This window comes from Urocitellus parryii, chromosome Y, assembly GCF_045843805.1.
Source record: "Urocitellus parryii isolate mUroPar1 chromosome Y, mUroPar1.hap1, whole genome shotgun sequence".
Classification (NCBI taxonomy): domain Eukaryota; kingdom Metazoa; phylum Chordata; class Mammalia; order Rodentia; family Sciuridae; genus Urocitellus; species Urocitellus parryii.
The window spans coordinates 61,522,099-61,594,187 of record NC_135548.1 but is presented as its reverse complement, the minus strand read 5'-3'; positions in this window follow the sequence as shown (position 1 = coordinate 61,594,187).

Here is a 72,089-nt window from a genome sequence, read left to right as displayed (position 1 = left end):
GTGAAATGAGAAGTCTTGCATCCATTTTATTTTGTTTCTGATGATTTTTATGAGTAAGGGTAAGATACTTCCTTGTTCTGATGCAGATGTTGCCCACTTTTGTGAATGGATGCGGGGTGTCACCTACTACTTGCATATCTGCATATTGGGCTTGACACTGCTATCGTACTTGGTAGTTGGCAAAAAGTCAATACTGAAGTTAAGCTCTTGTGTTCTAGCAGCAGAGCTGAAGATCCTTGATGTGCCACCTTCTGCAATCCATGCTGCTCTCTTCATGTTCCTTATTGACTTCCTGGTGATGAGCATCATGGTCTCCTGGTCTTGAGAATGGCCAAGCATTGCTCTGTGAATGTGGAAGATGGGCATGTGGAAGGCTCCAGGGAGGAGGGATCATTGAACATGTACTCGAATCCATGTGCCTGTTGAATGACCTGTTTTTTTATTTTTGGGTTTTAAGGGAGACACTGCCCTAAAACACTTCTGTGCAGCTGGGGATGCAGGCTTCTGCTTCACCTTGCAGGAAGCATTAACGAATCCTTTCCAGAAGACATGAGAAGAGAGAAGTGAGCCTCTGGTATCATGCAGGTTCCTTGCATTGCCCATGGGCTAGAAGAGAGAAGAGTTGCTTCATGAGATTTGATCCCCTTTTTCCTGAAAAGTTCCACACAGAGGTGAGTCCCCAGCATGTTTAGAAATCATTTCAGACACCTTTCTGGACGGAATTGAATCAGAGCCCCTGATGATGTGGAAGAGCTAAAGATGGGTTTGCTATGAATTTTCTATTTCATTCATCAGGGCCTGAGTCAAGTCAGTCATTGTGCTGTCAACACATGAGCTGCTGGTCAAATGTGAGGAAGTGGTCTTGCTTTATGAAAACACCACCCTGATTCAGTGAGCCAGAGGCAGCCTGCAGTCCCTGTTTTCCTGTAAAGGCAGATTGCTGTGGATGGCCTCTGGCCTCGTCATGCAGCCCTGCTCAGAGTAGGGGATTGAGGGACCAGGCAGATCCCTAGTTCCTTTTGACCTTTATTGCCATTGGGCCACCCCAGGGTCCTTGGACTCTACCTGGTCTTCTGGCCTGGGTCAGGGGATGTGAGGTTTGGAATCCCCCTCTGTGGCAGGATCCCAGCCCCCCAGCCACTTGAGGTCAGCACATCCTTCCCTAATTGTGTTAGAGTTGGAGACTTCTCCCACCCATCCTCATCCATGCTCATCCCACATTTTGTAGCTTGGCACCTGAGGACCTTTATTCATTGACTTAGTTGTTAGTGATGATGGTTACTAAGACTAAGTGACTCTTTCAAGTCACATCACTTGCATGGTAGGGCTAGAGCATGGATCTTCCTAATTGATTTCATGGGACTCTCTCATGGAAACTGTGACTGCTTCCTAAACACACACTCTACATTTGGAGTGTCAAAATTCTTGCCACTGCCTCCTTGGCAAGTGTATCTTGTCTTCTACGTGGGAATTTCACAAATATTTTCCTTTGGTTTGTGGAGGTCATGCAGAAGGGATTTCATTTGAAATAGCCCAAATAAGAAATACCAGTTGTCTTTTTCGCACATGGATGTGTGTAGTGAACACCCCTTTCTGTGTGCTTGCATGAGTTACTCCTTTGAATTTGTTGAAGAATGGTTGGCTGGGGAGCAAGTTAACGAGAGATGGATATCAATGGTTGTCAAGTATTCTGACGTGAAGAATGTATTGAGGATGTGAAGGCTTTTCTAGCCAGTTCCTATGGCTCAGTCAGGGATCAGTCAGAGGATTCTGTCTGGTAGACTCTTTGGCACAGATGTCAAAGTGGCCTGGTCTTACCCTGTCCAGGACTGAATGCTGAGCTTGAGTGGGAGCTTCTTGTCATTTCAAGCATTTCCATGAGTCTGTCCTCTGTTCTCTTGTATCCAAGTGGTTTCAAATAGGAAAGCAGAACAAAAATTGAAAGTATGGTGATTGATTATTTTTACCAATGTTATTTCAATCCACTTTGTTTAATACGAAATTACCTTTATGCTAGTAAGATTTCATATGTGAGGAAATAATGATAATATTGGGGTTAGGGGATGAGAATATGCAAATCAAACATTTTTGAGCACCAAGACCCGTTTTTTTTTTTTTTTTTTTTTTTTAACTTAAATAATATTAAGTGCCAGAGGACCACCGCTGCCATTCAGCCTCAACAACCTCCAGGTCCAGCCTCCAGGTGGCCCATTTCACCAGGGTGTGTGGGACCACACTGTCCTGGGATGAGAGAACAGTACCCACGGATGTTGACATCTCACAGAGTAGATATTGCCAGTGACAGTAGGGAGCTATTGGCACATGAGGAAGGGAAGAGCTCTCAGGATGGGAAGAGGGGGCCGCTTCGAGACTCATTGGGTATGGCACGAGGCTGCTGGGTGTGGTGTTGGCCTGGGCCCACTGAGTGGGGCAGATCCGTGGTCTGTGTTTCTGTACCCTCCTCTGTAGCCTGTGTTGGCAGCAGATCAGGGAATTGCGATCAGAAGTGCTCCCAGTAACACAGGCACCAGCCCCCAGAGTGTGTGCCTATCCGTTTCCCCACCTGGCCTGACTTAGTGCCTGTCTTGCCTCAGGGCTGAGACCCTACAATCTCTGATGAGGGTGTCTGTGGTCCAGATCCAACCTGCATGGCCAACATGCTCAGACCTTCAGCTGGGTCCTAGGCTGCTGCAACCAAACTCTGTTAACTGGGTGGCCGACAACAGAGGAAGTGTCTTCCGTTGAGCTCCAGAGGCTCAACACAGTAGGTGTTGGGCTGTCCCAGTGCCATAACCCCTCCCAGGTTTCAAGGGGACTGTCTCCCCAACTCTCCCAGCCCTTGCCCACTCTCCTATTGCTGCCCACGATCTGTGGTTCCCATATGGGCATCCCGCCCTGGCTCCAACCTCACATATCCGGTATCCCCCAGTCTCCCTGGTATCTGGGTCCAGACTCTCCTCTTCCTACAAGAATATCAGATATTGGATTTGGTCCCAGTTGATGCTGTGTTCCATCATGTGAGCTCTTAGCTTCATCACTGTGCAAAGACTCTTTTCCCACACAAGTTCGCACGACTTTTGGCTGGCTAAGAATTTTCAGGCGACACTTTTCTAATGAGTACACTTTCCTTCCTTCCGATCTCCCACCAGTGAGCATTCCTCGCACCCTTGTCCTAGTTCCTTTATGGCAGTTTCCCTCCTTATGGCTGAGAGGACCTAGTGACCCCTGAATTCACACGTTCTCCTTAATCACCAACACACTGCAGAATTCTCCAGGGGGCCATATATGCTCCTGGAAGTTGGTGTTGGAAATAGTTCTCCATCCATTAATCACTCCCTCACTCACTAATGTCCTTGTGTCCTTGAGAAAGGCTCTCCCTTTCCTGGTTTTCCTGAATAGAAATCCTCTTGCCTCTTGGGTGAATAGGGTTATGGGTTGTGCAGAGGGTGTTGGTCCACTGAGCATCTTAGAGACTGTCCTTTATGGAGCCTAATGATCCTCACTGGGGAATGAGGCCAGGGTCCTAACTGTGGTTAGTTAGAGAGGGAAAGAAGGACGAGGGAAACTCAGATGTCCCTTCATGGCCCCTGGAGTTAGAGGACTTACCCCTTTGCACCTGGGATCAGGAGACCTCATTTCCTCGAGGACACGCACACTCAGACGTTAATCTTGAGTGTGGGTTCCTTTCTGGGGTCCAGGGCTGTTGTTAGCCACCAGGAATGACAGTGCTCTCCATGCTGAGTGGAGCCATTTTTGCCAGGAAAGAGAGCCCATGGTCACGCCTTGTGCAAAGCATCCCACGCCAGGGGCTCCCATGCCTACATTCCTGTCCTGAAAGGAAGCCACTCAGAGGCAAGGTGGGTCCAACCACCTCCCATGTGTTCACTCATCACTGTGTTCCAGCAGTCACCCCAGTGAACAGTCCTGATGGGATTGGATGTGGCTCAGAATGTCACCCTCATGAGCTCTACCCTGCCACAGCTGCAGTTCTGCAGTGGGAGAAACTCAAAACCTCAAAACACATGCACATGTAAGAAAAGAGCAAGAGCCAGAGCCCAAACAGGCCAGGTGTGGCAAAGACAGCTGGAGTGCCTAGGTTGGGACTCAGAATTATGTCAGTGGGGTGGCATTGCTGCTGGCACCAGCATGATAACCGAGAGCCAGCCCTGCTCATTTTGGGGAGCAGTGTGTTGGGGAAGGCAGCAGAAATTGAGAGGCAGGATTGAGTTTGGCCCTAGGAGGAGGTTGGGTAAGAGGCCAGTGTGGGTTGGAGAGCCTGGGCAGATAGACAGAGGCCAGGGCACACCCCAAAGCCTGGAGACTGCACTTGATGTCCAGGGTTGTGAAACACCACTTCCCCTCTTACTCACAACTGAGAGCAAGGGGCATTGATGAGTTCAGTTTGTGTGCGGCTGCATCCAAGGTGGCTCGGCTAGGAACCTCTGTTTCCTTGACTCAGGAGGCTGGGAGTCCAGGCTCCACTGAGGCTCGGCTGGGAGGATCGGAGTCTGAGTTTATGCCTGTGTTCCCTGTAGGATCCATGTTGGCTGAGCCTCAGTGTTTTTGTAATGAGAGGATGGGTGACCGTCATGTCTTTATCACAGGACACACTTGCTAAATGGATTTGTTTGCTCTGAGGAGGAAAGAGAGAGGGGGGAGTGGTGCTGGAGACAGGGATGCAGACAGGGGTCATGGACTTGGCATAACTCAGTCTTGGAGGTGATATCCCATCACCTGTACCCACTTCAATTCCCATGAATCCAGAGGCTGAGCCCCCTTGAGGTGAGGGGTGAACCGGTTCTGGGCAGCAGGATGCTGTGGTACCTCGGAGTCTCTGTGAGACCCCAACACTAGACACACTTGGCCCTTTTGAAATCTTAGGAGAAGCCTTGGGAAGTTGTGTGGCAGAGGGGAGCAGCCTCTGCATCTCAGTCCCCTCCAACTTGCCATGGTGTAGAGAGGGAACTGCAGCCACGATGGGACGGACATTGGCCATGTCCCTGTGTGGGACACAGGCCTGATTGAGTTAGGGTGCATTCTTTGTCTCTCCCTTTCTTGTGATTATCCCATCTCTACATTTGTGCTTTAGCCACCTGTGAGTCCCATCTCTGGTTTCAGAGAGAACAGAGGGTGTTATGGGCCAATAGACACAATAAACCCTAGAGATTAGATGCTACCCTACTTTCCAGAAAAGACTGGGCACACCATGAGTTGCACAATGATGGGACCAGGGTCCAAAAGCTGCTGAGAGGGAAGGACTGGTTTTGAATGCACTTTTGAAGTCTCCAAGCTGGAACTCTAGTGGCACCAAGCAGGGCAGATGCTGGTGGGGATGTTTGGGTAGTTGTTGGTGAACACCTGCGCACCTGAGATGGGTAGGCATGGAGGAGAAATCGGCAGCCCATAGGGCTGTTGAAAGTGGTCTTATGTGAAAAGAGGCTCAGGTATGGGCACAGGAAATGACATCATTGCCTTGACAATGGATCAAACAGAACATGGAACCCTGGTATCCAGGCACCCACTTCACTGACCAAGCCATCCGAGCTCACTTGGTTGGAGCCACTGGAGGGAGAAGGATGTTCTCCTGTGGTTGCAGACAATGCCGAGCCTCAGGCTCCCAGGAATCTCAGGGGGGCCAACTAGCCCTTTTGTGGATACACTGGGTGAGGCTTCATCTTAGACGCCAGAGCCTCTGGCGATTGTTGCAGAGGAGCTCAAGAGTAACAGTGAGTAGCACAGGGCAGGTGAGCCCAGCAGGCCCTCTAGTCTGATCCCTGATGAATGGCCCAGGACTCCTATTCTGACTCTCTGTGTGTGTGTGTGTGTGTGTGTGTGTGTGTGTGTGTGTGTGTGTGTTTGTACTGATGGGAACTGTCCCATTGTGCTTTGACTCTAGTGTATTGGCACAAGTCATTTTTCTGTTTGTCACCATTTCCATTTTGAACCCACCATTCTTGGTCCCAACCCAGGGTGAAAATGATCAGAACACGGAGGAGCCCTTCAGGGTTCAGAGCCTTGAACCTTACAGGCAGGACCAGCTTAGGAATGAGCTCCTGCCTGTCATTTGTGGGAGGAACCTACATTTCAGCAGCAACATGGGGTTAATCTCCTGGGATTTCATCCCCACCCAGCAGGTGCTGGATCTCTTGTTCCCAAAACAGCCACCTTCTTCAGTCTTTACTCCTGGTGCCACTCCACATCCTCCAAGGGGACAAGAACCTCAGGTTCTGGATGGATGTTGTAGAATGCCCACAGAGCCAACTGCCAGGCTGGGTGGGGTGCAGTTGCTGGGCTTTGCTGATGTTGTCATCCCCCACAGTTCTTGGAACCTTCTGTGGCAGTGGCATCCAGGACCCCAGCAGCTGTGAGTAGCAGCTCCTCATGGCTTCACTCCAGCGAGCAGGTGGAAGACAGCCGCTTTGTTCACGTCCTCCTAGAGGGACAGAGCCTGAGGGAGACAAAGCGCATCCCGGTAAGCCCGACAGCAGGGCTGCCTCCTGGGTGTCCACACAGTGGAAGGCAGGAGACACAGCCAACCCCAGGGCTATGGTGGGAAATAAAGAAGAGAGAGGTCCGTCTTAAGGGCTTGACCTGAGGAGGGAGAGCATCAGCATGCCCAGCTTCAGTGGTGAGTGGGCCTGTGTATTGTGGGTTTTGCAGGCCAGAAGTGCAGACGGAAGTGCTGTGGACAGATGAAGGCAGAGATATGTCCAGGGTGCAGGCTGCAGTGCCTAGAACTTGGTATTCTCAATGAGTGAAGTTGGAGCAGAGGAGGTGGCAGTGACTTGTCACATGTGTAGGAGGGGATGTGTTCCTGGTGGCAGGGAAGAGAACCTCCTTAGCATGACTAGGTGTAGGAATTTGGGGTCGGGATCACCTGGGGGGTCATGCCAAAGCTTCGGAATGTTAGGCTTTGCATGTATGTAAATACGGAGCTAAAGGGGTTCTTGGCAGAATTTCTATGGATGTGCAGTAGACACGCTAATGCTGCAGGTGTCCAGCTGCAGAGGAGACATGTTCAGTGACTGCCAGTGCTGAGTCAAGTACATCATTACAACCAGACCCGCACCGAGCTTCCAGAGGCCAGGGCCTCTCAAAGCTATCATGAAGCACTCAAGTGCACACTCTTGTATCTGAGTCTGTTTTGTGTCGTGGCAGTCAGGACCCAAATTTTCAGTGCATCTGCCTCTTCCACCCACAAAGGCAGCCTGCATCCCAGATCACACTTGGTGCGCAGATCCCTGGCCCATTGCTCTCATCTCAGTGAGATGAGAGTGTGTCTGTGCATAGGCAGTTTGGTCCTTTGACATGAGTGGAATGTGGCTCCCCAGGGGGAGGGGAGATGGCAGGTACAGGCAGATATTTGTACCAGGATTGTTCTAGTAGCACATTGCAAGAACCCAGGTGGTATATGGAGGACACACTCAGGTAGCAGGATAACAAGATTGTGCCCTTGTATATGTAGCTGAGATTTCTCCTGAATGTTTGACCACAGTCTTCTGGGTAGCTCTTCTAAAAGCCATTCTCTGATGACATTTGTCCCACCCTGATCCAGGTGACCTTTCAGGAGACGGTGACAAGCCTCATCCGCAGGGCCTTGGACCAAAATTCGTTGCAGCATGAGGATGTGGACAACTTTGAGCTGCTGTATATGATGTCTGAGGATGAGAGTAAGTAGGACAATCAGACAGTGGGGAGACATGATCCACAGTGGGCTCAGGATAACTGACAGCCAAGAGAAAGTGGGCCTTGGCCCCAAAATACCAAAGTGTGATGGGCCTGGCGGAGACTCTCAGGGGTTGTGGGTGTTTTGTGGTATAATCCTTGAGTGCCACCTAACAATTCTCTCCACTTCGCTCTGCAGAAATCAAGGTCTCTGACCACTCACTCGTGTGTCTGTCCATGAATCTGGGAATACAATATTTCATGGTGAGGAAACGCCCCCAGGTCAAGGGAAAGGAGGTAAACACCTACCTTATTCAAGCTGTGCATGTGCTGCCATTCCACTCCGACCTGAGGAAATAAGAAGCCTCAGCACCTGGACATATTTGCTGGAAGCCCATAGAGCCAACTGACAGTCTGGGGTGGCTTTCTGTTTCTGGGTTTGCTGATGTTCCATCCCCCACAGTTCTCAGAATCAACCTGCAAGTCCTCCAGGCCGCTTTCCCACAAGCAGGTGGGAGACACCTGCTTAATTCGTGTCCACTTAGAAACACAAAGTCCAGAGATGGCCAAGAGTGTTCTGGTAAGCCTGGGAGCAGGGGTGTCCCGTGGTGCTTACACCTGGGTGGGGAGCAGACACTGGTCCAATACCATGGACTACTCATGCCCTCTTGAATTTGGAGCTTCTGGATGATCAGGAGGATAGATGGGAATCAAGAAGGGAGAGGTCAGTGTGAAGGGCTGGAGCTGAGATGAGCGAGTGCAGCAGCTTGTCCACTGCCATGTCTGAGGGAGTCTGTGTGTCAGGTGGCAGCATGCAGTCCAGAAGGGCAGGGACAGGTATGGGTGACAGATGAGAATAGGACAGGAACTAGGTTGCAGGTTCCCTTGTATGGGATGCTGACGTCTATGGAGGAGGACAGCAGTGTGAGGTTCTCCATGTTCCTTGAACAAGGAGCTGAGAGAGTCTCTCTGCAGAGTCGATATGGATGTGGAGCAAGCACACTAAATGTCCAGGTAACCCAATGACCACCCTTGCCGGATGAGGTGCCCTCCTACATCCCAGCCAGCACTGAGCCTCTGGAGGCCAGGAGCTCTCGTGGCTATCTTTCAGCTCTCCTGTGTGTGGTCATGTTCCTGGGTCTGTTTTTGGCCCTGGCAATCCAGACCAAAGCCTCTAGGTTTTGTGCCTAGGCCATTCCCAATGCCGCCTGCATCCTCGGGCAGACCTGGGATCTTGGAGGCTATTGTCCCATTCCTCCCAACTTGTGGGATGAGATTGCATCTGTATGCAGGTAGTGGGGTCCTTTCACTCCGAGAGGAGTGCAGCTCCACAAAGAGCAATGGCAGGCCCAGGAAGTCCTATGTACAAGGATTGGGCTAGTAGCCTGTGGGAAGAGCCCACACGATGAGCAGGAGGTCAGCCTCGGGTAGTAGGGTCATGGATGTTGCCCTTGTATTTAGAGTGGAGGTGCCTCCAGAATGCCCCTGCCCACTGTCCTTGAGTAGTCACTTCAAGGCCCATTTCCTGAAGGCCTGTCTCCCATGCTGCTCCAGGTGACCTGCCACGATAGGGCTCCTGTCGTCATCCGCAGCGCCCTCGACCTACACTTCCTTACTGAGGAGAATCCAGAGGATTATGAGCTGGGCCAAATCATCTCTCGCCATCAGAGTAAGTGAGACAATCTGATAGCAGAGAGCAAGGGTCAGGATGTGGACTCAGGTCAACTCTTAGCAACAAAGAGTAGTCTCTGACCCCCAAGAACACTCCAACAGGTGTGTTGGGTTCGTGCACAAAGCCAACTGCACTTCTGCTGGTGGAAGGTCTTGAGGTCCAATGGTATACCCCGGTGGATATTGCGGCTCCCCACCAGGTGCCCTCCCCTGGACATGAACAGGCATCCAAAGCTGACATCTTTGAGGAGTGAGGAGGAAAGCCTCTCTCCAGGAGCAGTATGTTTTCATGGTCTGGGATAGGAGTGGTTTCAAAGGAACATGGGAATGCATGGGCTAAATAGGGAACTGGCATTTTGTGGACTGAAGCAGTACTATTGAAAGCCTTCTGTGTGACCAAAAAACCACTGCCTGGGCAGAGCATTGCCAGGATTCTAGCAAGCAGTAACAGGATGAAATTGGGAAGAAAACACAGCCTGGGAGACAGCCTGAATCATCTGTTTTTGCATAAATTCCATGGTCTTACGCACCTGAGTCCACTAGGCAAGGAGTGATCACAATAGCCAGGTTGTGATCCCTAACTAAAGTCAGATGAGGGCTTCCTGAGCACGTAGCCACAGAGCTCATCTGATAATAATGCCAGCGCTTTTTCGTTGGTTGGTTGGTTGGTTTTTGTGAGCCAAACACCACAGCAGCCATTATCCCAGCCTATGTACCCTGAAGACCACCATCCCTATGAGTTCTAGGATCACTTGTCTCCTATCTTAACCTACTGTTAGGTTAGTAGAGTCTATGGAAGAGGAAGTCTGTCTGGGGCCTTGGTAGCCTAAGAAATTCATAGCAGAGATCTCCACATCCAACCCAGAAGGGATGGAGAACAGGCTCTAGGTTAGAGGAGGGCGACAGGAAACACATGTTCAGAGGAAGGAGAAGCGGCTGTTGTATTCCCCCACTCGGGGTCATGGCACCACTGGGCCATACACCATGTTGGAGGGAAGCAGTCCCTTTGCTGGTCTTTGGAACCATTGTTCTCAGTAGGGCAGTATTTGGAATGTGGCCTCCATTCTCAGAAGCCTGGTTCACATGGAGGCGGGCTCCACCAACGCAGAAGCATGGCTCTAACGTGGTATCCGCGCTGGTCAGCCTGTCCTCACTGTGGCCATACTTGAGGAAAATAACTCAGAGGAGGAATCCTAGGCCTTTTTTCTCTGGGTTTCATAGCTTTCTCTTTGGTTGTGCACTGAGGCTGTCCATAAAGCTCTAGTATGTGGCAGTGGAGAGCTCCTCAGCCCTTGCCACAAAGGCATAGACTGGGAGAGAGAGAACGAGGCTGGCAGAGAGGGAGAGAGAGAAAGATGGAGAGGGAGGACCTCTCCTTGGAGAATGAGGATTCAGTGGAGCCAACAGGAACAAGGTACTGTTGCCCAGGGCACAACCCTGTTTAGGTCTTACTCCAACCATGCTCAACCTTTCTTCCAGTCCCTCCCACCCCCCAGTAGTGTATTCATCTTGAATGAGAATTTCATGTTGACATCAGAGCACTCACCATCCAATGCTTCCCTCCAAACCCACCTATGAAGATGGCTCATGTGGGGACTGAATCTTCGGCACAGGAACCTTTTGTGGGAGATTTCAGATGCAAACCCTAGTGGTGTGCTTTGGCAGATGCAAGAGGACCTGAGATATTCTGGAGTCCAAAGCCTTCGGTAGGAACAGACATTAGGTCTGTTGAAGTGCTCTGCCTAGTTCTTCCTCAGGGAGGACTGTGGAGGCTGTCTTTGTTGGTATTGGTGCTGAATTGGAGAGCTCTCAGGTGTGTGGCTCTGGCCTTTTCTGGCACAGGCTCTCAGATGTTGGCGTGTCCTAGGGAGCACCTCCTGAGTGCCACCTTCTTTTTGTACACCCCTCTCTCCCCAGAGCTGAGGATTCCAGCAGAGGCCAACGTTTTTTATGCCAAGAATCCTCACAAAAAATCCAACTTTGTGCTGAGGAAAAGGAGCCTCTCCCAAAAGAATGATGGGTGGATCGAGCCTCAACCTCCCTCTCGTCCTGCAAAGAAGGCTCCTGCCCTCCTGAGGATGCTTGCAAAACCATTCTGGGGCTGTGTGCCTGGGCGGGGCTGAGGCAGCCCAGGAATATTTACATTGATTACTATTTTCTTCAAAGTTTGAATCTATAGTTTGCCATTGTCCTTGACCTTGTTTAGTAACACAGTTGTTACTCTATCCTGTATTTGTTGTTTCCATTAATATATTATTATTATTTTAAAATATATATGTTTTTGTTACCTGATCTACTGTGATGATTTGAGTATACTAAATGTAGCAGTGATTCCTAAAGGACACATCCAAACCAACAGGAAGGAATGCTTCATTCTATGAGCAAGAACTTTGGTTTTAAGGAGTTTGGCAGATGGCATTATCTGAGTCAGTTTTCCAATGGGGGCAATGAAGTATCAGCTATGATGGTACAAACACAAACAAAGACACACAAACACACACAAGAGCACACACACTCACTGAGAGATAGATAGACAGATGGAGTTGGTCTCTGCTGAAATACTTTGGAGACATGGTTCTGATTTCTCCCCTTTTGGAGTATTTTCAATTGCACAAGGTGTCTTGCAAATGAACCCATGTCTGAGGAAGACATGCATGTGTACTTCACATGCCACTTTTCACATAGCAGGAAGGTCATGTAATATTTTTCATGCAGCTGTCTTTTGACTGTGAACCATCCCATGAGGTCAGCTGTGGAATTTTCAACTTGTAGCATCACAATGGGGATCCACTCTTTGGATTTGGGGATATTTCCGATTTTCTTGATTCAGATTGGAATGATATGTATATATTAGTTTTTGATGAAAATTCTGCATTTGATGGTAATGAATGTCGTGCATCTAGGAATCTGTAGAGTGCAGACAATGAATGGATGCCTACTGTTGTCTGGACTGGTCTGAAAAGTCCTGTAGCATCTGAGCATGTGTGAGGGCTGTACAGGTCTTGCCAAAAGTCCAGGTCAGATGATCCTGCACAAAGCTGAACTCCTAGTGGTCTCCACAACAGTGTAAGGGCCAAGGAGAAACTCACTTCCACACAGAAGTTGGGAAGCTACCTTATGAAGGTGATCATAGATACGGGATTATTAATATATCCAGGTTGGCATCTATTATTTTTTTAGCTTTTGACTTTCGCAGCTGTGGGCATCTTGACAACCATCAACTCCCTGTAAGCACAGACAACTCTATAAGAACCTGAGGATAAATTTCCCTGTGCATGTCCCCTTGTGAAACTGCTTAAGCACCGCCTGGTTTACACACAGGTGGAATTTCTAGGTCAAAGTGTGCATGTTTACTTCTTTGACTAAGCACTGCCAGGTGGCTCTTCTGCATAGCTCTACATGTGGCCAGGATTGTATTATCTAGCTTTCTAACTTTTGCAGGTTGAGTAGATACATAGTGGGAGCACACTGTTTTTGTTGGTATTTTTCTTGGTATCTATTCTGATGCTTTTCACTGGGGGATTTTTTCCTGTGAAAATGGGCTTCCTCTACTTGACCTTATTTTCTTCTTTTTAAAATTTTTTCAATGTGACTTTTTAATTTTAGTTTTATTAAAGACATTGCCCCTTGCTTGCATAGTCTATATCTAAAGCACTAGTCCTTGCTCCAAGGCCCAGCTTGCTCTCAGCTGCCCCAGGAGGGGAACAGTCTTTGGCGGTAGACAAGAGACACCCCTGCAGGGGGCACAAGTGCTTTGGCCCTCTGGTGTCTTGCCAGCAGTGCTTCCCATGCTCACAGAGGGTTTCAGACACTGAGTCAATGGTCCAGGTGGTCTTTTGTTCAGTCTGATCTCAAATTGAGCTCCTCTGAGAGGTCATATTGAAGTCCTTGTGTGTACCTGACCCATCATTTTAAACAATATTCCAAGTTCACTTTTTGTGTGTACGTGGGTTCTGGGGATTGAACCCAGGGCCTTGAGCCTGTGAGGCAAGTGACCTACCTGAGCTACACCCTCAGAGACCCCTGTAAAAGTATTTCCCCTTTGCCTCGGGGTCTAAGTTGCCAAGGCTGACCTCAAACGTTCCTCTTGCCTCAGCCTCCCTGGTGGCTGGCATGACAGGCATGCACCTGGGACTGTCACACTCGAGCCTGTGATGGGAACTCATGTGCATCTGTCCAGGGCTGAGCATGGTTAGGCAGAGCTGTGCTCCAGGCTCCCTGCAGGGCTGTGGAGGCTTCTGCTGCCCAGCAGCCCTGGTGCCATGGCCAGGGCTCCTCCCAGCCGAGGGCAGGCAGCTGCCCATTGCTGTAGGCTGACCTTATTTTCTTCTTATGGCACTCGTCCGTTCTCTGGAGTATGTTGTATGGTTTGTCCATTAGGAGTCTAACAGGTCCTCTAGAACCTTCAAACAATTAGTAAAATTCCTGAACAGTAAGTGAGCACGCGCAGAAATTGGGCTAATATTTTGGGAAGAACAATGTTGGATGATATATTCATGGCTTGAATATATCATCCAACATGAAGTTATATTTTATTACTTACAAAATAATAAAATAATGAAGCAATACCATGGGCTGAGCTAAAATAGATCCTTAGGATCTTAGGCATTCTGTAATAAATCTGTGTCACTTGAAGTATAGAGTTGATCGACTCTGAGTAATGAAACAGAAGTAAAGGTATCAAAGCCAATGATCATCTGTTTCCAATTTTCTGTGATTTGGTTCAAGTGGTAAAGTGGTGATATTTATTAATAATGGATCGAATAGGTTCATAATTGTTTTAGAGTACAATTAGATGCCTTCAAACTTTAGGCTACATGGGCACATTTGAGAACGGTTCCAGCCATTCTCTCATCCTTTGGGTCATTCCCCTCCTATGTCCTGTGAGACATTTTCTATGTGAGGCTTTAAGAAGAAGAAGAGAATATTCTGTAAAGAAAACCTTGTGATCTGTGCAGTATGAAGTTGAATGGATTCATTCAGAAATCAGAAATTCTATTGAAAGATATTTATTTGCATGAGCCAAATAAAACCTATTTTTAGGCATCCTGGTGAAGACAAGGTTTTATCTTTATGTCTCATTTTCTATGTTTTGTTGTTGTTGTTGTTGTTAGAATGAAATTCATATGTTGCCAGACCATTCTATCAGATGTGTAACTAGATGCCATTTAAATTACCCACTTTTACATGGTAGACAGTTTTTAATGAACACTGCCTGTCTGCACCTTTTTTAAAAACAGGACTGGGATCAGAAGCCCAAATACCAATGGTTAGCTGGAGCATATTTTTCATTTGGCCTATCTGTCAGTATTCCCTGAGGTCATCTGTGCAATCAGCTTCGTTACTCCTGCTCCCTCACTGGATTTCATAGAAACCATATGCTATGTATGAATCAGGGACACCAATCCCACAACATAGCATTCTTGGAATATCCAAAGTCCCACTTTTCACTTCGCCATGCCTGAGATCAGCAGTAATATTTATCAGCAAATGTGAGATTTTCAAAGATCCAATTCTATGTGCTCCTTTCTCATAGAGCCTTAGGCAGGGATATAGCATACATAAATATTAAGTAAAGTCCATAGTTTTTAAAATGTCATCCATTGAATAGTTGACACATGTCTGAGATACTTTTTATTTTGGAGGAGGTATTATTTAATAGGGAATTCCAACAGCTACCTAATAGTGAAATGAGAAGTCTTGCATCCATTTTATTTTGTTTCTGATGATTTTTATGAGTAAGGGTAAGATACTTCCTTGTTCTGATGCAGATGTTGCCCACTTTTGTGAATGGATGCGGGGTGTCACCTACTACTTGCATATCTGCATATTGGGCTTGACACTGCTATCGTACTTGGTAGTTGGCAAAAAGTCAATACTGAAGTTAAGCTCTTGTGTTCTAGCAGCAGAGCTGAAGATCCTTGATGTGCCACCTTCTGCAATCCATGCTGCTCTCTTCATGTTCCTTATTGACTTCCTGGTGATGAGCATCATGGTCTCCTGGTCTTGAGAATGGCCAAGCATTGCTCTGTGAATGTGGAAGATGGGCATGTGGAAGGCTCCAGGAAGGAGGGATCATTGAACATGTACTCGAATCCATGTGCCTGTTGAATGACCTGTTTTTTTTTTATTTTGGGGTTTTAAGGGAGACACTGCCCTAAAACACTTCTGTGCAGCTGGGGATGCAGGCTTCTGCTTCACCTTGCAGGAAGCATTAACGAATCCTTTCCAGAAGACATGAGAAGAGAGAAGTGAGCCTCTGGTATCATGCAGGTTCCTTGCATTGCCCATGGGCTAGAAGAGAGAAGAGTTGCTTCATGAGATTTGATCCCCTTTTTCCTGAAAAGTTCCACACAGAGGTGAGTCCCCAGCATGTTTAGAAATCATTTCAGACACCTTTCTGGACGGAATTGAATCAGAGCCCCTGATGATGTGGAAGAGCTAAAGATGGGTTTGCTATGAATTTTCTATTTCATTCATCAGGGCCTGAGTCAAGTCAGTCATTGTGCTGTCAACACATGAGCTGCTGGTCAAATGTGAGGAAGTGGTCTTGCTTTATGAAAACACCACCCTGATTCAGTGAGCCAGAGGCAGCCTGCAGTCCCTGTTTTCCTGTAAAGGCAGATTGCTGTGGATGGCCTCTGGCCTCGTCATGCAGCCCTGCTCAGAGTAGGGGATTGAGGGACCAGGCAGATCCCTAGTTCCTTTTGACCTTTATTGCCATTGGGCCACCCCAGGGTCCTTGGACTCTACCTGGTCTTCTGGCCTGGGTCAGGGGATGTGAGGTTTGGAATCCCCCTCTGTGGCAGGATCCCAGCCCCCCAGCCACTTGAGGTCAGCACATCCTTCCCTAATTGTGTTAGAGTTGGAGACTTCTCCCACCCATCCTCATCCATGCTCATCCCACATTTTGTAGCTTGGCACCTGAGGACCTTTATTCATTGACATAGTTGTTAGTGATGATGGTTACTAAGACTAAGTGACTCTTTCGAGTCACATCACTTGCATGGTAGGGCTAGAGCATGGATCTTCCTAATTGATTTCATGGGACTCTCTCATGGAAACTGTGACTGCTTCCTAAACACACACTCTACATTTGGAGTGTCAAAATTCTTGCCACTGCCTCCTTGGCAAGTGTATCTTGTCTTCTACGTGGGAATTTCACAAATATTTTCCTTTGGTTTGTGGAGGTCATGCAGAAGGGATTTCATTTGAAATAGCCCAAACAAGAAATACCAGTTGTCTTTTTCGCACATGGATGTGTGTAGTGAACACCCCTTTCTGTGTGCTTGCATGAGTTACTCCTTTGAATTTGTTGAAGAATGGTTGGCTGGGGAGCAAGTTAACGAGAGATGGATATCAATGGTTGTCAAGTATTCTGACGTGAAGAATGTATTGAGGATGTGAAGGCTTTTCTAGCCAGTTCCTATGGCTCAGTCAGGGATCAGTCAGAGGATTCTGTCTGGTAGACTCTTTGGCACAGATGTCAAAGTGGCCTGGTCTTACCCTGTCCAGGACTGAATGCTGAGCTTGAGTGGGAGCTTCTTGTCATTTCAAGCATTTCCATGAGTCTGTCCTCTGTTCTCTTGTATCCAAGTGGTTTCTAATAGGAAAGCAGAACAAAAATTGAAAGTATGGTGATTGATTATTTTTACCAATGTTATTTCAATCCACTTTGTTTAATACGAAATTACCTTTATGCTAGTAAGATTTCATATGTGAGGAAATAATGAAAATATTGGGGTTAGGGGATGAGAATATGCAAATCAAACATTTTTGAGCACCAAGACCCGTTTTTTGTTTTTGTTTTTGTTTTTTTTTTTAACTTAAATAATATTAAGTGCCAGAGGACCACCGCTGCCATTCAGCCTCAACAACCTCCAGGTCCAGCCTCCAGGTGGCCCATTTCACCAGGGTGTGTGGGACCACACTGTCCTGGGATGAGAGAACAGTACCCACGGATGTTGACATCTCACAGAGTAGATATTGCCAGTGACAGTAGGGAGCTATTGGCACATGAGGAAGGGAAGAGCTCTCAGGATGGGAAGAGGGGGCCGCTTCGAGACTCATTGGGTATGGCACGAGGCTGCTGGGTGTGGTGTTGGCCTGGGCCCACTGAGTGGGGCAGATCCGTGGTCTGTGTTTCTGTACCCTCCTCTGTAGCCTGTGTTGGCAGCAGATCAGGGAATTGCGATCAGAAGTGCTCCCAGTAACACAGGCACCAGCCCCCAGAGTGTGTGCCTATCCGTTTCCCCACCTGGCCTGACTTAGTGTCTGTCTTGCCTCAGGGCTGAGACCCTACAATCTCTGATGAGGGTGTCTGTGGTCCAGATCCAACCTGCATGGCCAACATGCTCAGACCTTCAGCTGGGTCCTAGGCTGCTGCAACCAAACTCTGTTAACTGGGTGGCCGACAACAGAGGAAGTGTCTTCCGTTGAGCTCCAGAGGCTCAACACAGTAGGTGTTGGGCTGTCCCAGTGCCATAACCCCTCCCAGGTTTCAAGGGGACTGTCTCCCCAACTCTCCCAGCCCTTGCCCACTCTCCTATTGCTGCCCACGATCTGTGGTTCCCATATGGGCATCCCGCCCTGGCTCCAACCTCACATATCCGGTATCCCCCAGTCTCCCTGGTATCTGGGTCCAGACTCTCCTCTTCCTACAAGAATATCAGATATTGGATTTGGTCCCAGTTGATGCTGTGTTCCATCATGTGAGCTCTTAGCTTCATCACTGTGCAAAGACTCTTTTCCCACACAAGTTCGCACGACTTTTGGCTGGCTAAGAATTTTCAGGCGACACTTTTCTAATGAGTACACTTTCCTTCCTTCCGATCTCCCACCAGTGAGCATTCCTCGCACCCTTGTCCTAGTTCCTTTATGGCAGTTTCCCTCCTTATGGCTGAGAGGACCTAGTGACCCCTGAATTCACACGTTCTCCTTAATCACCAACACACTGCAGAATTCTCCAGGGGGCCATATATGCTCCTGGAAGTTGGTGTTGGAAATAGTTCTCCATCCATTAATCACTCCCTCACTCACTAATGTCCTTGTGTCCTTGAGAAAGGCTCTCCCTTTCCTGGTTTTCCTGAATAGAAATCCTCTTGCCTCTTGGGTGAATAGGGTTATGGGTTGTGCAGAGGGTGTTGGTCCACTGAGCATCTTAGAGACTGTCCTTTATGGAGCCTAATGATCCTCACTGGGGAATGAGGCCAGGGTCCTAACTGTGGTTAGTTAGAGAGGGAAAGAAGGACAAGGGAAACTCAGATGTCCCTTCATGGCCCCTGGAGTTAGAGGACTTACCCCTTTGCACCTGGGATCAGGAGACCTCATTTCCTCGAGGACACGCACACTCAGACGTTAATCTTGAGAGTGGGTTCCTTTCTGGGGTCCAGGGCTGTTGTTAGCCACCAGGAATGACAGTGCTCTCCATGCTGAGTGGAGCCATTTTTGCCAGGAAAGAGAGCCCATGGTCACGCCTTGTGCAAAGCATCCCACGCCAGGGGCTCCCATGCCTACATTCCTGTCCTGAAAGGAAGCCACTCAGAGGCAAGGTGGGTCCAACCACCTCCCATGTGTTCACTCATCACTGTGTTCCAGCAGTCACCCCAGTGAACAGTCCTGATGGGATTGGATGTGGCTCAGAATGTCACCCTCATGAGCTCTACCCTGCCACAGCTGCAGTTCTGCAGTGGGAGAAACTCAAAACCTCAAAACACATGCACATGAAAGAAAAGAGCAAGAGCCAGAGCCCAAACAGGCCAGGTGTGGCAAAGACAGCTGGAGTGCCTAGGTTGGGACTCAGAATTATGTCAGTGGGGTGGCATTGCTGCTGGCACCAGCATGATAACCGAGAGCCAGCCCTGCTCATTTTGGGGAGCAGTGTGTTGGGGAAGGCAGCAGAAATTGAGAGGCAGGATTGAGTTTGGCCCTAGGAGGAGGTTGGGTAAGAGGCCAGTGTGGGTTGGAGAGCCTGGGCAGATAGACAGAGGCCAGGGCACACCCCAAAGCCTGGAGACTGCACTTGATGTCCAGGGTTGTGAAACACCACTTCCCCTCTTACTCACAACTGAGAGCAAGGGGCATTGATGAGTTCAGTTTGTGTGCGGCTGCATCCAAGGTGGCTCGGCTAGGAACCTCTGTTTCCTTGACTCAGGAGGCTGGGAGTCCAGGCTCCACTGAGGCTCGGCTGGGAGGATCGGAGTCTGAGTTTATGCCTGTGTTCCCTGTAGGATCCATGTTGGCTGAGCCTCAGTGTTTTTGTAATGAGAGGATGGGTGACCGTCATGTCTTTATCACAGGACACACTTGCTAAATGGATTTGTTTGCTCTGAGGAGGAAAGAGAGAGGGGGGAGTGGTGCTGGAGACAGGGATGCAGACAGGGGTCATGGACTTGGCATAACTCAGTCTTGGAGGTGATATCCCATCACCTGTACCCACTTCAATTCCCATGAATCCAGAGGCTGAGCCCCCTTGAGGTGAGGGGTGAACCGGTTCTGGGCAGCAGGATGCTGTGGTACCTCGGAGTCTCTGTGAGACCCCAACACTAGACACACTTGGCCCTTTTGAAATCTTAGGAGAAGCCTTGGGAAGTTGTATGGCAGAGGGGAGCAGCCTCTGCATCTCAGTCCCCTCCAACTTGCCATGGTGTAGAGAGGGAACTGCAGCCATGATGGGACGGACATTGGCCATGTCCCTGTGTGGGACACAGGCCTGATTGAGTTAGGGTGCATTCTTTGTCTCTCCCTTTCTTGTGATTATCCCATCTCTACATTTGTCCTTTAGCCACCTGTGAGTCCCATCTCTGGTTTCAGAGAGAACAGAGGGTGTTATGGGCCAATAGACACAATAAACCCTAGAGATTAGATGCTACCCTACTTTCCAGAAAAGACTGGGCACACCATGAGTTGCACAATGATGGGACCAGGGTCCAAAAGCTGCTGAGAGGGAAGGACTGGTTGTGAATGCATTTTTGAAGGCTCCAAGCTGGAACTCTAGTGGCACCAAGCAGGGCAGATGCTGGTGGGGATGTTTGGGTAGTTGTTGGTGAACACCTGCGCACCTGAGATGGGTAGGCATGGAGGAGAAATCGGCAGCCCATAGGGCTGTTGAAAGTGGTCTTATGTGAAAAGAGGCTCAGGTATGGGCACAGGAAATGACATCATTGCCTTGACAATGGATCAAACAGAACATGGAACCCTGGTATCCAGGCACCCACTTCACTGACCAAGCCATCCGAGCTCACTTGGTTGGAGCCACTGGAGGGAGAAGGATGTTCTCCTGTGGTTGCAGACAATGCCGAGCCTCAGGCTCCCAGGAATCTCAGGGGGGCCAACTAGCCCTTTTGTGGATACACTGGGTGAGGCTTCATCTTAGACGCCAGAGCCTCTGGCGATTGTCGCAGAGGAGCTCAAGAGTAACAGTGAGTAGCACAGGGCAGGTGAGCCCAGCAGGCCCTCTAGTCTGATCCCTGATGAATGGCCCAGGACTCCTATTCTGACTCTGTGTGTGTGTGTGTGTGTGTGTGTGTGTGTGTGTGTGTGTTTGTACTGATGGGAACTGTCCCATTGTGCTTTGACTCTAGTGTATTGGCACAAGTCATTTTTCTGTTTGTCACCATTTCCATTTTGAACCCACCATTCTTGGTCCCAACCCAGGGTGAAAATGATCAGAACACGGAGGAGCCCTTCAGGGTTCAGAGCCTTGAACCTTACAGGCAGGACCAGCTTAGGAATGAGCTCCTGCCTGTCATTTGTGGGAGGAACCTACATTTCAGCAGCAACATGGGGTTAATCTCCTGGGATTTCATCCCCACCCAGCAGGTGCTGGATCTCTTGTTCCCAAAACAGCCACCTTCTTCAGTCTTTACACCTGGTGCCACTCCACATCCTCCAAGGGGACAAGAACCTCAGGTTCTGGATGGATGTTGTAGAATGCCCACAGAGCCAACTGCCAGGCTGGGTGGGGTGCAGTTGCTGGGCTTTGCTGATGTTGTCATCCCCCACAGTTCTTGGAACCTTCTGTGGCAGTGGCATCCAGGACCCCAGCAGCTGTGAGTAGCAGCTCCTCACTGCTTCACTCCAGCGAGCAGGTGGAAGACAGCCGCGTTGTTCACGTCCTCCTAGAGGGACAGAGCCTGAGGGAGACAAAGCGCATCCCGGTAAGCCCGACAGCAGGGCTGCCTCCTGGGTGTCCACACAGTGGAAGGCAGGAGACACAGCCAACCCCAGGGCTATGGTGGGAAATAAAGAAGAGAGAGGTCCGTCTTAAGGGCTTGACCTGAGGAGGGAGAGCATCAGCATGCCCAGCTTCAGTGGTGAGTGGGCCTGTGCATTGTGGGTTTTGCAGGCCAGAAGTGCAGACGGAAGTGCTGTGGACAGATGAAGGCAGAGATATGTCCAGGGTGCAGGCTGCAGTGCCTAGAACTTGGTATTCTCAATGAGTGAAGTTGGAGCAGAGGAGGTGGCAGTGACTTGTCACATGTGTAGGAGGGGATGTGTTCCTGGTGGCAGGGAAGAGAACCTCCTTAGCATGACTAGGTGTAGGAATTTGGGGTCGGGATCACCTGGGGGGTCATGCCAAAGCTTCGGAATGTTAGGCTTTGCATGTATGTAAATACGGAGCTAAAGGGGTTCTTGGCAGAATTTCTATGGATGTGCAGTAGACACGCTAATGCTGCAGGTGTCCAGCTGCAGAGGAGACATGTTCAGTGACTGCCAGTGCTGAGTCAAGTACATCATTACAACCAGACCCGCACCGAGCTTCCAGAGGCCAGGGCCTCTCAAAGCTATCATGAAGCACTCAAGTGCACACTCTTGTATCTGAGTCTGTTTTGTGTCGTGGCAGTCAGGACCCAAATTTTCAGTGCATCTGCCTCTTCCACCCACAAAGGCAGCCTGCATCCCAGATCACACTTGGTGCGCAGATCCCTGGCCCATTGCTCTCATCTCAGTGAGATGAGAGTGTGTCTGTGCATAGGCAGTTTGGTCCTTTGACATGAGTGGAATGTGGCTCCCCAGGGGGAGGGGAGATGGCAGGTACAGGCAGATATTTGTACCAGGATTGTTCTAGTAGCACATTGCAAGAACCCAGGTGGTATATGGAGGACACACTCAGGTAGCAGGATAACAAGATTGTGCCCTTGTATATGTAGCTGAGATTTCTCCTGAATGTTTGACCACAGTCTTCTGGGTAGCTCTTCTAAAAGCCATTCTCTGATGACATTTGTCCCACCCTGATCCAGGTGACCTTTCAGGAGACGGTGACAAGCCTCATCCGCAGGGCCTTGGACCAAAATTTGTTGCAGCATGAGGATGTGGACAACTTTGAGCTGCTGTATATGATGTCTGAGGATGAGAGTAAGTAGGACAATCAGACAGTGGGGAGACATGATCCACAGTGGGCTCAGGATAACTGACAGCCAAGAGAAAGTGGGCCTTGGCCCCAAAATACCAAAGTGTGATGGGCCTGGCGGAGACTCTCAGGGGTTGTGGGTGTTTTGTGGTATAATCCTTGAGTGCCACCTAACAATTCTCTCCACTTCGCTCTGCAGAAATCAAGGTCTCTGACCACTCACTCGTGTGTCTGTCCATGAATCTGGGAATACAATCTTTCATCGTGAGGAAACGCCCCCAGGTCAAGGGAAAGGAGGTAAACACCTACCTTATTCAAGCTGTGCATGTGCTGCCATTCCACTCCGACCTGAGGAAATAAGAAGCCTCAGCACCTGGACATATTTGCTGGAAGCCCATAGAGCCAACTGACAGTCTGGGGTGGCTTTCTGTTTCTGGGTTTGCTGATGTTCCATCCCCCACAGTTCTCAGAATCAACCTGCAAGTCCTCCAGGCCGCTTTCCCACAAGCAGGTGGGAGACACCTGCTTAATTCGTGTCCACTTAGAAACACAAAGTCCAGAGATGGCCAAGAGTGTTCTGGTAAGCCTGGGAGCAGGGGTGTCCCGTGGTGCTTACACCTGGGTGGGGAGCAGACACTGGTCCAATACCATGGACTACTCATGCCCTCTTGAATTTGGAGCTTCTGGATGATCAGGAGGATAGATGGGAATCAAGAAGGGAGAGGTCAGTGTGAAGGGCTGGAGCTGAGATGAGCGAGTGCAGCAGCTTGTCCACTGCCATGTCTGAGGGAGTCTGTGTGTCAGGTGGCAGCATGCAGTCCAGAAGGGCAGGGACAGGTATGGGTGACAGATGAGAATAGGACAGGAACTAGGTTGCAGGTTCCCTTGTATGGGATGCTGACGTCTATGGAGGAGGACAGCAGTGTGAGGTTCTCCATGTTCCTTGAACAAGGAGCTGAGAGAGTCTCTCTGCAGAGTCGATATGGATGTGGAGCAAGCACACTAAATGTCCAGGTAACCCAATGACCACCCTTGCCGGATGAGGTGCCCTCCTACATCCCAGCCAGCACTGAGCCTCTGGAGGCCAGGAGCTCTCGTGGCTATCTTTCAGCTCTCCTGTGTGTGGTCATGTTCCTGGGTCTGTTTTTGGCCCTGGCAATCCAGACCAAAGCCTCTAGGTTTTGTGCCTAGGCCATTCCCAATGCCGCCTGCATCCTCGGGCAGACCTGGGATCTTGGAGGCTATTGTCCCATTCCTCCCAACTTGTGGGATGAGATTGCATCTGTATGCAGGTAGTGGGGTCCTTTCACTCCGAGAGGAGTGCAGCTCCACAAAGAGCAATGGCAGGCCCAGGAAGTCCTATGTACAAGGATTGGGCTAGTAGCCTGTGGGAAGAGCCCACACGATGAGCAGGAGGTCAGCCTCGGGTAGTAGGGTCATGGATGTTGCCCTTGTATTTAGAGTGGAGGTGCCTCCAGAATGCCCCTGCCCACTGTCCTTGAGTAGTCACTTCAAGGCCCATTTCCTGAAGGCCTGTCTCCCATGCTGCTCCAGGTGACCTGCCACGATAGGGCTCCTGTCGTCATCCGCAGCGCCCTCGACCTACACTTCCTTACTGAGGAGAATCCAGAGGATTATGAGCTGGGCCAAATCATCTCTCGCCGTCAGAGTAAGTGAGACAATCAGATAGCAGAGAGCAAGGGTCAGGATGTGGACTCAGGTCAACTCTTAGCAACAAAGAGTAGTCTCTGACCCCCAAGAACACTCCAACAGGTGTGTTGGGTTCGTGCACAAAGCCAACTGCACTTCTGCTGGTGGAAGGTCTTGATGTCCAATGGTATACCCCGGTGGATATTGCGGCTCCCCACCAGGTGCCCTCCCCTGGACATGAACAGGCATCCAAAGCTGACATCTTTGAGGAGTGAGGAGGAAAGCCTCTCTCCAGGAGCAGTATGTTTTCATGGTCTGGGATAGGAGTGGTTTCAAAGGAACATGGGAATGCATGGGCTAAAGAGGGAACTGGCATTTTGTGGACTGAAGCAGTACTATTGAAAGCCTTCTGTGTGACCAAAAAACCACTGCCTGGGCAGAGCATTGCCAGGATTCTAGCAAGCAGTAACAGGATGAAATTGGGAAGAAAACACAGCCTGGGAGACAGCCTGAATCATCTGTTTTTGCATAAATTCCATGGTCTTACGCACCTGAGTCCACTAGGCAAGGAGTGATCACAATAGCCAGGTTGTGATCCCTAACTAAAGTCAGATGAGGGCTTCCTGAGCACGTAGCCACAGAGCTCATCTGATAATAATGCCAGCGCTTTTTCGTTGGTTGGTTGGTTGGTTTTTGTGAGCCAAACACCACAGCAGCCATTATCCCAGCCTATGTACCCTGAAGACCACCATCCCTATGAGTTCTAGGATCACTTGTCTCCTATCTTAACCTACTGTTAGGTTAGTAGAGTCTATGGAAGAGGAAGTCTGTCTGGGGCCTTGGTAGCCTAAGAAATTCATAGCAGAGATCTCCACATCCAACCCAGAAGGGATGGAGAACAGGCTCTAGGTTAGAGGAGGGCGACAGGAAACACATGTTCAGAGGAAGGAGAAGCGGCTGTTGTATTCCCCCACTCGGGGTCATGGCACCACTGGGCCATACACCATGTTGGAGGGAAGCAGTCCCTTTGCTGGTCTTTGGAACCATTGTTCCCAGTAGGGCAGTATTTGGAATGTGGCCTCCATTCTCAGAAGCCTGGTTCACATGGAGGCGGGCTCCACCAACGCAGAAGCATGGCTCTAACGTGGTATCCGTGCTGGTCAGCCTGTCCTCACTGTGGCCATACTTGAGGAAAATAACTCAGAGGAGGAATCCTAGGCCTTCTTTCTCTGGGTTTCATAGCTTTCTCTTTGGTTGTGCACTGAGGCTGTCCATAAAGCTCTAGTGTGTGGCAGTGGAGAGCTCCTCAGCCCTTGCCACAAAGGCATAGACTGGGAGAGAGAGAACGAGGCTGGCAGAGAGGGAGAGAGAGAAAGATGGAGAGGGAGGACCTCTCCTTGGAGAATGAGGATTCAGTGGAGCCAACAGGAACAAGGTACTGTTGCCCAGGGCACAACCCTGTTTAGGTCTTACTCCAACCATGCTCAACCTTTCTTCCAGTCCCTCCCACCCCCCAGTAGTGTATTCATCTTGAATGAGAATTTCATGTTGACATCAGAGCACTCACCATCCAATGCTTCCCTCCAAACCCACCTATGAAGATGGCTCATGTGGGGACTGAATCTTAGGCACAGGAGCCTTTTGTGGGAGATTTCAGATGCAAACCCTAGTGGTGTGCTTTGGCAGATGCAAGAGGACCTGAGATATTCTGGAGTCCAAAGCCTTAGGTAGGAACAGACATTAGGTCTGTTGAAGTGCTCTGCCTAGTTCTTCCTCAGGGAGGACTGTGGAGGCTGTCTTTGTTGGTATTGGTGCTGAATTGGAGAGCTCTCAGGTGTGTGGCTCTGGCCTTTTCTGGCACAGGCTCTCAGATGTTGGCGTGTCCTAGGGAGCACCTCCTGAGTGCCACCTTCTTTTTGTACACCCCTCTCTCCCCAGAGCTGAGGATTCCAGCAGAGGCCAACGTATTTAATGCCAAGAATCCTCACAAAAAATCCAACTTTGTGCTGAGGAAAAGGAGCCTCTCCCAAAAGAATGATGGGTGGATCGAGCCTCAACCTCCCTCTCGTCCTGCAAAGAAGGCTCCTGCCCTCCTGAGGATGCTTGCAAAACCATTCTGTTGCTGTGTGCCTGGGCGGGGCTGAGGCAGCCCAGGAATATTTACATTGATTACTATTTTCTTCAAAGTTTGAATCTATAGTTTGCCATTGTCCTTGACCTTGTTTAGTAACACAGTTGTTACTCTATCCTGTATTTGTTGTTTCCATTAATATATTATTATTATTTTAAAATATATATGTTTTTGTTACCTGATCTACTGTGATGATTTGAGTATACTAAATGTAGCAGTGATTCCTAAAGGACACATCCAAAACAACAGGAAGGAATGTTTCATTCTATCAGCAAGAACTTTGGTTTTTAGGAGTTTGGCAGATGGCATTATCTGAGTCAGTTTTCCAATGGGGGCAATGAAGTATCAGCTGTGATGGTACAAACACAAACAAAGACACACAAACACACACAAGAGCACACACACTCACTGAGAGATAGATAGACAGATGGAGTTGGTCTCTGCTGAAATACTTTGGAGACATGGTTCTGATTTCTCCCCTTTTGGAGTATTTTCAATTGCACAAGGTGTCTTGCAAATGAACCCATGTCTGAGGAAGACATGCATGTGTACTTCACATGCCACTTTTCACATAGCAGGAAGGTCATGTAATCTTTTTCATGCAGCTGTCTTTTGACTGTGAACCATCCCATGAGGTCAGCTGTGGAATTTTCAACTTGTAGCATCACAATGGGGATCCACTCTTTGGATTTGGGGATATTTCCGATTTTCTTGATTCAGATTGGAATGATATATATATATATATTAGTTTTTGATGAAAATTCTGCATTTGATGGTAATGAATGTCGTGCATCTAGGAATCTGTAGAGTGCAGACAATGAATGGATGCCTACTGTTGTCTGGACTGGTCTGAAAAGTCCTGTAGCATCTGAGCATGTGTGAGGGCTGTACAGGTCTTGCCAAAAGCCCAGGTCAGATGATCCTGCACAAAGCTGAACTCCTAGTGGTCTCCACAACAGTGTAAGGGCCAAGGAGAAACACACTTCCACACAGAAGTTGGGAAGCTACCTTATGAAGGTGATCATAGATACGGGATTATTAATATATCCAGGTTGGCATCTATTATTTTTTTAGCTTTTGACTTTCGCAGCTGTGGGCATCTTGACAACCATCAACTCCCTGTAAGCACAGACAACTCTATAAGAACCGGAGGATAAATTTCCCTGTGCATGTCCCCTTGTGAAACTGCTTAAGCACCGCCTGGTTTACACACAGGTGGAATTTCTAGGTCAAAGTGTGCATGTTTACTTCTTTGACTAAGCACTGCCAGGTGGCTCTTCTGCATAGCTCTACCTGTGGCCAGGATTGTATTATCTAGCTTTCTAACTTTTGCAGGTTGAGTAGATACATAGTGGGAGCACACTGTTTTTGTTGGTATTTTTCTTGGTATCTATTCTGATGCTTTTCACTGGGGGATTTTTTCCTGTGAAAATGGGCTTCCTCTACTTGACCTTATTTTCTTCTTTTTAAAATTTTTTCAATGTGACTTTTTAATTTTAGTTTTATTAAAGACATTGCCCCTTGCTTGCATAGTCTATATCTAAAGCACTAGTCCTTGCTCCAAGGCCCAGCTTGCTCTCAGCTGCCCCAGGAGGGGAACAGTCTTTGGCGGTAGACAAGAGATGCCCCTGCAGGGGGCACAAGTGCTTTGGCCCTCTGGTGTCTTGCCAGCAGTGCTTCCCATGCTCACAGAGGGTTTCAGACACTGAGTCAATGGTCCAGGTGGTCTTTTGTTCAGTCTGATCTCAAATTGAGCTCCTCTGAGAGGTCATATTTAAGTCCTTGTGTGTACCTGATCCATCATTTTAAACAATGTTCCAAGTTCACTTTTTGTGTGTACGTGGGTTCTGGGGATTGAACCCAGGGCCTTGAGCCTGTGAGGCAAGTGACCTACCTGAGCTACACCCTCAGAGACCCCTGTAAAAGTATTTCCCCTTTGCCTCGGGGTCTAAGTTGCCAAGGCTGACCTCAAACGTTCCTCTTGCCTCAGCCTCCCTGGTGGCTGGCATGACAGGCATGCACCTGGGACTGTCACACTCGAGCCTGTGATGGGAACTCATGTGCATCTGTCCAGGGCTGAGCATGGTTAGGCAGAGCTGTGCTCCAGGCTCCCTGCAGGGCTGTGGAGGCTTCTGCTGCCCAGCAGCCCTGGTGCCATGGCCAGGGCTCCTCCCAGCCGAGGGCAGGCAGCTGCCCATTGCTGTAGGCTGACCTTATTTTCTTCTTATGGCACTCGTCCGTTCTCTGGAGTATGTTGTATGGTTTGTCCATTAGGAGTCTAACAGGTCCTCTAGAACCTTCAAACAATTAGTAAAATTCCTGAACAGTAAGTGAGCACGCGCAGAAATTGGGCTAATATTTTGGGAAGAACAATGTTGGATGATATATTCATGGCTTGAATATATCATCCAACATGAAGTTATATTTTATTACTTACAAAATAATAAAATAATGAAGCAATACCATGGGCTGAGCTAAAATAGATCCTTAGGATCTTAGGCATTCTGTAATAAATCTGTGTCACTTGAAGTATAGAGTTGATCGACTCTGAGTAATGAAACAGAAGTAAAGGTATCAAAGCCAATGATCATCTGTTTCCAATTTTCTGTGATTTGGTTCAAGTGGTAAAGTGGTGATATTTATTAATAATGGATCGAATAGGTTCATAATTGTTTTAGAGTACAATTAGATGCCTTCAAACTTTAGGCTACATGGGCACATTTGAGAACGGTTCCAGCCATTCTCTCATCCTTTGGGTCATTCCCCTCCTATGTCCTGTGAGACATTTTCTATGTGAGGCTTTAAGAAGAAGAAGAGAATATTCTGTAAAGAAAACCTTGTGATCTGTGCAGTATGAAGTTGAATGGATTCATTCAGAAATCAGAAATTCTATTGAAAGATATTTATTTGCATGAGCCAAATAAAACCTATTTTTAGGCATCCTGGTGAAGACAAGGTTTTATCTTTATGTCTCATTTTCTATGTTTTGTTGTTGTTGTTGTTGTTAGAATGAAATTCATATGTTGCCAGACCATTCTATCAGATGTGTAACTAGATGCCATTTAAATTACCCACTTTTAAATGGTAGACAGTTTTTAATGAACACTGCCTGTCTGCACCTTTTTTTAAAAACAGGACTGGGATCAGAAGCCCAAATACCAATGGTTAGCTGGAGCATATTTTTCATTTGGCCTATCTGTCAGTATTCCCTGAGGTCATCTGTGCAATCAGCTTCGTTACTCCTGCTCCCTCACTGGATTTCATAGAAACTATATGCTATGTATGAATCAGGGACACCAATCCCACAACATAGCATTCTTGGAATATCTAAAGTCCCACTTTTCACTTCGCCATGCCTGAGATCAGCAGTAATATTTATCAGCAAATGTGAGATTTTCAAAGATCCAATTCTATGTGCTCCTTTCTCATAGAGCCTTAGGCAGGGATATAGCATACATAAATATTAAGTAAAGTCCATAGTTTTTAAAATGTCATCCATTGAATAGTTGACACATGTCTGAGATACTTTTTATTTTGGAGGAGGTATTATTTAATAGGGAATTCCAACAGCTACCTAATAGTGAAATGAGAAGTCTTGCATCCATTTTATTTTGTTTCTGATGATTTTTATGAGTAAGGGTAAGATACTTCCTTGTTCTGATGCAGATGTTGCCCACTTTTGTGAATGGATGCGGGGTGTCACCTACTACTTGCATATCTGCATATTGGGCTTGACACTGCTATCGTACTTGGTAGTTGGCAAAAAGTCAATACTGAAGTTAAGCTCTTGTGTTCTAGCAGCAGAGCTGAAGATCCTTGATGTGCCACCTTCTGCAATCCATGCTGCTCTCTTCATGTTCCTTATTGACTTCCTGGTGATGAGCATCATGGTCTCCTGGTCTTGAGAATGGCCAAGCATTGCTCTGTGAATGTGGAAGATGGGCATGTGGAAGGCTCCAGGGAGGAGGGATCATTGAACATGTACTCGAATCCATGTGCCTGTTGAATGACCTGTTTTTTTATTTTTGGGTTTTAAGGGAGACACTGCCCTAAAACACTTCTGTGCAGCTGGGGATGCAGGCTTCTGCTTCACCTTGCAGGAAGCATTAACGAATCCTTTCCAGAAGACATGAGAAGAGAGAAGTGAGCCTCTGGTATCATGCAGGTTCCTTGCATTGCCCATGGGCTAGAAGAGAGAAGAGTTGCTTCATGAGATTTGATCCCCTTTTTCCTGAAAAGTTCCACACAGAGGTGAGTCCCCAGCATGTTTAGAAATCATTTCAGACACCTTTCTGGACGGAATTGAATCAGAGCCCCTGATGATGTGGAAGAGCTAAAGATGGGTTTGCTATGAATTTTCTATTTCATTCATCAGGGCCTGAGTCAAGTCAGTCATTGTGCTGTCAACACATGAGCTGCTGGTCAAATGTGAGGAAGTGGTCTTGCTTTATGAAAACACCACCCTGATTCAGTGAGCCAGAGGCAGCCTGCAGTCCCTGTTTTCCTGTAAAGGCAGATTGCTGTGGATGGCCTCTGGCCTCGTCATGCAGCCCTGCTCAGAGTCGGGGATTGAGGGACCAGGCAGATCCCTAGTTCCTTTTGACCTTTATTGCCATTGGGCCACCCCAGGGTCCTTGGACTCTACCTGGTCTTCTGGCCTGGGTCAGGGGATGTGAGGTTTGGAATCCCCCTCTGTGGCAGGATCCCAGCCCCCCAGCCACTTGAGGTCAGCACATCCTTCCCTAATTGTGTTAGAGTTGGAGACTTCTCCCACCCATCCTCATCCATGCTCATCCCACATTTTGTAGCTTGGCACCTGAGGACCTTTATTCATTGACTTAGTTGTTAGTGATGATGGTTACTAAGACTAAGTGACTCTTTCAAGTCACATCACTTGCATGGTAGGGCTAGAGCATGGATCTTCCTAATTGATTTCATGGGACTCTCTCATGGAAACTGTGACTGCTTCCTAAACACACACTCTACATTTGGAGTGTCAAAATTCTTGCCACTGCCTCCTTGGCAAGTGTATCTTGTCTTCTACGTGGGAATTTCACAAATATTTTCCTTTGGTTTGTGGAGGTCATGCAGAAGGGATTTCATTTGAAATAGCCCAAACAAGAAATACCAGTTGTCTTTTTCGCACATGGATGTGTGTAGTGAACACCCCTTTCTGTGTGCTTGCATGAGTTACTCCTTTGAATTTGTTGAAGAATGGTTGGCTGGGGAGCAAGTTAACGAGAGATGGATATCAATGGTTGTCAAGTATTCTGACGTGAAGAATGTATTGAGGATGTGAAGGCTTTTCTAGCCAGTTCCTATGGCTCAGTCAGGGATCAGTCAGAGGATTCTGTCTGGTAGACTCTTTGGCACAGATGTCAAAGTGGCCTGGTCTTACCCTGTCCAGGACTGAATGCTGAGCTTGAGTGGGAGCTTCTTGTCATTTCAAGCATTTCCATGAGTCTGTCCTCTGTTCTCTTGTATCCAAGTGGTTTCTAATAGGAAAGCAGAACAAAAATTGAAAGTATGGTGATTGATTATTTTTACCAATGTTATTTCAATCCACTTTGTTTAATACGAAATTACCTTTATGCTAGTAAGATTTCATATGTGAGGAAATAATGAAAATATTGGGGTTAGGGGATGAGAATATGCAAATCAAACATTTTTGAGCACCAAGACCCGTTTTTTGTTTTTGTTTTTGTTTTTTTTTTTAACTTAAATAATATTAAGTGCCAGAGGACCACTGCTGCCATTCAGCCTCAACAACCTCCAGGTCCAGCCTCCAGGTGGCCCATTTCACCAGGGTGTGTGGGACCACACTGTCCTGGGATGAGAGAACAGTACCCACGGATGTTGACATCTCACAGAGTAGATATTGCCAGTGACAGTAGGGAGCTATTGGCAGATGAGGAAGGGAAGAGCTCTCGGGATGGCAAGAGGGGGCCGCTTCGAGACTCATTGGGTATGGCACGAGGCTGCTGGGTGTGGTGTTGGCCTGGGCCCACTGAGTGGGGCAGATCCGTGGTCTGTGTTTCTGTACCCTCCTCTGTAGCCTGTGTTGGCAGCAGATCAGGGAATTGCGATCAGAAGTGCTCCCAGTAACACAGGCACCAGCCCCCAGAGTGTGTGCCTATCCGTTTCCCCACCTGGCCTGACTTAGTGCCTGTCTTGCCTCAGGGCTGAGACCCTACAATCTCTGATGAGGGTGTCTGTGGTCCAGATCCAACCTGCATGGCCAACATGCTCAGACCTTCAGCTGGGTCCTAGGCTGCTGCAACCAAACTCTGTTAACTGGGTGGCCGACAACAGAGGAAGTGTCTTCCGTTGAGCTCCAGAGGCTCAACACAGTAGGTGTTGGGCTGTCCCAGTGCCATAACCCCTCCCAGGTTTCAAGGGGACTGTCTCCCCAACTCTCCCAGCCCTTGCCCACTCTCCTATTGCTGCCCACGATCTGTGGTTCCCATATGGGCATCCCGCCCTGGCTCCAACCTCACATATCCGGTATCCCCCAGTCTCCCTGGTATCTGGGTCCAGACTCTCCTCTTCCTACAAGAATATCAGATATTGGATTTGGTCCCAGTTGATGCTGTGTTCCATCATGTGAGCTCTTAGCTTCATCACTGTGCAAAGACTCTTTTCCCACACAAGTTCGCACGACTTTTGGCTGGCTAAGAATTTTCAGGCGACACTTTTCTAATGAGTACACTTTCCTTCCTTCCGATCTCCCACCAGTGAGCATTCCTCGCACCCTTGTCCTAGTTCCTTTATGGCAGTTTCCCTCCTTATGGCTGAGAGGACCTAGTGACCCCTGAATTCACACGTTCTCCTTAATCACCAACACACTGCAGAATTCTCCAGGGGGCCATATATGCTCCTGGAAGTTGGTGTTGGAAATAGTTCTCCATCCATTAATCACTCCCTCACTCACTAATGTCCTTGTGTCCTTGAGAAAGGCTCTCCCTTTCCTGGTTTTCCTGAATAGAAATCCTCTTGCCTCTTGGGTGAATAGGGTTATGGGTTGTGCAGAGGGTGTTGGTCCACTGAGCATCTTAGAGACTGTCCTTTATGGAGCCTAATGATCCTCACTGGGGAATGAGGCCAGGGTCCTAACTGTGGTTAGTTAGAGAGGGAAAGAAGGACAAGGGAAACTCAGATGTCCCTTCATGGCCCCTGGAGTTAGAGGACTTACCCCTTTGCACCTGGGATCAGGAGACCTCATTTCCTCGAGGACACGCACACTCAGATGTTAATCTTGAGTGTGGGTTCCTTTCTGGGGTCCAGGGCTGTTGTTAGCCACCAGGAATGACAGTGCTCTCCATGCTGAGTGGAGCCATTTTTGCCAGGAAAGAGAGCCCATGGTCACGCCTTGTGCAAAGCATCCCACGCCAGGGGCTCCCATGCCTACATTCCTGTCCTGAAAGGAAGCCACTCAGAGGCAAGGTGGGTCCAACCACCTCCCATGTGTTCACTCATCACTGTGTTCCAGCAGTCACCCCAGTGAACAGTCCTGATGGGATTGGATGTGGCTCAGAATGTCACCCTCATGAGCTCTACCCTGCCACAGCTGCAGTTCTGCAGTGGGAGAAACTCAAAACCTCAAAACACATGCACATGAAAGAAAAGAGCAAGAGCCAGAGCCCAAACAGGCCAGGTGTGGCAAAGACAGCTGGAGTGCCTAGGTTGGGACTCAGAATTATGTCAGTGGGGTGGCATTGCTGCTGGCACCAGCATGATAACCGAGAGCCAGCCCTGCTCATTTTGGGGAGCAGTGTGTTGGGGAAGGCAGCAGAAATTGAGAGGCAGGATTGAGTTTGGCCCTAGGAGGAGGTTGGGTAAGAGGCCAGTGTGGGTTGGAGAGCCTGGGCAGATAGACAGAGGCCAGGGCACACCCCAAAGCCTGGAGACTGCACTTGATGTCCAGGGTTGTGAAACACCACTTCCCCTCTTACTCACAACTGAGAGCAAGGGGCATTGATGAGTTCAGTTTGTGTGCGGCTGCATCCAAGGTGGCTCGGCTAGGAACCTCTGTTTCCTTGACTCAGGAGGCTGGGAGTCCAGGCTCCACTGAGGCTCGGCTGGGAGGATCGGAGTCTGAGTTTATGCCTGTGTTCCCTGTAGGATCCATGTTGGCTGAGCCTCAGTGTTTTTGTAATGAGAGGATGGGTGACCGTCATGTCTTTATCACAGGACACACTTGCTAAATGGATTTGTTTGCTCTGAGGAGGAAAGAGAGAGGGGGGAGTGGTGCTGGAGACAGGGATGCAGACAGGGGTCATGGACTTGGCATAACTCAGTCTTGGAGGTGATATCCCATCACCTGTACCCACTTCAATTCCCATGAATCCAGAGGCTGAGCCCCCTTGAGGTGAGGGGTGAACCGGTTCTGGGCAGCAGGATGCTGTGGTACCTCGGAGTCTCTGTGAGACCCCAACACTAGACACACTTGGCCCTTTTGAAATCTTAGGAGAAGCCTTGGGAAGTTGTATGGCAGAGGGGAGCAGCCTCTGCATCTCAGTCCCCTCCAACTTGCCATGGTGTAGAGAGGGAACTGCAGCCACGATGGGACGGACATTGGCCATGTCCCTGTGTGGGACACAGGCCTGATTGAGTTAGGGTGCATTCTTTGTCTCTCCCTTTCTTGTGATTATCCCATCTCTACATTTGTGCTTTAGCCACCTGTGAGTCCCATCTCTGGTTTCAGAGAGAACAGAGGGTGTTATGGGCCAATAGACACAATAAACCCTAGAGATTAGATGCTACCCTACTTTCCAGAAAAGACTGGGCACACCATGAGTTGCACAATGATGGGACCAGGGTCCAAAAGCTGCTGAGAGGGAAGGACTGGTTGTGAATGCATTTTTGAAGGCTCCAAGCTGGAACTCTAGTGGCACCAAGCAGGGCAGATGCTGGTGGGGATGTTTGGGGAGTTGTTGGTGAACACCTGCGCACCTGAGATGGGTAGGCATGGAGGAGAAATCGGCAGCCCATAGGGCTGTTGAAAGTGGTCTTATGTGAAAAGAGGCTCAGGTATGGGCACAGGAAATGACATCATTGCCTTGACAATGGATCAAACAGAACATGGAACCCTGGTATCCAGGCACCCACTTCACTGACCAAGCCATCCGAGCTCACTTGGTTGGAGCCACTGGAGGGAGAAGGATGTTCTCCTGTGGTTGCAGACAATGCCGAGCCTCAGGCTCCCAGGAATCTCAGGGGGGCCAACTAGCCCTTTTGTGGATACACTGGGTGAGGCTTCATCTTAGACGCCAGAGCCTCTGGCGATTGTCGCAGAGGAGCTCAAGAGTAACAGTGAGTAGCACAGGGCAGGTGAGCCCAGCAGGCCCTCTAGTCTGATCCCTGATGAATGGCCCAGGACTCCTATTCTGACTCTGTGTGTGTGTGTGTGTGTGTGTGTGTGTGTGTTTGTACTGATGGGAACTGTCCCATTGTGCTTTGACTCTAGTGTATTGGCACAAGTCATTTTTCTGTTTGTCACCATTTCCATTTTGAACCCACCATTCTTGGTCCCAACCCAGGGTGAAAATGATCAGAACACGGAGGAGCCCTTCAGGGTTCAGAGCCTTGAACCTTACAGGCAGGACCAGCTTAGGAATGAGCTCCTGCCTGTCATTTGTGGGAGGAACCTACATTTCAGCAGCAACATGGGGTTAATCTCCTGGGATTTCATCCCCACCCAGCAGGTGCTGGATCTCTTGTTCCCAAAACAGCCACCTTCTTCAGTCTTTACTCCTGGTGCCACTCCACATCCTCCAAGGGGACAAGAACCTCAGGTTCTGGATGGATGTTGTAGAATGCCCACAGAGCCAACTGCCAGGCTGGGTGGGGTGCAGTTGCTGGGCTTTGCTGATGTTGTCATCCCCCACAGTTCTTGGAACCTTCTGTGGCAGTGGCATCCAGGACCCCAGCAGCTCCTCACTGCTTCACTCCAGCGAGCAGGTGGAAGACAGCCGCGTTGTTCACGTCCTCCTAGAGGGACAGAGCCTGAGGGAGACAAAGCGCATCCCGGTAAGCCCGACAGCAGGGCTGCCTCCTGGGTGTCCACACAGTGGAAGGCAGGAGACACAGCCAACCCCAGGGCTATGGTGGGAAATAAAGAAGAGAGAGGTCCGTCTTAAGGGCTTGACCTGAGGAGGGAGAGCATCAGCATGCCCAGCTTCAGTGGTGAGTGGGCCTGTGTATTGTGGGTTTTGCAGGCCAGAAGTGCAGACGGAAGTGCTGTGGACAGATGAAGGCAGAGATATGTCCAGGGTGCAGGCTGCAGTGCCTAGAACTTGGTATTCTCAATGAGTGAAGTTGGAGCAGAGGAGGTGGCAGTGACTTGTCACATGTGTAGGAGGGGATGTGTTCCTGGTGGCAGGGAAGAGAACCTCCTTAGCATGACTAGGTGTAGGAATTTGGGGTCGGGATCACCTGGGGGGTCATGCCAAAGCTTCGGAATGTTAGGCTTTGCATGTATGTAAATACGGAGCTAAAGGGGTTCTTGGCAGAATTTCTATGGATGTGCAGTAGACACGCTAATGCTGCAGGTGTCCAGCTGCAGAGGAGACATGTTCAGTGACTGCCAGTGCTGAGTCAAGTACATCATTACAACCAGACCCGCACCGAGCTTCCAGAGGCCAGGGCCTCTCAAAGCTTTCATGAAGCACTCAAGTGCACACTCTTGTATCTGAGTCTGTTTTGTGTCGTGGCAGTCAGGACCCAAATTTTCAGTGCATCTGCCTCTTCCACCCACAAAGGCAGCCTGCATCCCAGATCACACTTGGTGCGCAGATCCCTGGCCCATTGCTCTCATCTCAGTGAGATGAGAGTGTGTCTGTGCATAGGCAGTTTGGTCCTTTGACATGAGTGGAATGTGGCTCCCCAGGGGGAGGGGAGATGGCAGGTACAGGCAGATATTTGTACCAGGATTGTTCTAGTAGCACATTGCAAGAACCCAGGTGGTATATGGAGGACACACTCAGGTAGCAGGATAACAAGATTGTGCCCTTGTACATGTAGTTGAGATTTCTCCTGAATGTTTGACCACAGTCTTCTGGGTAGCTCTTCTAAAAGCCATTCTCTGATGACATTTGTCCCACCCTGATCCAGGTGACCTTTCAGGAGACGGTGACAAGCCTCATCCGCAGGGCCTTGGACCAAAATTTGTTGCAGCATGAGGATGTGGACAACTTTGAGCTGCTGTATATGATGTCTGAGGATGAGAGTAAGTAGGACAATCAGACAGTGGGGAGACATGATCCACAGTGGGCTCAGGATAACTGACAGCCAAGAGAAAGTGGGCCTTGGCCCCAAAATACCAAAGTGTGATGGGCCTGGCGGAGACTCTCAGGGGTTGTGGGTGTTTTGTGGTATAATCCTTGAGTGCCACCTAACAATTCTCTCCACTTCGCTCTGCAGAAATCAAGGTCTCTGACCACTCACTCGTGTGTCTGTCCATGAATCTGTTAATACAATCTTTCATCGTGAGGAAACGCCCCCAGGTCAAGGGAAAGGAGGTAAACACCTACCTTATTCAAGCTGTGCATGTGCTGCCATTCCACTCCGACCTGAGGAAATAAGAAGCCTCAGCACCTGGACATATTTGCTGGAAGCCCATAGAGCCAACTGACAGTCTGGGGTGGCTTTCTGTTTCTGGGTTTGCTGATGTTCCATCCCCCACAGTTCTCAGAATCAACCTGCAAGTCCTCCAGGCCGCTTTCCCACAAGCAGGTGGGAGACACCTGCTTAATTCGTGTCCACTTAGAAACACAAAGTCCAGAGATGGCCAAGAGTGTTCTGGTAAGCCTGGGAGCAGGGGTGTCCCGTGGTGCTTACACCTGGGTGGGGAGCAGACACTGGTCCAATACCATGGACTACTCATGCCCTCTTGAATTTGGAGCTTCTGGATGATCAGGAGGATAGATGGGAATCAAGAAGGGAGAGGTCAGTGTGAAGGGCTGGAGCTGAGATGAGCGAGTGCAGCAGCTTGTCCACTGCCATGTCTGAGGGAGTCTGTGTGTCAGGTGGCAGCATGCAGTCCAGAAGGGCAGGGACAGGTATGGGTGACAGATGAGAATAGGACAGGAACTAGGTTGCAGGTTCCCTTGTATGGGATGCTGACGTCTATGGAGGAGGACAGCAGTGTGAGGTTCTCCATGTTCCTTGAACAAGGAGCTGAGAGAGTCTCTCTGCAGAGTCGATATGGATGTGGAGCAAGCACACTAAATGTCCAGGTAACCCAATGACCACCCTTGCCGGATGAGGTGCCCTCCTACATCCCAGCCAGCACTGAGCCTCTGGAGGCCAGGAGCTCTCGTGGCTATCTTTCAGCTCTCCTGTGTGTGGTCATGTTCCTGGGTCTGTTTTTGGCCCTGGCAATCCAGACCAAAGCCTCTAGGTTTTGTGCCTAGGCCATTCCCAATGCCGCCTGCATCCTCGGGCAGACCTGGGATCTTGGAGGCTATTGTCCCATTCCTCCCAACTTGTGGGATGCGATTGCATCTGTATGCAGGTAGTGGGGTCCTTTCACTCCGAGAGGAGTGCAGCTCCACAAAGAGCAATGGCAGGCCCAGGAAGTCCTATGTACAAGGATTGGGCTAGTAGCCTGTGGGAAGAGCCCACACGATGAGCAGGAGGTCAGCCTCGGGTAGTAGGGTCATGGATGTTGCCCTTGTATTTAGAGTGGAGGTGCCTCCAGAATGCCCCTGCCCACTGTCCTTGAGTAGTCACTTCAAGGCCCATTTCCTGAAGGCCTGTCTCCCATGCTGCTCCAGGTGACCTGCCACGATAGGGCTCCTGTCGTCATCCGCAGCGCCCTCGACCTACACTTCCTTACTGAGGAGAATCCAGAGGATTATGAGCTGGGCCAAATCATCTCTCGCCGTCAGAGTAAGTGAGACAATCAGATAGCAGAGAGCAAGGGTCAGGATGTGGACTCAGGTCAACTCTTAGCAACAAAGAGTAGTCTCTGACCCCCAAGAACACTCCAACAGGTGTGTTGGGTTCGTGCACAAAGCCAACTGCACTTCTGCTGGTGGAAGGTCTTGAGGTCCAATGGTATACCCCGGTGGATATTGCGGCTCCCCACCAGGTGCCCTCCCCTGGACATGAACAGGCATCCAAAGCTGACATCTTTGAGGAGTGAGGAGGAAAGCCTCTCTCCAGGAGCAGTATGTTTTCATGGTCTGGGATAGGAGTGGTTTCAAAGGAACATGGGAATGCATGGGCTAAAGAGGGAACTGGCATTTTGTGGACTGAAGCAGTACTATTGAAAGCCTTCTGTGTGACCAAAAAACCACTGCCTGGGCAGAGCATTGCCAGGATTCTAGCAAGCAGTAACAGGATGAAATTGGGAAGAAAACACAGCCTGGGAGACAGCCTGAATCATCTGTTTTTGCATAAATTCCATGGTCTTACGCACCTGAGTCCACTAGGCAAGGAGTGATCACAATAGCCAGGTTGTGATCCCTAACTAAAGTCAGATGAGGGCTTCCTGAGCACGTAGCCACAGAGCTCATCTGATAATAATGCCAGCGCTTTTTCGTTGGTTGGTTGGTTGGTTTTTGTGAGCCAAACACCACAGCAGCCATTATCCCAGCCTATGTACCCTGAAGACCACCATCCCTATGAGTTCTAGGATCACTTGTCTCCTATCTTAACCTACTGTTAGGTTAGTAGAGTCTATGGAAGAGGAAGTCTGTCTGGGGCCTTGGTAGCCTAAGAAATTCATAGCAGAGATCTCCACATCCAACCCAGAAGGGATGGAGAACAGGCTCTAGGTTAGAGGAGGGCGACAGGAAACACATGTTCAGAGGAAGGAGAAGCGGCTGTTGTATTCCCCCACTCGGGGTCATGGCACCACTGGGCCATACACCATGTTGGAGGGAAGCAGTCCCTTTGCTGGTCTTTGGAATCATTGTTCTCAGTAGGGCAGTATTTGGAATGTGGCCTCCATTCTCAGAAGCCTGGTTCACATGGAGGCGGGCTCCACCAACGCAGAAGCATGGCTCTAACGTGGTATCCGCGCTGGTCAGCCTGTCCTCACTGTGGCCATACTTGAGGAAAATAACTCAGAGGAGGAATCCTAGGCCTTTTTTCTCTGGGTTTCATAGCTTTCTCTTTGGTTGTGCACTGAGGCTGTCCATAAAGCTCTAGTGTGTGGCAGTGGAGAGCTCCTCAGCCCTTGCCACAAAGGCATAGACTGGGAGAGAGAGAACGAGGCTGGCAGAGAGGGAGAGAGAGAAAGATGGAGAGGGAGGACCTCTCCATGGAGAATGAGGATTCAGTGGAGCCAACAGGAACAAGGTACTGTTGCCCAGGGCACAACCCTGTTTAGGTCTTACTCCAACAATGCTCAACCTTTCTTCCAGTCCCTCCCACCCCCCAGTAGTGTATTCATCTTGAATGAGAATTTCATGTTGACATCAGAGCACTCACCATCCAATGCTTCCCTCCAAACCCACCTATGAAGATGGCTCATGTGGGGACTGAATCTTCAGCACAGGAGCCTTTTGTGGGAGATTTCACATGCAAACCCTAGTGGTGTGCTTTGGCAGATGCAAGAGGACCTGAGATATTCTGGAGTCCAAAGCCTTAGGTAGGAACAGACATTAGGTCTGTTGAAGTGCTCTGCCTAGTTCTTCCTCAGGGAGGACTGTGGAGGCTGTCTTTGTTGGTATTGGTGCTGAATTGGAGAGCTCTCAGGTGTGTGGCTCTGGCCTTTTCTGGCACAGGCTCTCAGATGTTGGCGTGTCCTAGGGAGCACCTCCTGAGTGCCACCTTCTTTTTGTACACTCCTCTCTCCCCAGAGCTGAGGATTCCAGCAGAGGCCAACGTATTTTATGCCAAGAATCCTCACAAAAAATCCAACTTTGTGCTGAGGAAAAGGAGCCTCTCCCAAAAGAATGATGGGTGGATCGAGCCTCAACCTCCCTCTCGTCCTGCAAAGAAGGCTCCTGCCCTCCTGAGGATGCTTGCAAAACCATTCTGTTGCTGTGTGCCTGGGCGGGGCTGAGGCAGCCCAGGAATATTTACATTGATTACTATTTTCTTCAAAGTTTGAATCTATAGTTTGCCATTGTCCTTGACCTTGTTTAGTAACACAGTTGTTACTCTATCCTGTATTTGTTGTTTCCATTAATATATTATTATTATTTTAAAATATATATGTTTTTGTTACCTGATCTACTGTGATGATTTGAGTATACTAAATGTAGCAGTGATTCCTAAAGGACACATCCAAACCAACAGGAAGGAATGCTTCATTCTATCAGCAAGAACTTTGGTTTTTAGGAGTTTGGCAGATGGCATTATCTGAGTCAGTTTTCCAATGGGGGCAATGAAGTATCAGCTATGATGGTACAAACACAAACAAAGACACACAAACACACACAAGAGCACACACACTCACTGAGAGATAGATAGACAGATGGAGTTGGTCTCTGCTGAAATACTTTGGAGACATGGTTCTGATTTCTCCCCTTTTGGAGTATTTTCAATTGCACAAGGTGTCTTGCAAATGAACCCATGTCTGAGGAAGACATGCATGTGTAGTTCACATGCCACTTTTCACATAGCAGGAAGGTCATGTAATATTTTTCATGCAGCTGTCTTTTGACTGTGAACCATCCCATGAGGTCAGCTGTGGAATTTTCAACTTGTAGCATCACAATGGGGATCCACTCTTTGGATTTGGGGATATTTCCGATTTTCTTGATTCAGATTGGAATGATATATATATTAGTTTTTGATGAAAATTCTGCATTTGATGGTAATGAATGTCGTGCATCTAGGAATCTGTAGAGTGCAGACAATGAATGGATGCCTACTGTTGTCTGGACTGGTCTGAAGAGTCCTGTAGCATCTGAGCATGTGTGAGGGCTGTACAGGTCTTGCCAATAGTCCAGGTCAGATGATCCTGCACAAAGCTGAACTCCTAGTGGTCTCCACAACAGTGTAAGGGCCAAGGAGAAACTCACTTCCACACAGAAGTTGGGAAGCTACCTTAAGAAGGTGATCATAGATACGGGATTATTAATATATCCAGGTTGGCATCTATTATTTTTTTAGCTTTTGACTTTCGCAGCTGTGGGCATCTTGACAACCATCAACTCCCTGTAAGCACAGACAACTCTATAAGAACCTGAGGATAAATTTCCCTGTGCATGTCCCCTTGTGAAACTGCTTAAGCACCACCTGGTTTACACACAGGTGGAATTTCTAGGTCAAAGTGTGCATGTTTACTTCTTTGACTAAGCACTGCCAGGTGGCTCTTCTGCATAGCTCTACCTGTGGCCAGGATTGTATTATCTAGCTTTCTAACTTTTGCATGTTGAGTAGATACATAGTGGGAGCACACTGTTTTTGTTGGTATTTTTCTTGGTATCTATTCTGATGCTTTTCACTGGGGGATTTTTTCCTGTGAAAATGGGCTTCCTCTACTTGACCTTATTTTCTTCTTTTTAAAATTTTTTCAATGTGACTTTTTAATTTTAGTTTTATTAAAGACATTGCCCCTTGCTTGCATAGTCTATATCTAAAGCACTAGTCCTTGCTCCAAGGCCCAGCTTGCTCTCAGCTGCCCCAGGAGGGGAACAGTCTTTGGCGGTAGACAAGAGACGCCCCTGCAGGGGGCACAAGTGCTTTGGCCCTCTGGTGTCTTGCCAGCAGTGCTTCCCATGCTCACAGAGGGTTTCAGACACTGAGTCAATGGTCCAGGTGGTCTTTTGTTCAGTCTGATCTCAAATTGAGCTCCTCTGAGAGGTCATATTGAAGTCCTTGTGTGTACCTGACCCATCATTTTAAACAATATTCCAAGTTCACTTTTTGTGTGTACGTGGGTTCTGGGGATTGAACCCAGGGCCTTGAGCCTGTGAGGCAAGTGACCTACCTGAGCTACACCCTCAGAGACCCCTGTAAAAGTATTTCCCCTTTGCCTCGGGGTCTAAGTTGCCAAGGCTGACCTCAAACGTTCCTCTTGCCTCAGCCTCCCTGGTGGCTGGCATGACAGGCATGCACCTGGGACTGTCACACTCGAGCCTGTGATGGGAACTCATGTGCATCTGTCCAGGGCTGAGCATGGTTAGGCAGAGCTGTGCTCCAGGCTCCCTGCAGGGCTGTGGAGGCTTCTGCTGCCCAGCAGCCCTGGTGCCATGGCCAGGGCTCCTCCCAGCCGAGGGCAGGCAGCTGCCCATTGCTGTAGGCTGACCTTATTTTCTTCTTATGGCACTCGTCCGTTCTCTGGAGTATGTTGTATGGTTTGTCCATTAGGAGTCTAACAGGTCCTCTAGAACCTTCAAACAATTAGTAAAATTCCTGAACAGTAAGTGAGCACGCGCAGAAATTGGGCTAATATTTTGGGAAGAACAATGTTGGATGATATATTCATGGCTTGAATATATCATCCAACATGAAGTTATATTTTATTACTTACAAAATAATAAAATAATGAAGCAATACCATGGGCTGAGCTAAAATAGATCCTTAGGATCTTAGGCATTCTGTAATAAATCTGTGTCACTTGAAGTATAGAGTTGATCGACTCTGAGTAATGAAACAGAAGTAAAGGTATCAAAGCCAATGATCATCTGTTTCCAATTTTCTGTGATTTGGTTCAAGTGGTAAAGTGGTGATATTTATTAATAATGGATCGAATAGGTTCATAATTGTTTTAGAGTACAATTAGATGCCTTCAAACTTTAGGCTACATGGGCACATTTGAGAACGGTTCCAGCCATTCTCTCATCCTTTGGGTCATTCCCCTCCTATGTCCTGTGAGACATTTTCTATGTGAGGCTTTAAGAAGAAGAAGAGAATATTCTGTAAAGAAAACCTTGTGATCTGTGCAGTATGAAGTTGAATGGATTCATTCAGAAATCAGAAATTCTATTGAAAGATATTTATTGGCATGAGCCAAATAAAACCTATTTTTAGGCATCCTGGTGAAGACAAGGTTTTATCTTTATGTCTCATTTTCTATGTTTTGTTGTTGTTGTTGTTGTTAGAATGAAATTCATATGTTGCCAGACCATTCTATCAGATGTGTAACTAGATGCCATTTAAATTACCCACTTTTACATGGTAGACAGTTTTTAATGAACACTGCCTGTCTGCACCTTTTTTAAAAACAGGACTGGGATCAGAAGCCCAAATACCAATGGTTAGCTGGAGCATATTTTTCATTTGGCCTATCTGTCAGTATTCCCTGAGGTCATCTGTGCAATCAGCTTCGTTACTCCTGCTCCCTCACTGGATTTCATAGAAACCATATGCTATGTATGAATCAGGGACACCAATCCCACAACATAGCATTCTTGCAATATCCAAAGTCCCACTTTTCACTTCGCCATGCCTGAGATCAGCAGTAATATTTATCAGCAAATGTGAGATTTTCAAAGATCCAATTCTATGTGCTCCTTTCTCATAGAGCCTTAGGCAGGGATATAGCATACATAAATATTAAGTAAAGTCCATAGTTTTTAAAATGTCATCCATTGAATAGTTGACACATGTCTGAGATACTTTTTATTTTGGAGGAGGTATTATTTAATAGGGAATTCCAACAGCTACCTAATAGTGAAATGAGAAGTCTTGCATCCATTTTATTTTGTTTCTGATGATTTTTATGAGTAAGGGTAAGATACTTCCTTGTTCTGATGCAGATGTTGCCCACTTTTGTGAATGGATGCGGGGTGTCACCTACTACTTGCATATCTGCATATTGGGCTTGACACTGCTATCGTACTTGGTAGTTGGCAAAAAGTCAATACTGAAGTTAAGCTCTTGTGTTCTAGCAGCAGAGCTGAAGATCCTTGATGTGCCACCTTCTGCAATCCATGCTGCTCTCTTCATGTTCCTTATTGACTTCCTGGTGAGGAGCATCATGGTCTCCTGGTCTTGAGAATGGCCAAGCATTGCTCTGTGAATGTGGAAGATGGGCATGTGGAAGGCTCCAGGGAGGAGGGATCATTGAACATGTACTCGAATCCATGTGCCTGTTGAATGACCTGTTTTTTTATTTTTGGGTTTTAAGGGAGACACTGCCCTAAAACACTTCTGTGCAGCTGGGGATGCAGGCTTCTGCTTCACCTTGCAGGAAGCATTAACGAATCCTTTCCAGAAGACATGAGAAGAGAGAAGTGAGCCTCTGGTATCATGCAGGTTCCTTGCATTGCCCATGGGCTAGAAGAGAGAAGAGTTGCTTCATGAGATTTGATCCCCTTTTTCCTGAAAAGTTCCACACAGAGGTGAGTCCCCAGCATGTTTAGAAATCATTTCAGACACCTTTCTGGACGGAATTGAATCAGAGCCCCTGATGATGTGGAAGAGCTAAAGATGGGTTTGCTATGAATTTTCTATTTCATTCATCAGGGCCTGAGTCAAGTCAGTCATTGTGCTGTCAACACATGAGCTGCTGGTCAAATGTGAGGAAGTGGTCTTGCTTTATGAAAACACCACCCTGATTCAGTGAGCCAGAGGCAGCCTGCAGTCCCTGTTTTCCTGTAAAGGCAGATTGCTGTGGATGGCCTCTGGCCTCGTCATGCAGCCCTGCTCAGAGTAGGGGATTGAGGGACCAGGCAGATCCCTAGTTCCTTTTGACCTTTATTGCCATTGGGCCACCCCAGGGTCCTTGGACTCTACCTGGTCTTCTGGCCTGGGTCAGGGGATGTGAGGTTTGGAATCCCCCTCTGTGGCAGGATCCCAGCCCCCCAGCCACTTGAGGTCAGCACATCCTTCCCTAATTGTGTTAGAGTTGGAGACTTCTCCCACCCATCCTCATCCATGCTCATCCCACATTTTGTAGCTTGGCACCTGAGGACCTTTATTCATTGACTTAGTTGTTAGTGATGATGGTTACTAAGACTAAGTGACTCTTTCAAGTCACATCACTTGCATGGTAGGGCTAGAGCATGGATCTTCCTAATTGATTTCATGGGACTCTCTCATGGAAACTGTGACTGCTTCCTAAACACACACTCTACATTTGGAGTGTCAAAATTCTTGCCACTGCCTCCTTGGCAAGTGTATCTTGTCTTCTACGTGGGAATTTCACAAATATTTTCCTTTGGTTTGTGGAGGTCATGCAGAAGGGATTTCATTTGAAATAGCCCAAACAAGAAATACCAGTTGTCTTTTTCGCACATGGATGTGTGTAGTGAACACCCCTTTCTGTGTGCTTGCATGAGTTACTCCTTTGAATTTGTTGAAGAATGGTTGGCTGGGGAGCAAGTTAACGAGAGATGGATATCAATGGTTGTCAAGTATTCTGACGTGAAGAATGTATTGAGGATGTGAAGGCTTTTCTAGCCAGTTCCTATGGCTCAGTCAGGGATCAGTCAGAGGATTCTGTCTGGTAGACTCTTTGGCACAGATGTCAAAGTGGCCTGGTCTTACCCTGTCCAGGACTGAATGCTGAGCTTGAGTGGGAGCTTCTTGTCATTTCAAGCATTTCCATGAGTCTGTCCTCTGTTCTCTTGTATCCAAGTGGTTTCTAATAGGAAAGCAGAACAAAAATTGAAAGTATGGTGATTGATTATTTTTACCAATGTTATTTCAATCCACTTTGTTTAATACGAAATTACCTTTATGCTAGTAAGATTTCATATGTGAGGAAATAATGAAAATATTGGGGTTAGGGGATGAGAATATGCAAATCAAACATTTTTGAGCACCAAGACCCGTTTTTTTTTTTTTTTTTTTTTTTTAACTTAAATAATATTAAGTGCCAGAGGACCACCGCTGCCATTCAGCCTCAACAACCTCCAGGTCCAGCCTCCAGGTGGCCCATTTCACCAGGGTGTGTGGGACCACACTGTCCTGGGATGAGAGAACAGTACCCACGGATGTTGACATCTCACAGAGTAGATATTGCCAGTGACAGTAGGGAGCTATTGGCAGATGAGGAAGGGAAGAGCTCTCGGGATGGCAAGAGGGGGCCGCTTCGAGACTCATTGGGTATGGCACGAGGCTGCTGGGTGTGGTGTTGGCCTGGGCCCACTGAGTGGGGCAGATCCGTGGTCTGTGTTTCTGTACCCTCCTCTGTAGCCTGTGTTGGCAGCAGATCAGGGAATTGCGATCAGAAGTGCTCCCAGTAACACAGGCACCAGCCCCCAGAGTGTGTGCCTATCCGTTTCCCCACCTGGCCTGACTTAGTGCCTGTCTTGCCTCAGGGCTGAGACCCTACAATCTCTGATGAGGGTGTCTGTGGTCCAGATCCAACCTGCATGGCCAACATGCTCAGACCTTCAGCTGGGTCCTAGGCTGCTGCAACCAAACTCTGTTAACTGGGTGGCCGACAACAGAGGAAGTGTCTTCCGTTGAGCTCCAGAGGCTCAACACAGTAGGTGTTGGGCTGTCCCAGTGCCATAACCCCTCCCAGGTTTCAAGGGGACTGTCTCCCCAACTCTCCCAGCCCTTGCCCACTCTCCTATTGCTGCCCACGATCTGTGGTTCCCATATGGGCATCCCGCCCTGGCTCCAACCTCACATATCCGGTATCCCCCAGTCTCCCTGGTATCTGGGTCCAGACTCTCCTCTTCCTACAAGAATATCAGATATTGGATTTGGTCCCAGTTGATGCTGTGTTCCATCATGTGAGCTCTTAGCTTCATCACTGTGCAAAGACTCTTTTCCCACACAAGTTCGCATGGCTTTTGGCTGGCTAAGAATTTTCAGGCGACACTTTTCTAATGAGTACACTTTCCTTCCTTCCGATCTCCCACCAGTGAGCATTCCTCGCACCCTTGTCCTAGTTCCTTTATGGCAGTTTCCCTCCTTATGGCTGAGAGGACCTAGTGACCCCTGAATTCACACGTTCTCCTTAATCACCAACACACTGCAGAATTCTCCAGGGGGCCATATATGCTCCTGCAAGTTGGTGTTGGAAATAGTTCTCCATCCATTAATCACTCCCTCACTCACTAATGTCCTTGTGTCCTTGAGAAAGGCTCTCCCTTTCCTGGTTTTCCTGAATAGAAATCCTCTTGCCTCTTGGGTGAATAGGGTTATGGGTTGTGCTGAGGGTGTTGGTCCACTGAGCATCTTAGAGACTGTCCTTTATGGAGCCTAATGATCCTCACTGGGGAATGAGGCCAGGGTCCTAACTGTGGTTAGTTAGAGAGGGAAAGAAGGACAAGGGAAACTCAGATGTCCCTTCATGGCCCCTGGAGTTAGAGGACTTACCCCTTTGCACCTGGGATCAGGAGACCTCATTTCCTCGAGGACACGCACACTCAGACGTTAATCTTGAGTGTGGGTTCCTTTCTGGGGTCCAGGGCTGTTGTTAGCCACCAGGAATGACAGTGCTCTCCATGCTGAGTGGAGCCATTTTTGCCAGGAAAGAGAGCCCATGGTCACGCCTTGTGCAAAGCATCCCACGCCAGGGGCTCCCATGCCTACATTCCTGTCCTGAAAGGAAGCCACTCAGAGGCAAGGTGGGTCCAACCACCTCCCATGTGTTCACTCATCACTGTGTTCCAGCAGTCACCCCAGTGAACAGTCCTGATGGGATTGGATGTGGCTCAGAATGTCACCCTCATGAGCTCTACCCTGCCACAGCTGCAGTTCTGCAGTGGGAGAAACTCAAAACCTCAAAACACATGCACATGAAAGAAAAGAGCAAGAGCCAGAGCCCAAACAGGCCAGGTGTGGCAAAGACAGCTGGAGTGCCTAGGTTGGGACTCAGAATTATGTCAGTGGGGTGGCATTGCTGCTGGCACCAGCATGATAACCGAGAGCCAGCCCTGCTCATTTTGGGGAGCAGTGTGTTGGGGAAGGCAGCAGAAATTGAGAGGCAGGATTGAGTTTGGCCCTAGGAGGAGGTTGGGTAAGAGGCCAGTGTGGGTTGGAGAGCCTGGGCAGATAGACAGAGGCCAGGGCACACCCCAAAGCCTGGAGACTGCACTTGATGTCCAGGGTTGTGAAACACCACTTCCCCTCTTACTCACAACTGAGAGCAAGGGGCATTGATGAGTTCAGTTTGTGTGCGGCTGCATCCAAGGTGGCTCGGCTAGGAACCTCTGTTTCCTTGACTCAGGAGGCTGGGAGTCCAGGCTCCACTGAGGCTCGGCTGGGAGGATCGGAGTCTGAGTTTATGCCTGTGTTCCCTGTAGGATCCATGTTGGCTGAGCCTCAGTGTTTTTGTAATGAGAGGATGGGTGACCGTCATGTCTTTATCACAGGACACACTTGCTAAATGGATTTGTTTGCTCTGAGGAGGAAAGAGAGAGGGGGGAGTGGTGCTGGAGACAGGGATGCAGACAGGGGTCATGGACTTGGCATAACTCAGTCTTGGAGGTGATATCCCATCACCTGTACCCACTTCAATTCCCATGAATCCAGAGGCTGAGCCCCCTTGAGGTGAGGGGTGAACCGGTTCTGGGCAGCAGGATGCTGTGGTACCTCGGAGTCTCTGTGAGACCCCAACACTAGACACACTTGGCCCTTTTGAAATCTTAGGAGAAGCCTTGGGAAGTTGGATGGCAGAGGGGAGCAGCCTCTGCATCTCAGTCCCCTCCAACTTGCCATGGTGTAGAGAGGGAACTGCAGCCACGATGGGACGGACATTGGCCATGTCCCTGTGTGGGACACAGGCCTGATTGAGTTAGGGTGCATTCTTTGTCTCTCCCTTTCTTGTGATTATCCCATCTCTACATTTGTGCTTTAGCCACCTGTGAGTCCCATCTCTGGTTTCAGAGAGAACAGAGGGTGTTATGGGCCAATAGACACAATAAACCCTAGAGATTAGATGCTACCCTACTTTCCAGAAAAGACTGGGCACACCATGAGTTGCACAATGATGGGACCAGGGTCCAAAAGCTGCTGAGAGGGAAGGACTGGTTGTGAATGCATTTTTGAAGGCTCCAAGCTGGAACTCTAGTGGCACCAAGCAGGGCAGATGCTGGTGGGGATGTTTGGGTAGTTGTTGGTGAACACCTGCGCACCTGAGATGGGTAGGCATGGAGGAGAAATCGGCAGCCCATAGGGCTGTTGAAAGTGGTCTTATGTGAAAAGAGGCTCAGGTATGGGCACAGGAAATGACATCATTGCCTTGACAATGGATCAAACAGAACATGGAACCCTGGTATCCAGGCACCCACTTCACTGACCAAGCCATCCGAGCTCACTTGGTTGGAGCCACTGGAGGGAGAAGGATGTTCTCCTGTGGTTGCAGACAATGCCGAGCCTCAGGCTCCCAGGAATCTCAGGGGGGCCAACTAGCCCTTTTGTGGATACACTGGGTGAGGCTTCATCTTAGACCCCAGAGCCTCTGGCGATTGTCGCAGAGGAGCTCAAGAGTAACAGTGAGTAGCACAGGGCAGGTGAGCCCAGCAGGCCCTCGAGTCTGATCCCTGATGAATGGCCCAGGACTCCTATTCTGACTCTGTGTGTGTGTGTGTTTGTACTGATGGGAACTGTCCCATTGTGCTTTGACTCTAGTGTATTGGCACAAGTCATTTTTCTGTTTGTCACCATTTCCATTTTGAACCCACCATTCTTGGTCCCAACCCAGGGTGAAAATGATCAGAACACGGAGGAGCCCTTCAGGGTTCAGAGCCTTGAACCTTACAGGCAGGACCAGCTTAGGAATGAGCTCCTGCCTGTCATTTGTGGGAGGAACCTACATTTCAGCAGCAACATGGGGTTAATCTCCTGGGATTTCATCCCCACCCAGCAGGTGCTGGATCTCTTGTTCCCAAAACAGCCACCTTCTTCAGTCTTTACTCCTGGTGCCACTCCACATCCTCCAAGGGGACAAGAACCTCAGGTTCTGGATGGATGTTGTAGAATGCCCACAGAGCCAACTGCCAGGCTGGGTGGGGTGCAATTGCTGGGCTTTGCTGATGTTGTCATCCCCCACAGTTCTTGGAACCTTCTGTGGCAGTGGCATCCAGGACCCCAGCAGCTCCTCACTGCTTCACTCCAGCGAGCAGGTGGAAGACAGCCGCGTTGTTCACGTCCTCCTAGAGGGACAGAGCCTGAGGGAGACAAAGCGCATCCCGGTAAGCCCGACAGCAGGGCTGCCTCCTGGGTGTCCACACAGTGGAAGGCAGGAGACACAGCCAACCCCAGGGCTATGGTGGGAAATAAAGAAGAGAGAGGTCCGTCTTAAGGGCTTGACCTGAGGAGGGAGAGCATCAGCATGCCCAGCTTCAGTGGTGAGTGGGCCTGTGTATTGTGGGTTTTGCAGGCCAGAAGTGCAGACGGAAGTGCTGTGGACAGATGAAGGCAGAGATATGTCCAGGGTGCAGGCTGCAGTGCCTAGAACTTGGTATTCTCAATGAGTGAAGTTGGAGCAGAGGAGGTGGCAGTGACTTGTCACATGTGTAGGAGGGGATGTGTTCCTGGTGGCAGGGAAGAGAACCTCCTTAGCATGACTAGGTGTAGGAATTTGGGGTCGGGATCACCTGGGGGGTCATGCCAAAGCTTCGGAATGTTAGGCTTTGCATGTATGTAAATACGGAGCTAAAGGGGTTCTTGGCAGAATTTCTATGGATGTGCAGTAGACACGCTAATGCTGCAGGTGTCCAGCTGCAGAGGAGACATGTTCAGTGACTGCCAGTGCTGAGTCAAGTACATCATTACAACCAGACCCGCACCGAGCTTCCAGAGGCCAGGGCCTCTCAAAGCTATCATGAAGCACTCAAGTGCACACTCTTGTATCTGAGTCTGTTTTGTGTCGTGGCAGTCAGGACCCAAATTTTCAGTGCATCTGCCTCTTCCACCCACAAAGGCAGCCTGCATCCCAGATCACACTTGGTGCGCAGATCCCTGGCCCATTGCTCTCATCTCAGTGAGATGAGAGTGTGTCTGTGCATAGGCAGTTTGGTCCTTTGACATGAGTGGAATGTGGCTCCCCAGGGGGAGGGGAGATGGCAGGTACAGGCAGATATTTGTACCAGGATTGTTCTAGTAGCACATTGCAAGAACCCAGGTGGTATATGGAGGACACACTCAGGTAGCAGGATAACAAGATTGTGCCCTTGTATATGTAGCTGAGATTTCTCCTGAATGTTTGACCACAGTCTTCTGGGTAGCTCTTCTAAAAGCCATTCTCTGATGACATTTGTCCCACCCTGATCCAGGTGACCTTTCAGGAGACGGTGACAAGCCTCATCCGCAGGGCCTTGGACCAAAATTTGTTGCAGCATGAGGATGTGGACAACTTTGAGCTGCTGTATATGATGTCTGAGGATGAGAGTAAGTAGGACAATCAGACAGTGGGGAGACATGATCCACAGTGGGCTCAGGATAACTGACAGCCAAGAGAAAGTGGGCCTTGGCCCCAAAATACCAAAGTGTGATGGGCCTGGCGGAGACTCTCAGGGGTTGTGGGTGTTTTGTGGTATAATCCTTGAGTGCCACCTAACAATTCTCTCCACTTCGCTCTGCAGAAATCAAGGTCTCTGACCACTCACTCGTGTGTCTGTCCATGAATCTGGGAATACAATATTTCATGGTGAGGAAACGCCCCCAGGTCAAGGGAAAGGAGGTAAACACCTACCTTATTCAAGCTGTGCATGTGCTGCCATTCCACTCCGACCTGAGGAAATAAGAAGCCTCAGCACCTGGACATATTTGCTGGAAGCCCATAGAGCCAACTGACAGTCTGGGGTGGCTTTCTGTTTCTGGGTTTGCTGATGTTCCATCCCCCACAGTTCTCAGAATCAACCTGCAAGTCCTCCAGGCCGCTTTCCCACAAGCAGGTGGGAGACACCTGCTTAATTCGTGTCCACTTAGAAACACAAAGTCCAGAGATGGCCAAGAGTGTTCTGGTAAGCCTGGGAGCAGGGGTGTCCCGTGGTGCTTACACCTGGGTGGGGAGCAGACACTGGTCCAATACCATGGACTACTCATGCCCTCTTGAATTTGGAGCTTCTGGATGATCAGGAGGATAGATGGGAATCAAGAAGGGAGAGGTCAGTGTGAAGGGCTGGAGCTGAGATGAGCGAGTGCAGCAGCTTGTCCACTGCCATGTCTGAGGGAGTCTGTGTGTCAGGTGGCAGCATGCAGTCCAGAAGGGCAGGGACAGGTATGGGTGACAGATGAGAATAGGACAGGAACTAGGTTGCAGGTTCCCTTGTATGGGATGCTGACGTCTATGGAGGAGGACAGCAGTGTGAGGTTCTCCATGTTCCTTGAACAAGGAGCTGAGAGAGTCTCTCTGCAGAGTCGATATGGATGTGGAGCAAGCACACTAAATGTCCAGGTAACCCAATGACCACCCTTGCCGGATGAGGTGCCCTCCTACATCCCAGCCAGCACTGAGCCTCTGGAGGCCAGGAGCTCTCGTGGCTATCTTTCAGCTCTCCTGTGTGTGGTCATGTTCCTGGGTCTGTTTTTGGCCCTGGCAATCCAGACCAAAGCCTCTAGGTTTTGTGCCTAGGCCATTCCCAATGCCGCCTGCATCCTCGGGCAGACCTGGGATCTTGGAGGCTATTGTCCCATTCCTCCCAACTTGTGGGATGAGATTGCATCTGTATGCAGGTAGTGGGGTCCTTTCACTCCGAGAGGAGTGCAGCTCCACAAAGAGCAATGGCAGGCCCAGGAAGTCCTATGTACAAGGATTGGGCTAGTAGCCTGTGGGAAGAGCCCACACGATGAGCAGGAGGTCAGCCTCGGGTAGTAGGGTCATGGATGTTGCCCTTGCATTTAGAGTGGAGGTGCCTCCAGAATGCCCCTGCCCACTGTCCTTGAGTAGTCACTTCAAGGCCCATTTCCTGAAGGCCTGTCTCCCATGCTGCTCCAGGTGACCTGCCACGATAGGGCTCCTGTCGTCATCCGCAGCGCCCTCGACCTACACTTCCTTACTGAGGAGAATCCAGAGGATTATGAGCTGGGCCAAATCATCTCTCGCCGTCAGAGTAAGTGAGACAATCAGATAGCAGAGAGCAAGGGTCAGGATGTGGACTCAGGTCAACTCTTAGCAACAAAGAGTAGTCTCTGACCCCCAAGAACACTCCAACAGGTGTGTTGGGTTCGTGCACAAAGCCAACTGCACTTCTGCTGGTGGAAGGTCTTGAGGTCCAATGGTATACCCCGGTGGATATTGCGGCTCCCCACCAGGTGCCCTCCCCTGGACATGAACAGGCATCCAAAGCTGACATCTTTGAGGAGTGAGGAGGAAAGCCTCTCTCCAGGAGCAGTATGTTTTCATGGTCTGGGATAGGAGTGGTTTCAAAGGAACATGGGAATGCATGGGCTAAAGAGGGAACTGGCATTTTGTGGACTGAAGCAGTACTATTGAAAGCCTTCTGTGTGACCAAAAAACCACTGCCTGGGCAGAGCATTGCCAGGATTCTAGCAAGCAGTAACAGGATGAAATTGGGAAGAAAACACAGCCTGGGAGACAGCCTGAATCATCTGTTTTTGCATAAATTCCATGGTCTTACGCACCTGAGTCCACTAGGCAAGGAGTGATCACAATAGCCAGGTTGTGATCCCTAACTAAAGTCAGATGAGGGCTTCCTGAGCACGTAGCCACAGAGCTCATCTGATAATAATGCCAGCGCTTTTTCGTTGGTTGGTTGGTTGGTTTTTGTGAGCCAAACACCACAGCAGCCATTATCCCAGCCTATGTACCCTGAAGACCACCATCCCTATGAGTTCTAGGATCACTTGTCTCCTATCTTAACCTACTGATAGGTTAGTAGAGTATATGGAAGAGGAAGTCTGTCTGGGGCCTTGGTAGCCTAAGAAATTCATAGCAGAGATCTCCACATCCAACCCAGAAGGGATGGAGAACAGGCTCTAGGTTAGAGGAGGGCGACAGGAAACACATGTTCAGAGGAAGGAGAAGCGGCTGTTGTATTCCCCCACTCGGGGTCATGGCACCACTGGGCCATACACCATGTTGGAGGGAAGCAGTCCCTTTGCTGGTCTTTGGAACCATTGTTCTCAGTAGGGCAGTATTTGGAATGTGGCCTCCATTCTCAGAAGCCTGGTTCACATGGAGGCGGGCTCCACCAATGCAGAAGCATGGCTCTAACGTGGTATCCGTGCTGGTCAGCCTGTCCTCACTGTGGCGATACTTGAGGAAAATAACTCAGAGGAGGAATCCTAGGCCTTTTTTCTCTGGGTTTCATAGCTTTCTCTTTGGTTGTGCACTGAGGCTGTCCATAAAGCTCTAGTGTGTGGCAGTGGAGAGCTCCTCAGCCCTTGCCACAAAGGCATAGACTGGGAGAGAGAGAACGAGGCTGGCAGAGAGGGAGAGAGAGAAAGATGGAGAGGGAGGACCTCTCCTTGGAGAATGAGGATTCAGTGGAGCCAACAGGAACAAGGTACTGTTGCCCAGGGCACAACCCTGTTTAGGTCTTACTCCAACCATTCTCAACCTTTCTTCCAGTCCCTCCCACCCCCCAGTAGTGTATTCATCTTGAATGAGAATTTCATGTTGACATCAGAGCACTCACCATCCAATGCTTCCCTCCAAACCCACCTATGAAGATGGCTCATGTGGGGACTGAATCTTCGGCACAGGAGCCTTTTGTGGGAGATTTCAGATGCAAACCCTAGTGGTGTGCTTTGGCAGATGCAAGAGGACCTGAGATATTCTGGAGTCCAAAGCCTTCAGTAGGAACAGACATTAGGTCTGTTGAAGTGCTCTGCCTAGTTCTTCCTCAGGGAGGACTGTGGAGGCTGTCTTTGTTGGTATTGGTGCTGAATTGGAGAGCTCTCAGGTGTGTGGCTCTGGCCTTTTCTGGCACAGGCTCTCAGATGTTGGCATGTCCTAGGGAGCACCTCCTGAGTGCCACCTTCTTTTTGTACACCCCTCTCTCCCCAGAGCTGAGGATTCCAGCAGAGGCCAACGTATTTTATGCCAAGAATCCTCACAAAAAATCCAACTTTGTGCTGAGGAAAAGGAGCCTCTCCCAAAAGAATGATGGGTGGATCGAGCCTCAACCTCCCTCTCGTCCTGCAAAGAAGGCTCCTGCCCTCCTGAGGATGCTTGCAAAACCATTCTGTTGCTGTGTGCCTGGGCGGGGCTGAGGCAGCCCAGGAATATTTACATTGATTACTATTTTCTTCAAAGTTTGAATCTATAGTTTGCCATTGTCCTTGACCTTGTTTAGTAACACAGATGTTACTCTATCCTGTATTTGTTGTTTCCATTAATATATTATTATTATTTTAAAATATATATGTTTTTGTTACCTGATCTACTGTGATGATTTGAGTATACTAAATGTAGCAGTGATTCCTAAAGGACACATCCAAACCAACAGGAAGGAATGCTTCATTCTATCAGCAAGAACTTTGGTTTTTAGGAGTTTGGCAGATGGCATTATCTGAGTCAGTTTTCCAATGGGGGCAATGAAGTATCAGCTATGATGGTACAAACACAAACAAAGACACACAAACACACACAAGAGCACACACACTCACTGAGAGATAGATAGACAGATGGAGTTGGTCTCTGCTGAAATACTTTGGAGACATGGTTCTGATTTCTCCCCTTTTGGAGTATTTTCAATTGCACAAGGTGTCTTGCAAATGAACCCATGTCTGAGGAAGACATGCATGTGTACTTCACATGCCACTTTTCACATAGCAGGAAGGTCATGTAATATTTTTCATGCAGCTGTCTTTTGACTGTGAACCATCCCATGAGGTCAGCTGTGGAATTTTCAACTTGTAGCATCACAATGGGGATCCACTCTTTGGATTTGGGGATATTTCCGATTTTCTTGATTCAGATTGGAATGATATATATATTAGTTTTTGATGAAAATTTTGCATTTGATGGTAATGAATGTCGTGCATCTAGGAATCTGTAGAGTGCAGACAATGAATGGATGCCTACTGTTGTCTGGACTGGTCTGAAAAGTCCTGTAGCATCTGAGCATGTGTGAGGGCTGTACAGGTCTTGCCAAAAGCCCAGGTCAGATGATCCTGCACAAAGCTGAACTCCTAGTGGTCTCCACAACAGTGTAAGGGCCAAGGAGAAACACACTTCCACACAGAAGTTGGGAAGCTACCTTATGAAGGTGATCATAGATACGGGATTATTAATATATCCAGGTTGGCATCTATTATTTTTTTAGCTTTTGACTTTCGCAGCTGTGGGCATCTTGACAACCATCAACTCCCTGTAAGCACAGACAACTCTATAAGAACCTGAGGATAAATTTCCCTGTGCATGTCCCCTTGTGAAACTGCTTAAGCACCGCCTGGTTTACACACAGGTGGAATTTCTAGGTCAAAGTGTGCATGTTGACTTCTTTGACTAAGCACTGCCAGGTGGCTCTTCTGCATAGCTCTACCTGTGGCCAGGATTGTATTATGTAGCTTTCTAACTTTTGCATGTTGAGTAGATACATAGTGGGAGCACACTGTTTTTGTTGGTATTTTTCTTGGTATCTATTCTGATGCTTTTCACTGGGGGATTTTTTCCTGTGAAAATGGGCTTCCTCTACTTGACCTTATTTTCTTCTTTTTAAAATTTTTTCAATGTGACTTTTTAATTTTAGTTTTATTAAAGACATTGCCCCTTGCTTGCATAGTCTATATCTAAAGCACTAGTCCTTGCTCCAAGGCCCAGCTTGCTCTCAGCTGTCCCAGGAGGGGAACAGTCTTTGGCGGTAGACAAGAGACGCCCCTGCAGGGGGCACAAGTGCTTTGGCCCTCTGGTGTCTTGCCAGCAGTGCTTCCCATGCTCACAGAGGGTTTCAGACACTGAGTCAATGGTCCAGGTGGTCTTTTGTTCAGTCTGATCTCAAATTGAGCTCCTCTGAGAGGTCATATTGAAGTCCTTGTGTGTACCTGACCCATCATTTTAAACAATATTCCAAGTTCACTTTTTGTGTGTACGTGGGTTCTGGGGATTGAACTCAGGGCCTTGAGCCTGTGAGGCAAGTGACCTACCTGAGCTACACCCTCAGAGACCCCTGTAAAAGTATTTCCCCTTTGCCTCGGGGTCTAAGTTGCCAAGGCTGACCTCAAACGTTCCTCTTGCCTCAGCCTCCCTGGTGGCTGGCATGACAGGCATGCACCTGGGACTGTCACACTCGAGCCTGTGATGGGAACTCATGTGCATCTGTCCAGGGCTGAGCATGGTTAGGCAGAGCTGTGCTCCAGGCTCCCTGCAGGGCTGTGGAGGCTTCTGCTGCCCAGCAGCCCTGGTGCCATGGCCAGGGCTCCTCCCAGCCGAGGGCAGGTGCCGGAGTCCGGCTGCAGCAAAATAGCCGGGGGGGTGACGAATAACTTGTGTTCGCTGATACAGCAGGAATGGGAGCCTTTTATTGTAGGGCAACACAGCTATTTATACATTTTGCACAGCTTATCTTAATTAGCATAAACTAGATACATCAATCAACCAATAAGGAATCTCCACACTTAATGGCTCACTTTTGTTACTTCTCAAACCACTCCCTCTGACATTTTGCCAGGCACCATCCAGACTTGTTTACGAACTCTAACATTTGTCTGGCAAAATACCAGGTGTTATTTTTGACTTATTTACAGACCTTAACAATTCCCCCTTTTGTTTAATTTAAATAAAGACCATAGTGGTTTTTACAGAAACACCATAAATAACCTGCTACAAACAGAAAGTGAGGATACAAAATGTAACAATACCAAGCCAACTTATGGCTCCATGCAAGAAGCCCTTGGAAAAATTATACCAGCAATGACACCGTTAGCAAAGATACCGAGTTACAATTTGTTGTACATTACAGTTTGTTGTCTCAGTCCAGGTAAAGCAGTGTCTTAATAGGTTAACTCACAGCCCCGGTAAATCACAGTCCAGATCTGCAGGCAGCTAGCTTAAATCACAGTCCAGGTAAGTTCTGCAGGCAGCTAGCTTAAATCACAGTCCAGGTAAGTTCTGCAGGCAGCTAGCTTAAATCACAGTCCAGGTAAGTTCTGCAGGCAGCTAGCTTGATCCGAAGTCTTGTCCGGTTCTCAGCCGAAATCTCCTCCAGTTTTCAGCAACGCTGGAAATTCTTCCACGTTCGTTTTCACTGGCACTGGGACGAAGGCAGGAACTCTGGATGGCTAAAGAAAATCTTGTAGCATTCTACTAAGAAAACAACCTTCTGAACAATTTAGTACATTATCTCAAGGTTTTGTTACATGTGAAATAAGCCTGAATAGTGCTCATTACTCATTAGCTTCCAGGTGTGGGAGAACCATTGTAGCTTAGTTATTGGCATTGAAAATGACCAAAAATCAGGGACGCTGGTAGCATCTTCTGCCGGCTGTAGTGTCCCAGGCATCCCCGGATGGCCCTGGGGAGTGTCCTGGACTCAAACTGCTACTGGGCACAGGGAGCAAGAGCCTGCAAAACTGTGCCTCCAGGTCAGGTCTAGATTTGGACTTCCGGCAGTGGAAGAGCCGGCTGCCGCTGCCGCCGCTTGCAAAGTACTTGCTGTACCATGACCCGCTTGTGCACATGGCAGCCGCTGCACAGATTCCGATTTACGCACCCTCCGGTAACGAAAAGTATTCAGTAATAGCCTTTTGCTGCAACTTTTTTCCTGATAATCCTTCTTCTTTTTAACTTTCTTTTTCTTTCTGACTAGAGTTCCCAGGCTTTTATCAACACATGCCCTAATTATTCTTGGTTCCACTGGGGTGCCTTCTTCCCTTAGTAATTTACTTTTCAACCCTTCCATATTCTCATCACAAAGACAATACAATACACTGAGACAAAACAAGACACAAACATACTGTATCAATCTTCTCCATTTTCTCGAAATGGCCATTTTTCCTCCAGCCCTATCTGCCTAGGGACAAGCAGATTGCTCCCGTCCTATCTATGGACGGGCAGCTTTTTTTCGTCACTTACCTCCGAGTGTCCCGGGGCTCCCCCTACGGGCCACCATCTGCCGCAGTCCGGCTGCAGCAAAATAGCCGGGGGGGTGACGAATAACTTGTGTTCGTTGATACAGCAGGAATGGGAGCCTTTTATTGTAGGGCAACACAGCTATTTATACATTTTGCACAGCTTATCTTAATTAGCATAAACTAGATACATCAATCAACCAATAAGGAATCTCCACACTTAATGGCTCACTTTTGTTACTTCTCAAACCACTCCCTCTGACATTTTGCCAGGCACCATCCAGACTTGTTTACGAACTCTAACATTTGTCTGGCAAAATACCAGGTGTTATTTTTGACTTATTTACAGACCTTAACAGGCAGGCAGCTGCCCATTGCTGTAGGCTGACCTTATTTTCTTCTTATGGCACTCGTCCGTTCTCTGGAGTATGTTGTATGGTTTGTCCATTAGGAGTCTAACAGGTCCTCTAGAACCTTCAAACAATTAGTAAAATCCCTGAACAGTAAGTGAGCGCGCGCAGAAATTGGGCTAATATTTTGGGAAGAACAATGTTGGATGATATATTCATGGCTTGAATATATCATCCAACATGAAGTTATTTTTTATTACTTACAAAATAATAAAATAATGAAGCAATACCATGGGCTGAGCTAAAATAGATCCTTAGGATCTTAGGCATTCTGTAATAAATCTGTGTCACTTGAAGTATAGAGTTGATCGACTCTGAGTAATGAAACAGAAGTAAAGGTATCAAAGCCAATGATCATCTGTTTCCAATTTTCTGTGATTTGGTTCAAGTGGTAAAGTGGTAATATTTATTAATAATGGATCGAATAGGTTCATAATTGTTTTAGAGTACAATTAGATGCCTTCAAACTTTAGGCTACATGGGCACATTTGAGAACGGTTCCAGCCATTCTCTCATCCTTTGGGTCATTCCCCTCCTATGTCCTGTGAGACATTTTCTATGTGAGGCTTTAAGAAGAAGAAGAGAATATTCTGTAAAGAAAACCTTGTGATCTGTGCAGTATGAAGTTGAATGGATTCATTCAGAAATCAGAAATTCTATTGAAAGATATTTATTTGCATGAGCCAAATAAAACCTATTTTTAGGCATCCTGGTGAAGACAAGGTTTTATCTTTATGTCTCATTTTCTATGTTTTGTTGTTGTTGTTGTTGTTAGAATGAAATTCATATGTTGCCAGACCATTCTATCAGATGCGTAACTAGATGCCATTTAAATTACCCACTTTTACATGGTAGACAGTTTTTAATGAACACTGCCTGTCTGCACCTTTTTTAAAAACAGGACTGGGATCAGAAGCCCAAATACCAATGGTTAGCTGGAGCATATTTTTCATTTGGCCTATCTGTCAGTATTCCCTGAGGTCATCTGTGCAATCAGCTTCGTTACTCCTGCTCCCTCACTGGATTTCATAGAAACCATATGCTATGTATGAATCAGGGACACCAATCCCACAACATAGCATTCTTGGAATATCCAAAGTCCCACTTTTGACTTCGCCATGCCTGAGATCAGCAGTAATATTTATCAGCAAATGTGAGATTTTCAAAGATCCAATTCTATGTGCTCCTTTCTCATAGAGCCTTAGGCAGGGATATAGCATACATAAATATTAAGTAAAGTCCATAGTTTTTAAAATGTCATCCATTGAATAGTTGACACATGTCTGAGATACTTTTTATTTTGGAGGAGGTATTATTTAATAGGGAATTCCAACAGCTACCTAATAGTGAAATGAGAAGTCTTGCATCCATTTTATTTTGTTTCTGATGATTTTTATGAGTAAGGGTAAGATACTTCCTTGTTCTGATGCAGATGTTGCCCACTTTTGTGAATGGATGCGGGGTGTCACCTACTACTTGCATATCTGCATATTGGGCTTGACACTGCTATGGTACTTGGTAGTTGGCAAAAAGTCAATACTGAAGTTAAGCTCTTGTGTTCTAGCAGCAGAGCTGAAGATCCTTGATGTGCCACCTTCTGCAATCCATGCTGCTCTCTTCATGTTCCTTATTGACTTCCTGGTGATGAGCATCATGGTCTCCTGGTCTTGAGAATGGCCAAGCATTGCTCTGTGAATGTGGAAGATGGGCATGTGGAAGGCTCCAGGGAGGAGGGATCATTGAACATGTACTCGAATCCATGTGCCTGTTGAATGACCTGTTTTTTTATTTTTGGGTTTTAAGGGAGACACTGCCCTAAAACACTTCTGTGCAGCTGGGGATGCAGGCTTCTGCTTCACCTTGCAGGAAGCATTAACGAATCCTTTCCAGAAGACATGAGAAGAGAGAAGTGAGCCTCTGGTATCATGCAGGTTCCTTGCATTGCCCATGGGCTAGAAGAGAGAAGAGTTGCTTCATGAGATTTGATCCCCTTTTTCCTGAAAAGTTCCACACAGAGGTGAGTCCCCAGCATGTTTAGAAATCATTTCAGACACCTTTCTGGACGGAATTGAATCAGAGCCCCTGATGATGTGGAAGAGCTAAAGATGGGTTTGCTATGAATTTTCTATTTCATTCATCAGGGCCTGAGTCAAGTCAGTCATTGTGCTGTCAACACATGAGCTGCTGGTCAAATGTGAGGAAGTGGTCTTGCTTTATGAAAACACCACCCTGATTCAGTGAGCCAGAGGCAGCCTGCAGTCCCTGTTTTCCTGTAAAGGCAGATTGCTGTGGATGGCCTCTGGCCTCGTCATGCAGCCCTGCTCAGAGTAGGGGATTGAGGGACCAGGCAGATCCCTAGTTCCTTTTGACCTTTATTGCCATTGGGCCACCCCAGGGTCCTTGGACTCTACCTGGTCTTCTGGCCTGGGTCAGGGGATGTGAGGTTTGGAATCCCCCTCTGTGGCAGGATCCCAGCCCCCCAGCCACTTGAGGTCAGCACATCCTTCCCTAATTGTGTTAGAGTTGGAGACTTCTCCCACCCATCCTCATCCATGCTCATCCCACATTTTGTAGCTTGGCACCTGAGGACCTTTATTCATTGACTTAGTTGTTAGTGATGATGGTTACTAAGACTAAGTGACTCTTTCAAGTCACATCACTTGCATGGTAGGGCTAGAGCATGGATCTTCCTAATTGATTTCATGGGACTCTCTCATGGAAACTGTGACTGCTTCCTAAACACACACTCTACATTTGGAGTGTCAAAATTCTTGCCACTGCCTCCTTGGCAAGTGTATCTTGTCTTCTACGTGGGAATTTCACAAATATTTTCCTTTGGTTTGTGGAGGTCATGCAGAAGGGATTTCATTTGAAATAGCCCAAACAAGAAATACCAGTTGTCTTTTTCGCACATGGATGTGTGTAGTGAACACCCCTTTCTGTGTGCTTGCATGAGTTACTCCTTTGAAATTGTTGAAGAATGGTTGGCTGGGGAGCAAGTTAACGAGAGATGGATATCAATGGTTGTCAAGTATTCTGACGTGAAGAATGTATTGAGGATGTGAAGGCTTTTCTAGCCAGTTCCTATGGCTCAGTCAGGGATCAGTCAGAGGATTCTGTCTGGTAGACTCTTTGGCACAGATGTCAAAGTGGCCTGGTCTTACCCTGTCCAGGACTGAATGCTGAGCTTGAGTGGGAGCTTCTTGTCATTTCAAGCATTTCCATGAGTCTGTCCTCTGTTCTCTTGTATCCAAGTGGTTTCTAATAGGAAAGCAGAACAAAAATTGAAAGTATGGTGATTGATTATTTTTACCAATGTTATTTCAATCCACTTTGTTTAATACGAAATTACCTTTATGCTAGTAAGATTTCATATGTGAGGAAATAATGAAAATATTGGGGTAAGGGGATGAGAATATGCAAATCAAACATTTTTGAGCACCAAGACCCGTTTTTTGTTTTTGTTTTTGTTTTTTTTTAACTTAAATAATATTAAGTGCCAGAGGACCACCTCTGCCATTCAGCCTCAACAACCTCCAGGTCCAGCCTCCAGGTGGCCCATTTCACCAGGGTGTGTGGGACCACACTGTCCTGGGATGAGAGAACAGTACCCACGGATGTTGACATCTCACAGAGTAGATATTGCCAGTGACAGTAGGGAGCTATTGGCACATGAGGAAGGGAAGAGCTCTCAGGATGGGAAGAGGGGGCCGCTTCGAGACTCATTGGGTATGGCACGAGGCTGCTGGGTGTGGTGTTGGCCTGGGCCCACTGAGTGGGCAGATCCGTGGTCTGTGTTTCTGTACCCTCCTCTGTAGCTTGCTAAATGGATTTGTTTGCTCTGAGGAGGAAAGAGAGAGGGGGGAGTGGTGCTGGAGACAGGGATGCAGACAGGGCTCATGGACTTGGCATAACTCAGTCTTGGAGGTGATATCCCATCACCTGTACCCACTTCAATTCCCATGAATCCAGAGGCTGAGCCCCCTTGAGGTGAGGGGTGAACCGGTTCTGGGCAGCAGGATGCTGTGGTACCTCGGAGTCTCTGTGAGACCCCAACACTAGACACACTTGGCCCTTTTGAAATCTTAGGAGAAGCCTTGGGAAGTTGTATGGCAGAGGGGAGCAGCCTCTGCATCTCAGTCCCCTCCAACTTGCCATGGTGTAGAGAGGGAACTGCAGCCATGATGGGACGGACATTGGCCATGTCCCTGTGTGGGACACAGGCCTGATTGAGTTAGGGTGCATTCTTTGTCTCTCCCTTTCTTGTGATTATCCCATCTCTACATTTGTGCTTTAGCCACCTGTGAGTCCCATCTCTGGTTTCAGAGAGAACAGAGGGTGTTATGGGCCAATAGACACAATAAACCCTAGAGATTAGATGCTACCCTACTTTCCAGAAAAGACTGGGCACACCATGAGTTGCACAATGATGGGACCAGGGTCCAAAAGCTGCTGAGAGGGAAGGACTGGTTGTGAATGCATTTTTGAAGGCTCCAAGCTGGAACTCTAGTGGCACCAAGCAGGGCAGATGCTGGTGGGGATGTTTGGGTAGTTGTTGGTGAACACCTGCGCACCTGAGATGGGTAGGCATGGAGGAGAAATCGGCAGCCCATAGGGCTGTTGAAAGTGGTCTTATGTGAAAAGAGGCTCAGGTATGGGCACAGGAAATGACATCATTGCCTTGACAATGGATCAAACAGAACATGGAACCCTGGTATCCAGGCACCCACTTCACTGACCAAGCCATCAGAGCTCACTTGGTTGGAGCCACTGGAGGGAGAAGGATGTTCTCCTGTGGTTGCAGACAATGCCGAGCCTCAGGCTCCCAGGAATCTCAGGGGGGCCAACTAGCCCTTTTGTGGATACACTGGGTGAGGCTTCATCTTAGACGCCAGAGCCTCTGGCGATTGTCGCAGAGGAGCTCAAGAGTAACAGTGAGTAGCACAGGGCAGGTGAGCCCAGCAGGCCCTCGAGTCTGATCCCTGATGAATGGCCCAGGACTCCTATTCTGACTCTGTGTGTGTGTGTGTGTGTGTGTGTGTGTGTGTGTGTGAGTGTGTGTTTGTACTGATGGGAACTGTCCCATTGTGCTTTGACTCTAGTGTATTGGCACAAGTCATTTTTCTGTTTGTCACCATTTCCATTTTGAACCCACCATTCTTGGTCCCAACCCAGGGTGAAAATGATCAGAACACGGAGGAGCCCTTCAGGGTTCAGAGCCTTGAACCTTACAGGCAGGACCAGCTTAGGAATGAGCTCCTGCCTGTCATTTGTGGGAGGAACCTACATTTCAGCAGCAACATGGGGTTAATCTCCTGGGATTTCATCCCCACCCAGCAGGTGCTGGATCTCTTGTTCCCAAAACAGCCACCTTCTTCAGTCTTTACTCCTGGTGCCACTCCACATCCTCCAAGGGGACAAGAACCTCAGGTTCTGGATGGATGTTGTAGAATGCCCACAGAGCCAACTGCCAGGCTGGGTGGGGTGCAGTTGCTGGGCTTTGCTGATGTTGTCATCCCCCACAATTCTTGGAACCTTCTGTGGCAGTGGCATCCAGGACCCCAGCAGCTGTGAGTAGCAGCTCCTCACTGCTTCACTCCAGCGAGCAGGTGGAAGACAGCCGCGTTGTTCACGTCCTCCTAGAGGGACAGAGCCTGAGGAAGACAAAGCGCATCCCGGTAAGCCCGACAGCAGGGCTGCCTCCTGGGTGTCCACACAGTGGAAGGCAGGAGACACAGCCAACCCCAGGGCTATGGTGGGAAATAAAGAAGAGAGAGGTCCGTCTTAAGGGCTTGACCTGAGGAGGGAGAGCATCAGCATGCCCAGCTTCAGTGGTGAGTGGGCCTGTGTATTGTGGGTTTTGCAGGCCAGAAGTGCAGACGGAAGTGCTGTGGACAGATGAAGGCAGAGATATGTCCAGGGTGCAGGCTGCAGTGCCTAGAACTTGGTATTCTCAATGAGTGAAGTTGGAGCAGAGGAGGTGGCAGTGACTTGTCACATGTGTAGGAGGGGATGTGTTCCTGGTGGCAGGGAAGAGAACCTCCTTAGCATGACTAGGTGTAGGAATTTGGGGTCGGGATCACCTGGGGGGTCATGCCAAAGCTTCGGAATGTTAGGCTTTGCATGTATGTAAATACGGAGCTAAAGGGGTTCTTGGCAGAATTTCTATGGATGTGCAGTAGACACGCTAATGCTGCAGGTGTCCAGCTGCAGAGGAGACATGTTCAGTGACTGCCAGTGCTGAGTCAAGTACATCATTACAACCAGACCCGCACCGAGCTTCCAGAGGCCAGGGCCTCTCAAAGCTATCATGAAGCACTCAAGTGCACACTCTTGTATCTGAGTCTGTTTTGTGTCGTGGCAGTCAGGACCCAAATTTTCAGTGCATCTGCCTCTTCCACCCACAAAGGCAGCCTGCATCCCAGATCACACTTGGTGCGCAGATCCCTGGCCCATTGCTCTCATCTCAGTGAGATGAGAGTGTGTCTGTGCATAGGCAGTTTGGTCCTTTGACATGAGTGGAATGTGGCTCCCCAGGGGGAGGGGAGATGGCAGGTACAGGCAGATATTTGTACCAGGATTGTTCTAGTAGCACATTGCAAGAACCCAGGTGGTATATGGAGGACACACTCAGGTAGCAGGATAACAAGATTGTGCCCTTGTATATGTAGCTGAGATTTCTCCTGAATGTTTGACCACAGTCTTCTGGGTAGCTCTTCTAAAAGCCATTCTCTGATGACATTTGTCCCACCCTGATCCAGGTGACCTTTCAGGAGACGGTGACAAGCCTCATCCGCAGGGCCTTGGACCAAAATTTGTTGCAGCATGAGGATGTGGACAACTTTGAGCTGCTGTATATGATGTCTGAGGATGAGAGTAAGTAGGACAATCAGACAGTGGGGAGACATGATCCACAGTGGGCTCAGGATAACTGACAGCCAAGAGAAAGTGGGCCTTGGCCCCAAAATACCAAAGTGTGATGGGCCTGGCGGAGACTCTCAGGGGTTGTGGGTGTTTTGTGGTATAATCCTTGAGTGCCACCTAACAATTCTCTCCACTTCGCTCTGCAGAAATCAAGGTCTCTGACCACTCACTCGTGTGTCTGTCCATGAATCTGGGAATACAATATTTCATGGTGAGGAAACGCCCCCAGGTCAAGGGAAAGGAGGTAAACACCTACCTTATTCAAGCTGTGCATGTGCTGCCATTCCACTCCGACCTGAGGAAATAAGAAGCCTCAGCACCTGGACATATTTGCTGGAAGCCCATAGAGCCAACTGACAGTCTGGGGTGGCTTTCTGTTTCTGGGTTTGCTGATGTTCCATCCCCCACAGTTCTCAGAATCAACCTGCAAGTCCTCCAGGCCGCTTTCCCACAAGCAGGTGGGAGACACCTGCTTAATTCGTGTCCACTTAGAAACACAAAGTCCAGAGATGGCCAAGAGTGTTCTGGTAAGCCTGGGAGCAGGGGTGTCCCGTGGTGCTTACACCTGGGTGGGGAGCAGACACTGGTCCAATACCATGGACTACTCATGCCCTCTTGAATTTGGAGCTTCTGGATGATCAGGAGGATAGATGGGAATCAAGAAGGGAGAGGTCAGTGTGAAGGGCTGGAGCTGAGATGAGCGAGTGCAGCAGCTTGTCCACTGCCATGTCTGAGGGAGTCTGTGTGTCAGGTGGCAGCATGCAGTCCAGAAGGGCAGGGACAGGTATGGGTGACAGATGAGAATAGGACAGGAACTAGGTTGCAGGTTCCCTTGTATGAGATGCTGACATCTATGGAGGAGGACAGCAGTGTGAGGTTCTCCATGTTCCTTGAACAAGGAGCTGAGAGAGTCTCTCTGCAGAGTCGATATGGATGTGGAGCAAGCACACTAAATGTCCAGGTAACCCAATGACCACCCTTGCCGGATGAGGTGCCCTCCTACATCCCAGCCAGCACTGAGCCTCTGGAGGCCAGGAGCTCTCGTGGCTATCTTTCAGCTCTCCTGTGTGTGGTCATGTTCCTGGGTCTGTTTTTGGCCCTGGCAATCCAGACCAAAGCCTCTAGGTTTTGTGCCTAGGCCATTCCCAATGCCGCCTGCATCCTTGGGCAGACCTGGGATCTTGGAGGCTATTGTCCCATTCCTCCCAACTTGTGGGATGAGATTGCATCTGTATGCAGGTAGTGGGGTCCTTTCACTCCGAGAGGAGTGCAGCTCCACAAAGAGCAATGGCAGGCCCAGGAAGTCCTATGTACAAGGATTGGGCTAGTAGCCTGTGGGAAGAGCCCACACGATGAGCAGGAGGTCAGTCTCGGGTAGTAGGGTCATGGATGTTGCCCTTGTATTTAGAGTGGAGGTGCCTCCAGAATGCCCCTGCCCACTGTCCTTGAGTAGTCACTTCAAGGCCCATTTCCTGAAGGCCTGTCTCCCATGCTGCTCCAGGTGACCTGCCACGATAGGGCTCCTGTCGTCATCCGCAGCGCCCTCGACCTACACTTCCTTACTGAGGAGAATCCAGAGGATTATGAGCTGGGCCAAATCATCTGTCGCCGTCAGAGTAAGTGAGACAATCAGATAGCAGAGAGCAAGGGTCAGGATGTGGACTCAGGTCAACTCTTAGCAACAAAGAGTAGTCTCTGACCCCCAAGAACACTCCAACAGGTGTGTTGGGTTCGTGCACAAAGCCAACTGCACTTCTGCTGGTGGAAGGTCTTGAGGTCCAATGGTATACCCCGGTGGATATTGCGGCTCCCCACCAGGTGCCCTCCCCTGGACATGAACAGGCATCCAAAGCTGACATCTTTGAGGAGTGAGGAGGAAAGCCTCTCTCCAGGAGCAGTATGTTTTCATGGTCTGGGATAGGAGTGGTTTCAAAGGAACATGGGAATGCATGGGCTAAAGAGGGAACTGGCATTTTGTGGACTGAAGCAGTACTATTGAAAGCCTTCTGTGTGACCAAAAAACCACTGCCTGGGCAGAGCATTGCCAGGATTCTAGCAAGCAGTAACAGGATGAAATTGGGAAGAAGACACAGCCTGGGAGACAGCCTGAATCATCTGTTTTTGCATAAATTCCATGGTCTTACGCACCTGAGTCCACTAGGCAAGGAGTGATCACAATAGCCAGGTTGTGATCCCTAACTAAAGTCAGATGAGGGCTTCCTGAGCACGTAGCCACAGAGCTCATCTGATAATAATGCCAGCGCTTTTTCGTTGGTTGGTTGGTTGGTTTTTGTGAGCCAAACACCACAGCAGCCATTATCCCAGCCTATGTACCCTGAAGACCACCATCCCTATGAGTTCTAGGATCACTTGTCTCCTATCTTAACCTACTGTTAGGTTAGTAGAGTCTATGGAAGAGGAAGTCTGTCTGGGGCCTTGGTAGCCTAAGAAATTCATAGCAGAGATCTCCACATCCAACCCAGAAGGGATGGAGAACAGGCTCTAGGTTAGAGGAGGGCGACAGGAAACACATGTTCAGAGGAAGGAGAAGCGGCTGTTGTATTCCCCCACTCGGGGTCATGGCACCACTGGGCCATACACCATGTTGGAGGGAAGCAGTCCCTTTGCTGGTGTTTGGAACCATTGTTCCCAGTAGGGCAGTATTTGGAATGTGGCCTCCATTCTCAGAAGCCTGGTTCACATGGAGGCGGGCTCCACCAACGCAGAAGCATGGCTCTAACGTGGTATCCGTGCTGGTCAGCCTGTCCTCACTGTGGCCATACTTGAGGAAAATAACTCAGAGGAGGAATCCTAGGCCTTTTTTCTCTGGGTTTCATAGCTTTCTCTTTGGTTGTGCACTGAGGCTGTCCATAAAGCTCTAGTGTGTGGCAGTGGAGAGCTCCTCAGCCCTTGCCACAAAGGCATAGACTGGGAGAGAGAGAACGAGGCTGGCAGAGAGGGAGAGAGAGAAAGATGGAGAGGGAGGACCTCTCCTTGGAGAATGAGGATTCAGTGGAGCCAACAGGAACAAGGTACTGTTGCCCAGGGCACAACCCTGTTTAGGTCTTACTCCAACCATGCTCAACCTTTCTTCCAGTCCCTCCCAGCCCCCAGTAGTGTATTCATCTTGAATGAGAATTTCATGTTGACATCAGAGCACTCACCATCCAATGCTTCCCTCCAAACCCACCTATGAAGATGGCTCATGTGGGGACTGAATCTTCGGCACAGGAGCCTTTTGTGGGAGATTTCAGATGCAAACCCTAGTGGTGTGCTTTGGCAGATGCAAGAGGACCTGAGATATTCTGGAGTCCAAAGCCTTCGGTAGGAACAGACATTAGGTCTGTTGAAGTGCTCTGCCTAGTTCTTCCTCAGGGAGGACTGTGGAGGCTGTCTTTGTTGGTATTGGTGCTGAATTGGAGAGCTCTCAGGTGTGTGGCTCTGGCCTTTTCTGGCACAGGCTCTCAGATGTTGGCATGTCTTGGGAGCACCTCCTGAGTGCCACCTTCTTTTTGTACACCCCTCTCTCCCCAGAGCTGAGGATTCCAGCAGAGGCCAACGTATTTTATGCCAAGAATCCTCACAAAAAATCCAACTTTGTGCTGAGGAAAATGAGCCTCTCCCAAAAGAATGATGGGTGGATCGAGCCTCAACCTCCCTCTCGTCCTGCAAAGAAGGCTCCTGCCCTCCTGAGGATGCTTGCAAAACCATTCTGTTGCTGTGTGCCTGGGCGGGGCTGAGGCAGACCAGGAATATTTACATTGATTACTATTTTCTTCAAAGTTTGAATCTATAGTTTGCCATTGTCTTTGACCTTGTTTAGTAACACAGTTGTTACTCTATCCTGTATTTGTTGTTTCCATTAATATATTATTATTATTTTAAAATATATATGTTTTTGTTACCTGATCTACTGTGATTATTTGAGTATACTAAATGTAGCAGTGATTCCTAAAGGACACATCCAAAACAACAGGAAGGAATGTTTCATTCTATCAGCAAGAACTTTGGTTTTTAGGAGTTTGGCAGATGGCATTATCTGAGTCAGTTTTCCAATGGGGGCAATGAAGTATCAGCTGTGATGGTACAAACACAAACAAAGACACACAAACACACACAAGAGCACACACACTCACTGAGAGATAGATAGACAGATGGAGTTGGTCTCTGCTGAAATACTTTGGAGACATGGTTCTGATTTCTCCCCTTTTGGAGTATTTTCAATTGCACAAGGTGTCTTGCAAATGAACCCATGTCTGAGGAAGACATGCATGTGTACTTCACATGCCACTTTTCACATAGCAGGAAGGTCATGTAATATTTTCCATGCAGCTGTCTTTTGACTGTGAACCATCCCATGAGGTCAGCTGTGGAATTTTCAACTTGTAGCATCACAATGGGGATCCACTCTTTGGATTTGGGGATATTTCCGATTTTCTTGATTCAGATTGGAATGATATATATATATATATATTAGTTTTTGATGAAAATTCTGCATTTG